This window comes from Nicotiana tomentosiformis, chromosome 6 (genome assembly GCF_000390325.3).
Source record: "Nicotiana tomentosiformis chromosome 6, ASM39032v3, whole genome shotgun sequence".
NCBI classification, from domain to species: domain Eukaryota; kingdom Viridiplantae; phylum Streptophyta; class Magnoliopsida; order Solanales; family Solanaceae; genus Nicotiana; species Nicotiana tomentosiformis.
Genome location: NC_090817.1, coordinates 15,322,302 through 15,394,390, shown reverse-complemented (window position 1 = coordinate 15,394,390; position 72,089 = coordinate 15,322,302). Strand labels below are relative to the sequence as shown.

Genomic DNA, 72,089 nt, shown 5'->3' with positions numbered 1-72,089 from the left:
ATGCATATAGGGAAGCTGGAAAAATGGCAGATATTGTTGAGTGAATTCAACATCGTCTATGTGACTCAGAAGGTGGTTAAGGGACAAGCATTAGCGGATCATCTTGCGGAAACTCCTGTAGGAGGAGAATACGAACCACTAAAAATGTATTTTCATGATGAAGAAGTATCATTTGTAGGAGAAGATATCGCCGAAGCCTACGACGGTTGAAGAATATTTTTCGATGGAGCCGCAAACTTCAAAGGAGTGGGTATTGGAGCCGTTTTGGTGTCAGAAACAGGTCAACATTATCTGGTATTTGCAAAACTCAGATTTTCGTGCACCAATAATATAGAACAATTTCAAGCTTGCATATTGGGGTTAAATTTGGCCGTTGACATGAATATCCAGGAATTACTAGTAGTTGGCGATTCAGATCTGCTGGTACATCAGGTGTAGGGAGAATAGGCTACAAAGAATACCAAGATATTACCATATCTATATCATGTGCAAGAGATGATGAAGAGGTTCACGAAGATAGAGTTTAGACATGTCCCAAGAATCCAGAATGCATACACAGACGCATTGGCCATTTTTCCCTCCATGATACAGCATTAGGACAAGAATTTCATCGACCCCATTCCGGTAAGGATTCATAATCAGCCAGCTTATTGTGCTCATGTTGAAGAAGAAGCAGACGGGAATCCATGGTTACATGATATCAAGGAGTACTAGGAAAAAGGAGAGTACCCGGAGCATGCAAATCATACTAAAAAACACACGCTCCAAAAATTGTCCAACCATTTCTTCCAAAGTGGAGGAATTATGTACAAAAGGACTCCAGACTTGGGATTATTATGGTGTGTTGACGCCAAGGAAGCTTCCAAACTGCTCGAAGAGATACACTCTGGAATTTGCGGACCACACATGATTGGTTTCGTTTTATCCAAGAAGATACTGAGGGTAGGTTATTTTTGGATGACTATGGAAACAAATTGCATCAGGTATGTCCAGAAATGTCATCAGTGCCAAATATATGCAGATATGATATAGGTGTTGCCAAATGAACTCAATGCAACGAGTGCACCTTGGCCTTTTGCCGCTTGGGGAATGGACGTCATTGGACCAATCAAGCCCGTCGCTTCAAACGGGCACAGGTTCATTTTAGTGGCCATAGACTACTTCACAAAGTGGGTCGAAGATGCATCCTACAAAGCTATAACCAAGAAAGTCATCGCAGATTTTGTTAGATATCATATTGTTTGCCGATTTGGGGTTCCAGAGTCCATCATCACCGACAACTCCGCCAATCTCAATAGTGACCTAATGAGATCTATGTGCGATACCTTCAAAGTCAAGCACAAGAATTCCACAACATACAGGCCTCAAATGAATGGAGCCGTGGAGGCCGCAAATTAGAATATCAAGAAAATACTGAGGAAGATGGTAGACAACCACAAGCAATGGCACGAGAAATTACCATTTTCTTTATTAGGGTACCAGACCACAATTTGCACGTCAAACGGGGCAACTGAACTCAGTGATACAGAGTGGGTAAGAAGTCGCTATGAACAATTAGCTCTTATTGATGGGAAAAGAATGAATGCAGTGTGTCATGGCCAACTTTATCAGAACAGAATGTACAGAGCTTTCAACAAAAGGGTCAAACCTAGACAGTTCACACCGGGGTAGCAAGTGCTGAAACGAATCTTTCCACATTAGGATGAAACCAAAGTAAAATTCTCACCCAACTGGTAAGGACCCTATATGGTTCACAAAGTACTAATAGGAGGAGCACTCATACTCGCAGAAATGGATGGAGAGATTTGGCCAAAGCCTATCAACTCAAATGCAGTCAAAATATACTATGTTTAAAGTTGTTTACATTTATGCAATTGATGTAACTAGACTATGCTTGACCTGATTTCTATTTAAGAGGAGATACGTAGGCAGCCCTATGGGTTTGATCACAATTCAATAAAATTCTCATTTTCCCCAACATGAGAAACTCGGGCAGAATTTTGAGGAGGACCCTCAACATTCTGAAGCAAGTCCAGCCATCATCGTCATATACAGAACGGTCAGAGAATCGCCTAAGTAAACTGGGGCAGTATTTTAAGGAGGACCCTCAAATTCTAAGGAATTTGCAATGTCTCTAAAGTATCACAGTCATTGGTTCATTTAATTTATCCGACATTACATACTAATGTATTTTAAATAACTACATTAATCATATGCACGCACTTTTTTTTTGAAAGCTTTATTTTATGAAACAGCCAGATGCTACCCATGGTAACTCGAGCTGGATTTTGATGTAGAGCGAGGCAAAGCAAGTAGGCGGAGGCACGAACCAACCTTCCCCCGTAAAACTCACGATTATCCTTTGGATGCAGGAACAAGAAATATTCTCAAATTCGGGCACACCTTAGAATCACTATCTTCATAACGACAAAGCTGCCAAGCGCAAACACATTTCCAGCTAAGAAATACTCTGCTACTACTTACTATTTGTTCATTTTATGAGACTAAGCATCGTCTCCATCTTGCATGAGGCTAAGCCCTGCCTCCTTAATTGCATAAGGCTAAGCATTGCCTTCCCCCTGTACGAGACTAAGCATCGTCTCCACCTTTGCATGAGGCTAAGCCATGCCTGCTCAATTGCATAAGGCTAACCATTGCCTTCCCCCTGCACGATACTAAGCATTGTCTCCCACTTGCATGAGGCTAAGCCCTGCCTCCTTAGTTGCATAAGGCTAAGCACTGCCTTCCATTGCATGAGATTAAGCATTGTATCCAATGTTTGCATGAGGCTAAGCCCTGCCTCATCAACTGCATAAGGCTAAGCTCTGCCTTCCCATTATATGAGACTAAGCACTATCTCCATCTTGCATGAGGTTACTCCCTGCCTCCTCAATTGCATAAGGCTAAGTTCTGCCTTCCCATTGCATGAGACTAAGAACTATCTCAAATCTTGCATGAGGTTAAGCCCTGCCTCCTCAATTGCATAAGGCTAAGGTGTGCCTTCCCATTGCATGAGACTAAGCATTGTCTCCATCTTGCATGAGGCTAAGCCCTACCTCCCCAACTGCATAAGGCTAAGCTCTGCCTTCCCATTACATGAGACTAAGCACTGTCTCCATCTTGTATGAGGCTAAGCCCTACCTCCTCAACTGCATACGGCTAAGCTCTACCTTCCCTTTGTATGATACTAAGCACTTTCTCCATCTTGCATGAGGCTAAGCCATGCCTCCTCAACTGCATAAGGCTAAGCTCTACCTTCCCATTGCATGAGACTAAGAACTGTCTCAAATATTTCATGAGGCTAAGCCTTGCCTCCTCAACTGCATAAGGCTAAGCTCTGCCTTCTCATTGCATGAGACTAAGCATTGTCTCCAATCTTGCATTAGGCTAAACCCCTGCCTCTTCAACTGCATAAGGCTAAGCTCTACCTTCCCCCCACACGAGACTAAGCATTGTCTTTTCTTGCATGACAACAAAAGTTGCTCTATTCCAAAAACCTTGCATCATTCTCTTCTCTCCAGGCTGAGCTCTGCCTCTGACCTTACACAAGACTAAGATCTATCTTGTCTTATCTCAAACATCATATCTTTGCATCTCATAGGCTGAAACATAGCCAAATTTTCCGAAGGCGTCATAGTCTGAAGGCATCATCCTCATAGCCGGAAAAGAGCATGCCATGGCCTTAGGATCTCTAAATATTGCACATCATTATTCAAAGGTATCATGGTTCAGAGGCACCATCTTCATAGCCCGAGAACATCATTTCATGGCCTGTGAATCATTTACCGCACAAGTCATGACCCGGGGCATCATGATCTAAGGACGTCATCCTCACCATCCAAAGACGATCTCCATGGTCCAAAGGAAATTTGCGTTATGTTTAAATTTATGCGATAATATATATGCATGCATCATATTTTGAATTTGCAGGTGATCAGGAAGCAACCGTTCTCCTAACGGGAGCAATCTTCGCTCCAGTTTCCATTCAACGTTCATATCCTTAAACTATTTCAAAAGTAACTAATCACTGTCCGTTACCCATTACCATATGATACCCACTCAAATATCCATAACCGCTCTCAATCCCGAGTTGTCCTATCAAGAATATTTTGTCTGTTCTTACAACAACTCCATCGGTTTATTCCACTGTTGGATCCAAAACTACACATGGCCTGATTCCTGTAAAATCAGGGATATGTACGCAGCTCAGAAACTAGGGTCCGACCTATAATTTTTCAAAATCAGCCGTTCGGTCAAAATCGATCATCATTTCTTTACCCGACAACTCTTTCATTCTTCCCAGGTAAAGAGAGGCAGCTATTGATACCCAATGTTTCCCTCACACTTTCCAAATATATATATATATATATATATACCTTCAAAATAACACATATGCATCATCATTTCATTTACAAGCATACACAAGTATTTTTCATAATTGTTTTTAATGACTTTAAATCAATTTATTTCTGCATTTTTATTATATAAATATCTAATAATTACCCTCCAAATTATTTTTTTATGAGGATCTAATCATTTATACCAATATGAGGTTTTAAATATTTTCAGGGCATTTCTAAAAATTACATTTGCATTTTTAGGGCCAAATTGCACATTTTGCAACAATAGCCCATATGCATGTATAAATACATTATTTATGCAGAAATGTTAAATACTTTTTATATTTTTATAATATTAAATAATTATTTTTAATCATTTTCATGCACAAATATTAATTACTTTTATAAATTATTTATTGATAAAATACTGGGTATTTAAATAATAGCCTAATTGTAACCTATTTTCGAACCTCAAACTACCCAATCCCAGCCCAATAAGAGCCCAAACCAAATACCCCCCCCCCGACCAAACCAATTAACCACCCCGACCCAGAACCCCGACTAATCGTGGTCGTTGATCTCCGAGATCAACGGCCCGTATTACCCCGTCCCTTTTTAATTAAGAAAACTCCCCTAACCCTAACCATTCATCACCGCCCGCCGCCCTTGAATCCTCTCATCTCTCAAACCCTAGCGTCTCCCCCCCAAATTTTCTCTCCTAATCCCACCGGATATGGGGTTACATGGCTGTTTCTTGCCATATTCTACTTCCCCATGGTACTAGAACCTTCTATATACCGCTTGCCTAAACATAGCAAGGGGATTTCATCAACGTCGAACCAAAGATGGTTCAGTTCCTTGGCCTATTTCCGTCTATGTTCATTCTTGTTCTTTTATGGTATGAATCTCTGTGTATTTTCGTGATTCCTAATCACCCTAAAATTAGGGTTTCAGATTCTTTTAAATCGAACCAAATCTGGTTCAATCCTTTGATTTTAAAAGGTATTTCTGTCTATGTTCATCCTATTATTAGCAGCATGTGATTTTTACCTTTTATTTACTTTTTAGATTTTTGCTGATTTTACACTTTCCCTAAAATTAGGGTTTGAGATTTTCTCTCTTTTCCTTACTAATTTGATTGCATGTGATGATTCTTTCCTTTCTCATGCTTGATTGATGATTTTCCTTGTTTGGATGTTAATTTATTCTACTATATAAACCCATCCTCGTTCCACTTTTGAGACAGACTTGAATCGTGAATGTTTACAAAAAACTAAAGTTATCGCGCTTTGTTCTCTAAATACTCTTGTTCTATATTTTTAGGTTCCTGGCTGGGTGAAAGCCAAGGCCAAAAATTCTGGGTTCTCGCTACTGTGGACTTTGTTCTTTCTTGGTTTTCCCTTAACTGCTCTCTAAATTGTTGAACAACCTCCTCCGGTGCAAGCACTGCTTGGGGCCCATTCTCGAGGCTCTTGTGAACTCTGAAGCATCAGGGATTTGGGGTTTTTTCTACTACACTCCGCACTCTTTTAATTTTGCTACTGGTTAGTGTTTAAACCTTCATAATGTTTAATGTCTTTCCTTCTTTCTGTACATGTATCTGAACTTTGGTTCAACTATAATGGTGTTCATCTTTGATATCATTTTGTGTTAATTGATGCCTGAGAATAGTCTATTGTTCGTGTCATGCTTCACCATAATTTGCACCTTGTGATCTCTTATCTCCTAGGATTAGTTCTATACCCATGTAGCATCTTAACATGTTAATTTGGACTTCAGTATTGTGGTTGTATGTTGTTTTGCATGTTATGCTTAGATAATGCCATAGTTCTATGAGAACCCCTTTACTCAAATGAACTTTCAATGAATCCTATGTATATTGGATAGTGTCAAGACCTGTTCAAACTCATTTCATGTTGTCCTGGATTTCCAACTCTATTTTCTAAGACTCCTGTAATAACATGTTTCGTAGTATGTCTTGGTCTATCTACTGTTCTCTTCTTTCTATGGTTATTAACATGTGTATCCCTCTATTGTGCTCAGGTGTTGATTAATGTGGCATTAGGTTAAGCTAAGTTCAATTTAGACCCTTAGATGTCCACCAGTGCAACCTATGTATGCCTGCAAACCTGTCTCTTCTCCTAATTCCTATGATATTTTCTTATGTGATACTTTGCTATGTGCACCTTGCTGAACCTACTGGCTTGCTTGACTATTTGTGATGTATGATCAGTTCAGTGATTTCTATCTACCTTCCTTACTTGTTACTTTGACTTTCTAAATTCTTATTCATAGTCGGTTGAAAGCCAAGGCTATCTAGGCTCTGTTGTTGGCCTCCCTAGTGTGAGAACTGCTTGGCGTCCAATTGAGGCCCTTCTGAACTCTGACACACAGGGTTAGGCTTTAGTCATTCTTTAACTTCTAAAAACCTGTCCCTAATACCTACCTCCCTATCATGTATTGTGTTGACTCCAAGTGATGCAATATTTGGTGTTGTGGCTCACTAAAGGGGTCTGAACTCCCCTATGGACATGTGATCGTGTGGTATGCTATGCCAAAAATGTTGAAGGCCTAGAAAGGCTGGGTATTTAGTTGTTTATCTGGGCCTGCTATAGGCCTATCTATTGCCATGTAATATTACTATCTTACTTGTTAATCTAGGCCTGTAATAATACTTTTGTATAAATAATTGAGGTGTTAGTGAGAAGGGAATGGGTAGAATTTTATATGTACATTCCATGGGTAGATAACATGACTATAGGACTTGACAATATGTTTGCTATATGTGTAGTTCAATTACATCAGCCCTATAGAAATCATGATATTAGGAGAAGCACACGCACACCCTACTTGTTTCTATTCAGACGCTATGTCTACTGTTGCGTGGTTATAGACAGCATATATATATATATAAAGAGAGCACTTTACATGACTACTCAGTTATTCACTACAAAGCATGCTTATAGGATGTATAATATCTTCTTCGACGACTTAGAAACCATGCCTATAGAAAATCACACACTTTACTTAACTTGTTAACACCTGCACATTATTCAAAGCATGATCGTTTGACTAAATGTCTTACCTGCTCTTATGTCTACTTCTGTCTGATTATTAGATATCATGCCTATAGGGAATGAATGCTAATAACAACCTTTTCAATCTGCACCACGCTCAATAGATATCATGAATATAGGATTTTTGTTTCTTAAATTCGCTATTGCATCATACTGTCAACCTTTAGAAAGCATGCCTATAGGAGCTAAATATATGAGAATCAATCCCAATCGCCAATCTCTAGAAATCATGTCTATAGGACCTCACTACATGCTCTTCAAACGCTGTTATCCACGCGATTATTAGGAGACATAAGTAATTTTGAGCATATCCAATAGGTTTATTGTCCCTACTGCATAAATCACCTAGAGATCATGTCTATAGGTTTATTAATTTATAACACGTAGTCTCAATAATCAGCGTGTAATACCAAATACTCCTAAACTGTATAGTCGCTTAGAAATCACGTCTATAGGATTCCTAACACCCCATAATCTGCAAATCAGCTAACTTGGGACAGCACCACCACATATACGATATTGAATTCAACATCACATAGAGATCCTGCCTATAGGATTCTGCAAAATTATTAAAATTTGCAATCTGTTAATGTTAATCGGTTTGGCGTGCATTTGTTGTCTAGATGCAGAGGCTAACTTGATCCCTTATTTGCTTATATGTGAAAGTCCTAAATGTTTTACCTGTCGCCTAGTATTTTCCCATTTGAGCAACCTAAGTTAAATTCTAGAATCACCCTGAAATAGAGGTCCAAATACCTTCTGGACCATAGGCATGTGAAGGGTAGTGCACGCATAGAGTACGACTTAGAATTAACTAGTACGCTTTAGGTAAACAACTGAAAGATAGTAATCGGGTAGCAGGAGATGATAGTCTGTACCTGCTGAATAATATGAGTAACACCCCATCTTGAGGGAGTTACGAAGTATATTTATGTTGCATGGGGTGATCCTTTAGGCTAAAAAACTTAGGACCCCCTCGACCTTTGTTTAAAGTCAATCACTTTATTTGTCCAAATTTCTTCCCTCCTCTTAGACTAAATCATATAATTCGAGTTTGGCCGGGACCCACCGTTGTGGACCTCGAGGAGTGCCTAACACCTTCTCCTCAAGGTAATTTGAGCCCTTACCCGATTTTTGGTGACGCGAACTGGTTAACCCTGAGTTATTTGCAAAATAGGTGCCCTAACGCACCTTAAAAATTGTTAGGTGGTGACTCTCTCTTTTAACACCCCTTCCCTTTAAAAGAGTTGTCACGACGTCGAAGCTCGATATTCTCAAGAAATAAAAATGGGGCGCGACATGCGATCTCCTTCACGCTTTTGCGGGATCACATCTGCGGTGCCCACTCCGCAAATGCGATGACACCAGCAGCTGCCAACTTCAGCAAAAATTCTTTATGTTCAAAACTTGATCCGTTAACCACCTGAAATCTACCTGAGGCCTCCAGGACCTCAACCATATATACCAACATGTCCTATAACACAATATGAACTTAGTCAAACCCTCAGATCACCTCAACAACATAAAAAACATGAATCGCACATGGATTCAAGCCTAATGAACTTTGAAACTTCTAATTTCTACAACCTACGCCGAAACCTATCAAATCACATCCAATTGACCCCAAATTTTGCACACAAGTCACAAATGACACCACAGACCTACTCTAACTTTTAGAATCAAAATCCGTCGCCGATATCAAAAAGTCCACTCTCGGTCAAACTTTCCAAAATTTCAACTTTCTCCATTTCAAGCCTAATTCCGCTACGGACCTCTAAATCCACATCCGGACACGTTCCTAAAAGAAGAATCACCATACGGAGCTATTATCAGGCTCGAAATCCCAAATGGACATCGATAACATTAAAATATACTTCAACCCAAATTTATGAAATTCTTCCAAAATGCCAACTTTCCACAATAAGCGTCGAAATGCTCTCGGATCATCCAAAATCCGATACGGACGTACGCCCAAGTCCAAAATCATCATACAAATCATTTGGAATTTTTAAATCTCGATTCTAAGGTCGTTTACTCGAAAGTCAAATGTTAGCCAATTCTTCTGACTTAAAGCTCCCGAAATTAGAGGTTTCTTTCTAAATCAACTCCGAACTTCCCGATAATCCAATTTCGACCATATGTACGAGTCATAATACATTAAGTAGAGATAAAAATGACTGGTTGGGTCGTTACAACACATGTTCTATGTATAATAGACTGACTAATTTAAGACCTTATCAGTCTTTTTATCCTGATTTAAATATAAACCAAAAATTACATGAGCTAACATTTGATTTGAATCATTAAATGGTTAACCAACCAGTTACTTAGTCATACCAATCACCATGGAGTTGTTCCTGTGTAGGTGACTCTATTTTTGTAGAGGCCTTCATGAGATGCTATGATTTTACAATAACCTGGATATTGACCAGATTAATTGGTTAAGCATTTAATTACCAAATCTATGTTGGACTTATAAGGCTCCATTGCTTGACCCTCAATGGCTACGGGTATGTCAATTTAGTTATGAGTTTAACGTTGTCAGCTCGACTTATTACTTGTGAAATTCATCAGTCTATCAAAAAGACCGATGAATGTTGCTCAAAATGTCCTCCAAAGTACACTTTTGAGTCTTTGACAATTTACCTTAAACTTGTCACCTCCATTGTTCTGTTGGATTTCAATTGCTTCATATGGAGTAACACATTTTACATTGTAAGGACTTGTCCACCTTGATTTTAATTTTTCTAGGAATAGCCTGAGTCGACTATTGTAAAGAAGTACCTAATCTCCAATTTTAAAACTTTTTCGTCAGATCAAATCGTCATGCCATTTTTTTGTTTTTTATTTAAAAAGTTTGGCATTTTCATAGGCTTCCAACTTCATTCCTTCCAACTCAATAACCTGAAAAAATCTATTTTTACTACCAGAGGCTAATTCAAAGTTTAATGCTTTTAGTACCCAAAACGCTTTGTGTTTTAATTCAACTGGCAAATGACAAGCTTTTCCTAAGACTAATCTATATAAGGATGTTCCAGTTGGAATTTTGAACACCGTTCGGTACGCCCATAATGCATCATCTAATTTTATAGCCCAGTCTTTCTTGACATTCCAACCGTTTTTTCAAGAATTATTTTTAACTCACGGTTGGAAACTTCAACTTGCCTTTGAGTTTGAGCATAATAGGGTGTTCCTGTTTTATGAGTCACACCATATTTTGTCAGCAAAGAAGAAAATTGTCTATTCATAAAAAGAGTCCCGTGATCACTAATGATTACTCGTGGTGTGCAAAATCTGGTAAAACTATTTTTATGAGAAAATTGCACATAGTTAGAGCATCATTTTTCCTTGTGAGGATAACTTCAACCCATCTTGACACATAATCCACAACCATAAGGATATATTCAAAAGAATGAGAAGAAGGAAAAGGACCCATGAAATCTATTCCCCGAACATCAAATATTTCACATACCTTTATTGATTGCAATGGCATCTCATCTTTCTTAGTGATGTTACATGTTCTCTTACGCCTGTCACATTGTGCAACATATACTCGGGCATCTTTAAAGAGAGTCGGCCAAAACAATCCGGCTTCCAAAACATTAAAGGTTGTTCGATTTACTGCATAATGACCTCCAATTTCTCCATCATGACAATGATATAAAATTTTGTTCATCTCCTTTTCAGGTAAACATCTTCTAATTATATTATCTGCCGCCAAAAGCTTTATGATCTCCTTTTTTACGACTTCCTAACTTGCTGGATTCAATCTCTTTTGGAGTTGGACTATTGCCATGCAGCTATCCTCCAAGAGGGTTCTATGCCTACAAGCAGCTGGATTAATCCCTTTGATATCTTCTATAGTCCACCCCAAGGCTCTTTTATGTGCTTTCAACACTACAATTAGTTTTTCTTCTTGTCCTGCAGTAAGAAAAGATGAAATAATTACTGGAAATAATTCTTCCTCAAGATAAACATATTTTAAATGATATGGGAGAACATTGACTTCAATTTTTGGTTGAACTTGTTCTGGTTTCATCTCCACATCTTCAACATCGTTTTTAGTATTTCGGCTTCTCTTCTGATGATAGGATCATCGCCTTGTATGGTGCTAGATTTGGCCAAACATCTTTCCATTGAGTCTGTAATTAATTGATCATCTTCGAATTCATCTTTAAGACAATTAAGCATGTCAATCGAAAAATACGAAGATGATGTCTCATCTCCTGATTATCTTAATATCTTTTGCATATAAAAAATAAGTGTTTCTTCATCAACTCTAAAAATTAGTTGTCCTTGATAGACATCTATGATTGCTCTACATGTGGCAAGAAGTGGTCTACCCAAAATAATTGGTTCATCGGGATATTCCTTCATTTCAAGTAATATAAAATTTATAGGGAAAACAAACTTATCTACTCTTACGAGCACATTTTCAATTATTCCCTTAGGTTTCTTAGTACTTTGATCTGCAAACTGAAGAGAAACACCTATGTCTTTTATTTCACCAATATTTAATTTTCTAAAGATAGAAAATGACATCAAGTTAATTGAAGCTCCAGAATCACAGAGTGCTTTTTCAAAATATACTCCTCCTAAAGTGCAAAGAATTGAAAACTACTTGGATCACCAAGTTTTTGTGGTAGCTTATTTTTAAGTATAGCACTGCATTTTTCAGAAAGCATCACCACAGAAACTTCATCCAATTTCCTTTTACTTAACAAAATTTATTTTAGGAATTTGGCATAAGAAGGCATTTGCAACAAAGCATCAGTGAAAGGAATATTAATGTGAATTTGTTTTAAAATCTCCAAAAACTTTGAAAATTGATTATCAAGCTTTTCTCAATTCATTTTTTGTGGAAAAGGAATTGTCACGGGGAAATGAGTCAATTTTTAAATAGTATTTTCTTCTTTTTTCTTGACTTCTTTCTCTTCAGATAGTTCAGAGGGTATTTTAACATTCTTACCATTGTTTACTTGTTGTTCTGACTGGTCTGCATATGGCTCATCGAGCTCCTTACCTGACTGTAAGGTGATGGCCTTAAGGTGCTCTTTTGGATTTTTCTCTGTATTGCTTGGCAAGGGACCTTGAATCTTTTTTGACACAAGAGTTGCCAGTTGGCTTAATTGAATTTCCAGATTTTTGAGGGTTAAATCTAACTTTCCATCTTTTCATCAGTGACCTTAATATACCTATACAATAGGTCATCAAGACATGAATGAGCTCGTTGAGGCCTTTGTTGATATGACCCTGCTTGTTGATAAAGTTTGTAGTTTGGTTCCCACGGTTCTGATTCTGGTATCCCGATGGACCTTGTACTTGTTGCTTCTAGAAGCTTTGAGACTTCTTTGCATCATTTGGATTGCTCCATTGAAATCCTGGGTACTTTTCTGCCATTGGACTCCCAAATAGGTACGGTTTATAACCGATAAAATGGACCTATTCATCATTATGATTTCTTGATAGAAATTCATGGTTCAAATAGTTTCCTCCACACATGTCACAAGTCTCAGACTGGCTTAGTTGTTGTGTATTCACCTGAAAAGATTCAAACTTTTATGCCAAATAAATAATTTATTTTGTTGGTGTATTTAAAGCATCAACCTGATTTACCGTAGAAGCCTTCTTGATGACTACACACTCATATGGCCATTGGATGGCATTCTCATAAATCTCGTTCAACAATTTCAGTGTTTCCTCCCTGGGTTTTTCCATTACAGAACCTCCTGCAACTGCATCAATCACATTTCTAGGAGAGGGTTTTAACCGTGATAAAAAATATATAATTGCATATGTTCAGGAATGTCATGGTGTGGGCATTTTCTTAACATTGCTTTTAATCTTTTCCAAGCTTGATAAACTGACTCAGTGTCAATCTGCAAGAAATTAGAGATGTAAGACTGTTGAATCATTTGAATCAGGCCAATCCTGATTTCAAAGTTGTTGGCTGCCACAGGGGGTTTCCTGACACTAGATTCACAGTTGATGTGGTTAGGTCTAGCATAATCCCTAAGGATTCTATTTTCTGGTCTTGGTGCTACTTCATCAAACTGATCCTCGACATGGGCTAGTGGTTGAATGTTTTCTACTCTCTAATTCTCCATTCCTTTACGAGCTATGCTTTGAGAAGATGATGTTTGTCCGTTCCTGCACAATCGAAGAGATTTTTCAATATTTGGATCGTAACTAGCCAATTGTTTTGTAGAAGAGCGGGTCATAAACTACCTAAAATTTTAAAGAAAGAAATAAATAATAAATTAACACTAGTTTTTAAAGCAGTACTAGTAGTTAATAAAATAACTAAATAAATTTTCAAAAATAACAAAAATAGTTAGAAAATAAAGGTACGATACTATATTATGTATAAGTAAAGGTGGTAAGTTAAAATAGTATTATAGGTAAGAAGTACTAGTAATGATACACCCAACCGCTCGTTTTTCTTTCTAGATTCCCGTTACCCTAAATAAGACTCCTCATATGTGCTTTTACTATTTTATGACTTGCGAGGATGGTTAGCTCGGGATTTGGAAAGGTTTGGTTGAAATTAGAATACTTGGTTCTTTGGTTTGGCTTTAAAAGGCTAAGTTTGACTTTGGTCAACATTTTGTGTAAACAATCTCGGAATCAAGATTTGATGGTTCCAATAGGCTTGTATGATATTTTTGTACTGGGGTGTATGTTCGGATCGGGTTTTTATTGACTCGGGAGCATTTCAGCGCTTAATAGTGAAAATTGGCACATTGGAGGGTCCGTTTGGGATTCCGAGTCAGGGAATAGTTTTGTGTGGTTATTTAAGACTTGCGCGTAAAATTTGGTGTCATTCTGAGTAGTCTAAGTAAGATTCGGCACGTTCAGAGCGATTTGGAAACTTGAACTTCATAAATTGATTCAATTGAGTTTTAGGGTGTGATTCTTAGTTTCGTTGTTATTTTACGTGTTTCTAGAGTTCGTGCAGGTCCGTATTATGTTTATGGACTTGTTGGTGTATTTGGATGCGGTCCCGAGTGGATCGGGTGTGTTTTGAACCACCCGGAGCTAAGTTGGAAAAAACAGATTTTCCAGTTCTGGTTTCCTTCTTCGCGAACGTGGAAGGACCCTCACATTCGCGATGAAGGAATTGGATTGGGGGAATTTTTCTGCTTCGTGTTCGCATGATGGGGTCCACATTCGCGAAGAGTAAGGTGAGCTGCATGGGGGTGGCACCGTTGTTCTTCTCGTTCACGAAGGTGCCCTCGCGTTTGTGTAGGGCAGGGCAGGTAAGCCTCCGTGTTCGCGATGCCCTAGTCGCGTTCGCGATGGCCAAGTTTTCTGGGCCTTGGCCATTTGCCTTCGCGAACACGAGACCCTTTCCGCGTTTCTGAAGAAGGGGCAGCTGGGAAATGCCTTATTTTATATCGGGGCTTAGGCTATTTTAAGCTCATTTATTACACCCTTGGGCGACACCCTTGGGCGATTTAAGAGCTTTAAGGAGGGGGATTTCAACCTACCTTTTGAAGGTAAGTAATTCCTACCCAATGTCAGTTTAATACATATATTATGGGTAGATTTTAACATGTAAAATTGTGTAAATTATGGGTTTAGATGAAAGCCTAGGTTTTGATAAACAAAATGGGATTTAACCACGAAAATGGTTATGGAATTGAGTGAAAATTATATATTTGAGTTCGTGAGGTTATGGGTAACATTTATCTTTCAATTGGTGTTGGGTTATTACTCTAATAGTTAGAATATGATATGTTTATCATGTATTGATTAATTTATATAACATTTGACTAGTTTCGGATTATTCGGCACCGAGATGAGGCTCAGTAGTGAATTTGAGGCAAGAAAGTGAGCCTTGAGACGACGTAAGTCTCTTGCCTAACCTTGTAAGAGAGAATATACCCCATAGTTGATTTAAATTAATATTTGCTTCAAATTGTGGGGCTACATATGCACGAGGTAACGAGAGTCCGTGCATAGCTACTAATTATGCTTATGTCCGGGTAGTTTGGTTCCCAAATAATGAAATACTTGTAATGTTTGTGCCCTACATGTTAACTAAATTGTCTAAATCATATTGGAACTTGATAAAGGAATTGTAGGAGACAAAATTTCACTTGCTTGAATTTAGAGAGAATTACTTGACTATCGATGGAAATTGTTTTATATTGTGTATTAGCCTTGTAATAACGATTAAGTGAAACGCTTATAAAGTATCCTCATTTCTTGTGGAGCGGGTCGAACGCCTCGGCAGTATAATAGATGCATCTATGATCGTGTCGCACGTTTCTTAGCACTGTACATATTATTCTGGATCGGGCTGTACGACCGCGGCATAAATCATGCTTAATAATACTCGGAGCCTAATCATACTTGATATTATTCTGTGACTTATGAGGTTACAATTATTAATGACAGGAATTTATTAAATTGTGAAAGAATTATTTGTTCCTGCTTGTTAATAAGTTATTATAATTATTACATATCCCATGCTTACTTAGAATTTCTGTATTATTATTGTTAGCCCATTGTAAGTGTCGATGTCGACCCATCGTCACTACTTCTTCGAGGTTAGACTTGATACCTACTGGGTACATGTTATTTATGTACTCATGCTAGACTTCTGCACTAACCGTGCAGGATATGAGGTATATGCATCTAGTGATCACACCGGCACGCATCCTCGTTACCCGGAGGCTTAGTGGTGAGCTGCTTCATGAGCCGTTCTGCAGCACCTAGAGTCTCTCATTTGCATTCATTCTGTCTATTTGTATTTCATAAAATAGCTAGAGTTTTGTATAATCTATTAGTGCTCATACACTTGTGACACCAGGTCTTGGCATACACTAGTAGACTTGTGGTTTTTGGATTATTTTTATGGTTATGATTGCACTCAGCTATTTTCGTTTTATTTATTGAAAACTGTTGTTCTTAAATCTTTTAATAAAGGAAAGTTTAATTACTTGGAAATCTAGTAAAACAAAAGGAAAATTACGGGATTTGTTCACTGTTGGCTTGCCTAGCGGCGGCGCTGGGCGCCATCAAGGCCTATAAGAGAATTGGGTCGTGACAAGTAACATTATATTAAATATACTACAGTAAAGGTAATGATAGAAGTATTAAGAAGAAATACTTATTAGTAGGTAGTAAAAATAATAATAATAAATTCTCAAATTAGTAACAAGATATTTAATCTGAAGTAGATGTATGCCAATCCCTGGCAACAACGCCAAAAATTTGACGAGGCGAATGTGTATTCGAATTTCCTGCTCGTACTTTGTCAAATTCTACTATAGTTTAAAATATCGTCCCACATAGACTGGATAATCTATGCTACAGACTTGTAATATTTTAACTACTATTTGAGAGAATCAAATTGATGAAAAGTGAGTTGTCACGACCCAATTCCCCTCTGTATGACGTCGTGACGGCACCTAGTCTCTACGACTAGGTAAGCCTAAAATTTATGGAATAATGAAATGAAAACATAAATTTAACAACTAACTGTAGCAATAACAACATAACTGGGTACCATGCCGCCTGGCATGTACAATAGCCAGCTATTCAAAAATACACAGTAATTCCAAAACCCGGAACATCGTGAATCACAAACTACTGAAGGAAAGTCTAGTATCTCTATACATCAAAGTCTAACAAAAGAAAAACACAAAAGATAATGGACATGGGAAGGAGTAGAAGGGGACTCTGAGGTATGTGGACGCGACATATATACCTTGAAGTCTCCAAAGCTGTCTCGGCTCACTGGTAGTGCGGCTGATAAAGAGCACCTAGATCTACATACGAAAAACATGTGTAGAGAGTAGCATGAGTACACCACAATCAGAAATACCGCTCAGTACCGCAGTAAAATAAAGACAGAAATTTAACAAGAATGAAATCATAGAGGACAACAGCTCAGTACACAGAGATAACAACATGGGTTTTCCCGAGATACTATCTCATAGTCCCAAACGTAAATGTGCAGTACAGGGGGATCTCCCAAAATACCGTTCCGTAATTCCAAAGTAAATATGAAGTACAGGGGGATCTCCCGGAATACCCCCGAAATATCGTTCCGTAGTCCCAAAGTAAATATGCAGTACAGGGGGGTCTCCCGAAATACCATTACGTATTTCTAAAGTAAATATGCAGTATAAGGGGATCTCCCGAAATACCGTTCCATAGTCCCAAAGTAAATATGCAGTACAGGGGGATCTCCCAGAATACCGTTTCGTAGAATATGTAGTACATGGGGATCTCTCCGAATACTGTTCCGTAGTCCCAAAGTAAATATGCAGTGCAGGGCGATCTCCCGAAATACTGTTCTGTAGTCCCAAAGTAAATATGTAGCTCAACCAATGGAAATAATAGTTACAGGAAGAAAACCTAAAATTGAGACTAAGTTCAAGTTAAGGAAAAATAGGAAATTTCACTAAACATGCTGCATAGAGTTCAGATAGGCAGTTAAGACACGTAGGCATGCTCTTCTAAACTAAAAAGGATAATTACATATGCTAGTGTAGATCAAATAAGGAGAAACATGTTATTACTTAGTGAAGAACGGAGTTTTACAACAAATAGCTCGTGTACGTACTCGTCACCTCACGTACACGACGCTCACATATCAAAACAGTACTAAATCCTAAGGGGAGTTTCCTCCACACAAGGTTAGGCAAGCCACTTACCTCGAAGCAAGCTCAATCAATCAGTCACAACACCTTTCCCACAAATATCCGGCTCCGAATGGCCCAAATCTAACCAAAAATAATTACATATCATATATACAACTATAATAGACTCATCTAATTAATGAAATCAATACTATAACAAATATTCCAAAATTCGCCCTAAAAGGTTGACCCGGGCCCACGTCTCAGAATATGGTAAAAGTCACAAAATATGAACACCCATTCACTCACGAGTCCAACCATATAAATATTACTCAAAACCGACCACAAATCCCCTTTCAAAACTCAAAATTTTTGTTGAAGAAGTTCTTCCAATTTTTCCCAATTTCAACCCCAAAAATCCGAAATTAAAGAGGAAATAAACGATAGATTAGTGGAATATAACCAAAATGGAGTGTAGAATCATTACCCAATAGATATCTCTGAAACTCCCTCAAATTCTTGTTCAAATTCGAGCTCCAACTCAAGTTTTTGATAAAATAGCAAAACCCCCGTTTTTGGAAACTTTAATATGCCCAGACATTTCCTTAACCGCGATCACAGAAATAGCCTCACGATCACGAAGAATAACTTTGCTGACCAGAAATTAACTCTTCGCGAATGCGTAAAACACCATGCGAATGCGATGCTCTGGCTCTCAGACATACACGATCGCGAACGTCCTCACATGTTCGCGATGATAAAAGCGTGTGGCCCAACTTTAGCCTCCTTAACTCTACGCAAACGTGACCTTGGCCATGCGTTCGCGAAGCACCACTTTACACCACTACGCGTTCGCATCCATCTGCCCGCGAATGCGAAGAACAAAACTTCCTATGCCCAGCTAAGCCTTCGCGACCGCGTCCTCAAATTCGTGAACGCGATGAATACCTTTTGCTGGCTTCTCAGATTACCTTACGCGATTGCGAAGAATCCGGAGCATCGAAACATGAAATACCAGATAAACTCCTGCTTGGTTGAAAGATAAGGCAAGCTCATAAGCAACCTCCCAAACACGCCGCAACACCTCAAAAGTACCAATAAACCATGGACTCAGCTTGCCCTTCTTTCCGAACCTCATAACACCCTTCATACATGAAACCGGGAGCAAGACCCGCTCTCCAACGAAGAATGCAACATCACGAACCTTCCAGTCTGCATCGCTCTTCTGTCTCCTGAATCACCTTCACCTTATCCAGGGCATCCTGAACCAAGTCTGTACCCAATAATCTAGCCTAGCCCGGCTCTAACCAACCCACTGGGGACCGACACCGCCTAACATACAGAGCCTCATAGGGTACCATTTGAATGCTACACTGATAACTGCTGTTGTAAGAAAACTCTGCAAGTGGAAAAAACTGGTCCCAAACACCCCCAAAATCTATCACACAAGCGCGGAGCATATCCTCCAATATCTGAATAGTGCGCTAAAATTGTTCGTCCGTCTGAGGGTGAAATGTTATGCTCAGCTCCACTCTAGTACCCAACTCCTGCTATACGGCTCTCCAGAATCGTGATGTAAACTGCGTACCCCAATCAGAGATAATAGATACCGGTACGCCATGAAGCCTGACGATCTTACGGATGTAGATTCGAGCTAGCTGCTCGAAAGATAAGGTAGTCATCATAGGAATGAAATGAGCCGACTTGGTCAGCCTATCCACAATCACCCAAACTGCATCAAACTTCCGCTGAGTCCATGGGAGTCCAACAACGAAATCCATAGTGATCTGCTCCCATTTCCACTCCGGAATCTCCAACTTCTGAAGCAACCCACCTGGCGGCTGATGCTCATACTTCACCTGCTAGCAATTTAGACATCGGGCCACATGCTCTACTATGTCCTTCTTCATCCTCCTCCACCAGTAATGCTGCCTCAAGTCCTGATACATCTTTGCGGCACCCGAATGAATAGAGTACCATGAATTGTGAGCCTCCTGGAGAATCAACTCATGCAAACCATCTACATTGGGCACACATAGCTTGCCCTATATCCTCAATGCACCATCATCTCCAATAGTGACCTCCTTAGCATCGCCGTGCTGGACTGTGTCCTTAAAGACAAGCAGGTGGGGGTCATCATACTTACGCTCCCTGATACGATCATAAAGAGAAGACCGAGAGACCATACAAGCCAACACTCGACTCGGCTCAAGAATATCCAATCTCACAAACTGGCTGGCTAAGGCCTGAACATCCAACGCCATGGGCCTCTCTACTATCGGTAGATATGCTAAGCTTCCTAAACTCTCTGCGCGGTGACTCAAAGCATCGGCCATCACATTGTCCTTCCTAGGGTGGTACAAAATGGTGATATCATAATCCTTAAGCAGATCCAACCACATCCTCTGACACAAATTAAGATCCTTCTGCTTGAACAGATGCTACAAACTCCGGTGATCGGTGTAAATCTCACAAGGAACACCATACAAATAATGACACCAAATATTCAAGACATGAACAATAGCTGCTAACTCAAGGTCATTAACAGGATAGTTCTTTTCATGCACCTTCAGCTGTCTGGATATGTAGGCAATCACCCTACTATCCTGCATCAACACCGCACCGAGATCAATCCGCGATGCATCACAATACACAATATAACACCCTGAACCTGTAGGCAATACTAATACTAGGGTTTTAGTCGAAGTTGTCTTGAGCTTGTGAAAGCACTCCTCGGATTCCTTTGTCCACCTGAATGGAGCACCCTTCTGGATTAGCCTGGTCATAGTTGCTGCAATAGATGAGAAACCCTCTACAAATCGACCGTAATACCCCCCCCCCCCCAACCAAGAAAATTTCGGATCTCTGTAGCTGAGGATGGTCTAGGCCAACTATGCACTGCTTCAATCTTCTTCAGATCCACCTGGATCGCATCACTCGATACTATATGACCCAAGAATGCCACTGAGTCTAGCCAAAACTCACACTTTGAAAATTTTGCATATAACTTCTTTTCTCTCAAGGTCTGAAGCACAGTCCTCAGGTGCTGCTCATGATCCTCCCGAGTTTGGGAATACACTAGGATGTCGTCAATGAACACAATAACGAAGGAGTAAAGATAGGGCCGAAACACAATGTGTATAAAATGCATAAAGGCTGTTAGGCCATTGGTCAGCCTGAAAGACATGACAAGAAACTCATAGTGACCATATCGGGTCCTGAAAGGAGTCTTCGGGATATCTGGCTCCTGAATCTTTAACTGATGATAGCCTGAACGTAAGTCAATCTTAGAAAACACTCTGCACCCTGTAACTGATCAAATAGGTCATCAATAGGAGGAAAAGGATACTGGTTCTTCAGTGTGACTTTGTTCAACTGGTGGTAATCAATGCACATATGCATAGAACCTTCTATTTGTTTCACAAACAAGACAGGAGCACCCCAAGGTGATATACTAGGCCAAATGAAGCCCTTATCGAGCAACTCCTGCTCCTTCAACTCCTTCAATTCATGAGGAGCCATGCGGTATGGAGGAATAGAGATGGGCTAAGTGCCCGGCAACAAATCAATGCCAAAATCAATATCTCTGTCAGGGGGCATGCCCGGAAGATCAGCTAGAAACACATCTGAAAAATCCCTCACTACTGGAACTGACTCAACTGTAGGGGTATCAATACTGACATCTCTCACATAAGATAGATACACATCACACCCCTTATCAACCATTCGTTGATATTTAAGAAATGAAATAACTCTGCTGTGAGTGTACTCTAAGGTACCTCTCCACTCTAATCGCTGTAAACCTGGCATAGCCAGCGTCACGGTCTTAGCGTGACAATCAAGAATAGCATAATGGGGCGACAACCAGTCCATGCCCAAGATAATATAAAAGTCCACAATGCTGAGCAATAATAAATCAGCTCTAGTCTCAAAACCACTAAGAGCAATCAAACACGACCGATACACGCGGTCCAAAATAAGAGAATCTCCTACAGGAGTAGACACATAAATAGGGAAACTCAAAGAATCCTGAGATACACCCAAATATAGGGCAAAATAAGAGGACACATAAGAATATGTAGAGCTTGGGTCAAATAATACTGACACATCTCTATGATAGACCGGGACAATACCTGTACTGACAGAATCAAAAGTGACTGCCTCTGTATGAGCAGGAAGGGCATAATATCTGGCATGGCCTGGCCTCCCCCTCTAGGGCGACCTCTACCTCCCCGACCTCCATCTCGAGTTGGCTGAGCAGGTGGGGTGGCACCTAGTGCTGTAATCATAGACTGAGTACCCGGTGGAGCACGTTGTGCCTGATAAGTCTGTAGAGGTGCACCCCTCCTAAATCTGGGGTAATCTTTCACCATATGGCGAGTGTTGCCACACTCAAAACAAGCTTTGGGAGGGCGTGGCTGCTGTGGCTGGCTCAGGCCAGGTCTGCTGGACTGACTGCTAGGAACACCCCGTGCAGGAGGCATACTAAATAATGGCGGTGCATAATAAGGCTCTTGGGGCCTAAAAGGAGCTAAAACACCGCTGGCAGCTGGAAGAGCTGAATGGATGGGGCGGCTCACATAACCCCTACCATGGCGAGTTGCTAGGGCACGAGAACCAGAATAAGAACCATTCTCTCAAGACCTCTTGGCCTCCATCTCCTCTCTATCCCGGGTAAGCATGCCCTCCAATCTCCTAGCAATACTCATAACCTGCTAATAAGAAATATCCATCTCCAACTACCCGTCCATACTAATCCGTATACTGGGGTGGAGTTGCTCAATAAACCGTCAAACCCTCTCTCGAAGTGTGGCAACCAAGGCCGGTGCATGTCGGGCCAATCACTGAAGCGAACTGCATACTGTAACACAGTCATAGATCCCTAGCGAAGCTGCTCAAACTTCGCATGCCATGAGTCCCTGAGGCTCTGAGGGACATACTCTCTAAAAACAATGTCCGAGAACTGAGTCTATGTAAGTGACGTTGCCTCAGCCAGACTACTCAACTCATAAGCATGCCACCACTGATAGGCTGCTTCTCTAAGCTGGAATGTAGTAAAAGAAACCACACTCGTCTCCTCTACGGCCATAATACAGAGAATACGATGACACTCCTCCAGAAAATCCTGATCATTTGTAGCCAATCCGCTGAAGGTAGGTGGTTGGTATTTTTTGTACCTCTCAAGTCTAAGCTACTCCACCTCAGAAGTTGCTGCCCTAACCTAAAGCTGAGTTGGAGCTACCGGCTACATTGGTACAATCTCTGGAACCTGGTCAACCTGAACCCGCTGCTACGGAGTACCGATGACTGGAGTATGTGCTCCTCCCCGGGCCTGAGATGTGGCAGGAGCAAGTGGAATCAATACATCCTGAGCTAAGGGACTGAACATGCTCAAAAACTGGGCTAGAGTCTCCTGGAGGGCTGGTGCAGAAACGAGTACCTTAGGTGTCTGGCCTCCAGCTGGAGCTACTGGGGGATCCTCTGTAGCAGCTCATGCGGGTGCTTTAGCTGTACCACGTGGACGTCCTCGGCCTCTACCCCGGCACCGGCCTCTCGTGGCTTTAGCAGGGGGCGCGAGTGCCTGGTCATCAGATCTGCCTATATGAATCCTCACCATCTGTGAGAGAATAGAATATAGAAGTTTAGAATTTTTGAAGTCAACAATGTTTTCGCATGACAAGGAATCAAAGTAGTGAAATTTTCCTAACAGTTTCATAGCCTACCGAAGATAAGTACAAACGTCTCTGTACCGATCCGTGAGACTCTAATAAACCGCCTTGTAGCTTACGACACCTATGAACCTAGAGCTCTGATACCAACTTGTCACGACCCAATTTCCCCTCCACAGACATCGTGACGGCACCTAGTCTCTATGACTAGGTGAGCCTAACATTTGCGGAATAATGAAATAAAAACATAAATTTAACAACTGTAGCAATAAACACATAACTGGGTGCCATGCCGCCTGGCATGTACAATAGCCAGCTATTCAAAAATCACAGTAATCCCAAAACTCAGAACATCGTTATTAACTACTGAAGGAAAGTCTAGTGACCCTATACATCATAGTCTAACAAAAGAAAAATACAGAAGATAATGGACCTGGGAAGGAGTAGAAGGGGACACTAAGGTCTGCGGACGCGACAGATATACCTTGAAGTCTCCAAAACTGTCCCGGATCACTGATAGTGCAGCTGATAAAGAGCATCTGGATCTGCACATGAAAAACGTGTGCAGAGAGTAGTATGAGTACACCACAATCGGTACCTAGTAAGTGTCAAGCCTAACCTCGGTCGAGTAGTGACAAGGCTAGGTCGGGCCCTACTGGTATATATATAATAACACAAGATAGAATGAAATACCGTAGTAAAATAAAGACTTAAATTTAACAAGAATGAAATCATAGAAGACAAAAACTCAGTACAAAGATATAACAATAGGGGTTTCCCTGAGATACCGTCTCTTAGTCCCAAATGTAAATGTGCAGTACATGTGGATCTTCTGGAATACCGTTCCTTAGTCCTAAAGTAAATATGCAGTACAAGGGGGATCTTCTGGAATACCGTTCTGTAGATCCAAAGCAAATATGCAGTATAGGAGGATCTCTCGGAATACCGTTACGTAGTCCCAAAGTAAATATGAAGTACAGGGAGATCTCCCGGAATACCGTTCCTTTGTCTCAAAGTAAATATGCAGTACATGGAGATTTTCCGGAATACCGTTCCGTAATCCCAAAGTAAATTGCAGCTCAACCAACGGAAATAACAGTTACAGCAAGAAAACCTACAGTTGAGACTAAGTTCAAGTCAAGGAAAAATAGAAAATTTCACTAAACATGTTGCCCAGAGTTCAGATATGCGGCTAAGACATGTAGGCATGTTATTCTAAACTAAACAGAATAGTTACATATGCTAGTGTAGCTCAAATAAGGAGAAGCGTGTTATTATTTAGTGAAGAATGGATTTTTACAACAAATAGCCCATGTACGTACTCGCCACCTCACGTACATGGCGCTCACATATCAAAACAATACCAAATCCTAAGGGGAGTTTCCCCCACACAAGGTTAGGCAAGCCACTTACCTCGAAGCAAGCTCAATTAATCGGTCATAATGCCTTTTCCACGAATATCCGACTTCGAATGGCCCAAATCTAGCCAAAAGCAATTACATATCATAAACACAACCATAATAAACTCATCTAATTAATGAAATCAATACTTTAACAAAAAATTTGAAATTCACCCTAAAAGGTTGACCCGGGCCCACGTCTCAGAATATGGTAAAAGTCACAAAATATGAACACCCATTCACTCACGAGTCCAACCATATAAATATTACTCAAAACCGACCACAAATCCCCTTTCAAAACTCAAAATTTTTGTTGAAGAAGTTCTTCCAATTTTTCCCAATTTCAACCCCAAAAATCCGAAATAAAAGAGGAAATAAATGATAGATTAGTGGAATATAACCAAAATGGAGTGTAGAATAATTACTCAATCGATATCTCTGAAACTCCTTCAAAATCCCGTCCAAATTCGAGCTCCCAACTCACGTTTTTGATAAAATGGCAAAATTCCCATTTTTGGAAACTTTAATACTATAGAGACATTTCCTTAATCGCGATCGCGAAGAACAACTTTGCTGCCCCAGAAAGTAACTCTACGCAAATGCGTAAAACACCAAGCGAACACGTTGCTCTAGCTCTCAGACTCACACAATCGCGAACGTCCTCACGCGTTCGCGATGAGCAAAGTGTGTGGCCTAGCTTTAGCCTCCTTAACTCTACGCGAACGTGACCTTGGCTATGCGTTCGCGAAGCACCATTTCACACCACTACGCGTTCGCATCCTTCTGCCCAACTAAGCCTACACAATCGCGTCATCAAATTCACGAACGTGAAGAACAACTTTGGCTGGCCTCTCAGATTTCCTTATGCGATTGCGAGACCTCCCTCGTGAACGTGATGAAGAAAAAGTCTGCAACAAAACACTAGAAAATCTGCTATCTTCCTTAAGTCCAAAATGGCCCGTTGAGCATTAGAAACGCACCCGAGGCACCCGATACCTCAACCAAACATACCAACCAGTCCTAAATCACCATACAAACTTAGTCGATCCCTCAAATCATATCAAACAACGCTTAAATCACGAATCACCCTCCAATTCAAACTTAAAGAACTTGAAACTTCAAATTTCTACAACTGATGTCGAAACCTATCAAATCACGTCTGATTGACCTCAAATTTTGCACACAAGTCATATTCAACATTACGGACCTACTCCAATTTCCGAAATAAAAATCCGATCCCGATATCAAAAATTCCACAACCGGTCCAAAAATCCAAAATTTTGACTTTCGCCATTTCAAGCCTAAATAAGCTACAGACCTCCAAAACACATTGCGAACACGCTCCTAAGTCCAAAAATCACCCAACGGAGCTAACAGAATTGAAAAAACTCCATAATGGAGTCGTCTTCACACAGTTCTGACTACGGTAAAAAATTCTAAGACTTAAGCTTTCGTTTTAGGGACTAAGTATCCCAAAATACTCCGAAACCAAAAACAAAATCTACCGGCAAGTCACATAAGCAGAAAAATATACGTGGGAAATAGTAAATAGGGAATCGGGACTATCACTCTCAAAATAACCGGTTGGGTCATTACATGAATGAGGTTTAAAACTTGTTAATTACTTAAACAAAATAAATAACTTTTGCAAGATTTATAATTTTAAAAAAGAGTTTGGTATCATTGAATTCACTTGATAATATTACTATAATAAAATCTCAAATTCTACATTTATTTTTCTAAAGAATAATTACTTATTTTTAATACAATTATATTTTGCTCACTAAGAAATAATCTATTAATAACACTCCGTGAGAATTATGTTAATTATTCAATTTAAGACTAGTGACGTTTAAACCAAAAAACATTTCTTGCTTGAATTGTGCTAAAAGGAAGTAATAACTTCGTGAGAATATTTTTACTAAGGATCAATAATCTTGCCTACAACAATTTCTCGGTGAGAATTAAAACTGAGGCAAGCAAGATTACTGACTTGAAATAATAGTTTACTGAAAAATTACTTACACTCTACTATTTTATTCATCAGTTATTATATATTAATTTTTGCTCCACGAGAATTACAAAATTAATATATGAATAACTTAGAGAAACAATATATAGTTGTGATGATAGAGTAATTAAAAACCATCATTTCAGCACAGTATGAAATGTAAATAAAAAGTTTCAAGCCAAGAATTTATAAAAACTAAGATAGTATTATAAAATATATCAACTTTCATCAGCTATCCCAATGAAAAGAGATTACTCCATTATGGAGTAAGAAATGCTAAAAAAGATATTTAGAAGACTAAAAATATTTAAAAGACTACGGAAATATTTTTACTACAAAGAAAGAAGACCAAGACTAGTTCTTGTATTACAAAAGATTGGATATCCTTATACAAAGAGAGCTTGCTATTTATAGGAAAAAGATGAGTATCTTTTGTCATATTCCACTTTTGCAAATGTGAAATCCATGTATGCGAAGTGACCTTTGCTTATATAGAGTCCACATATGCATCTATAGCTCTTTTGCTTCCATTCTTGACTTCATGGGTTGGACTTGCAAATGTAGGTTCCATGTATGCGAATTTGACCTTACGTATATAGATTCCACAAATGCGACTATGCTCCTTTTCATCTCTAATTATATCTTTTCATAAGCCCATATGTATATTCCATATTTGCGAATATAAAGTTGATGTGTGCAACTGTGGCTTTGCTTCATTCTCTTGTATTTTAGTCTCTTTCCTTCCTTTTCATAATTTCTTCTTCCTACAAGATTTTTTAGAAAATACGCGAGGATAGGATATCGTTATTCATATTTTATTTTAAAAACTTATTTTTTACATATGAAATTACAAGAATAATTTATATCCATCACTCCTGAACGTCCCCTCGAGGACGCTGCACTTCTCAATGGAGTTCACCAGCTCATCATTTTTCTCCTTCAACTCGTTCTGAAATGCAATCATGTTGTGATCCTCATCAAGTTGCCGGAGAAATTCCCGGTAGCTGCGTCGATATTCAAAGTACTTGTTTTTCAACCTTAAAAAAATTTCCCTACGCCTCTCCTCCCTTCGGGCGCTCTCGATCTCCAAAATCACTGTCTGTGTTCAGAAAAAGAAAAGAAGAGAGTTAGAAACGAAAATTCCCTAAAAACATAGACAAAAAGAAGAGAAGATCAAAACATTAAACACTCACTCTAAGGTCGAGACCAGCAATGCTCCTCGACAGAGTAACGTCATCCAACTCTTTAAGGGTCATACCCTCTATATCAGAACAAAAAGGGCCGAGGTCGGGGACCACAACCTCCGTATTCTTCAGCATATTATAATTCATAGAGATCAAAATGGTCCTCTTAGACCCCTCCAACCTTATCTTCAGTTGGGTAAATCCTTCCTCCATCAACTTCAGGTCACCTGCATCAACGTCTGAACCCATCTCATAGCCTTCCTCAGCAACGCCTTTGCCTCTCTCATTGGCTGGCAAAGAAGTATCACTAGTTGGCTATGAAGTCAACGACCCATCTTGCTGCGAAGTGTCGAAAACTCCAGTGGTTGGCCCTTCAGACTCCGTCATCATAGAAGGAAGAGACTTACCCCTGTCAGCCTCCGCCAACCTCGGAATCTCAGACACCGGCCCGACGTCGTCTCTGATGACAATGGTCGCCATTTCATGCAGCATAAAATAACCCTCCATAAAGTCAATGACACGGCCACATAACCACTATCCACAGAGACGACGTCACTATCCACTATCCACATAACCCTCCTCTTGCGAGGCATAAAATCTTCCTCGCCAAGTACAATCTCCTCCTCATCTTCGTTTATGAGACGGTATAATGAAGAGGATAAGGTTCCCATGGCCGAGGAAGGAGCAGGACAAGATGCACAAACAAGGGGGACCGGGGCTCAAGAAGAGGCAACCACGATCGAAAAAGGAATTGGAGCACGAGCTGAGGTGGACATAGTGGAAGAGGGGGCGAAAGCCGAGGCCTTAGCATTCTTTCTCTATCGTAACGCGGGTGCGGGAGATAAGGAAAGTACAAAGGAAAAAGAAATTCAACCAAAGTAAACCAAAAAAAGAAATAACTAAGAGACCGGCAATAAGAACGACTTACCAGTCAAAGGGAGATGGGGCCCAAACCTTTTGAAGAAGCCCGACCACTCACGTATCCACACAATGTGAGGAAGGAGCCGACCCACCCAGTTAAAAATATCGTCAACCAAATGGGGAGGTAAACGTGTAGCTCCACAAAAAAGGACAAAAGGTTAGAACCATGGACAAACACGAAAGAAAAATTAGATACCTACAAACGAGGAAGTTATGTACATACGAGTACAATTTCAAGCCTCAAGAAATCCATCAGCGTTGGCCACGACATCCTCAGTTCTAACAAAGAAAATGTTGAACCAGAATTTACGGTTAGCTTTGTCATCCATCTTCACCACCAAGAATTTACCTCCTCGGTGGTGAAGATTCAACATCGTCCCCCTATAAAAGCTAAGGGCGAACATCTGCGTCGAATGTCAAAGTGTGAGTTCGACCTCGGCCAGCTACGCAAATTTGGTGAGCATCTTAATAAGTTTGTAAGCATACGGCACGAGCTGAGCCGGGAAAATGCCATAACAGTGACAAACATCCTCCGTCAGCAGAAGGAGAGAAAGAGTGTAGCCGACGTGAAAGGGGTAGGCGTAGAAGGTGCAATACCCAGGACAGTGAACCTGCACCGTAGCCCACTTGGAAGGGATCAAATCAATGTGATTAGTAAGGTCATATTTAGCCTTAAGCTCTACCAAATTGGCCTCCTTCATTGCTGATTTAAAGGTTCCAGGGTCGGCTTCTACCAATTTCGAGGAATCAGACCTGGTATCGGGGTTACGAGGAACTATCTCCTCCACTGTTGGGAAACTTTTGTCCTCGACGGCTGCCGGGACATTCTTCTTATAAGGGGGAAATACCATCGCTAGAGGGAACGCATCACTTCCCTCGCTAGACTCAGAAGGTACGTTAGACATGCTTTAACAAAATAGAAAGAAGTACCAAACAATGGACGATTAAAAACGATGAGAATCACTGGAACAGAGGAGAGAAGTGCACAATAATGGGAAAGAAAGAAGGGGATATAGGGTTTCGATATAGGAAATTTGAAAACTTAAAAATTATACCCTCACATCCCTATTTATAAGGATTCAGGCATCGAGACCGAAAAAATGGCTCATCATTACCGGGCACCGGAACCGAAGTGGTAAGTTCAATCAGGAGTCACACTCAAAACGAAGCAACACATCGGGAATATGCATCATGATGACGCATGATGTCATGACGTCATCCTGATTGATGGATAGCACAACCCCAACAAACCGACTGTGAGATGAAGCGCTCAAAATTTGCAGCTCACGAAGGGCCACGTTGCCAGTTCGAAACAATCACCATGACCCGCTCATCTCACCTAATTGTTTCGACCGTAATGAACAGAATCCAATCATCAAGCCCGCCTGAGACCGGCCTCAATAAGCGGAGGGACTAACTGTGTGGGTCAAAATCAACCCTTAAAATATTCATGTCGAGATAACATTACGAGAAAAATCCTTAAATCGTCATTTATTAAGATGGTTCGAGAAGCCCATAGCCTGTGGTCCAAAAGTCAATGAGAGTCGTAGTCAGGGCATCAACAAGGATCGAGGTCGAGGTCGAGTACCAGCGATAGATCTATAACTGCTAGATTTCAAGATAGGATCTTAAAGAGAATATTCTAGTGAATATTCTCTATATTTGTACTATTAGGGTTTTTAGGAATATATCCCATATAAATAGAAAAAGAGACAATGATAGAGGGGCATGTGATATTCATTGTAAAAAGAAACTTTGAAAAGAATGATTTGATACTAACTTACTAGCATACAAACAACATACTTTTCTCTAAGATTCTTCCATCACATCCAAGAATAGCTCGAATATTCTAGGATTTGTCTATCATTCGCTGTCAGAGAAAAGATTCATTTATTCCATTCTTTATTGGGTGAATCATTCCTCTTCTTTACTTGAATACCATTTATTGTTGTTCATTGTTATTGAATGCTACATTATTGCTACTAATTTCAAGAACATTTAATGCACGATATTATCACTATTCATCTAAATCTGTACAACATCAATTGCTCATTTCAGAACTACGATCTAAGGATATTCTTGTTGGCTAAGATTAACCTTTGTTTATACATTCGCAGTGGAATTTTAATCCTAAACATAGACAAGAAAATTCTAAGGTTGATACTTCTCTTCATTTGTAGGCAAACCATTTATTTGCCACTCTTTTAAGTGTTTAAAGAAGAGGGAAACTAACTGTAATTATAATGAACTAGCTACATCATGTTGATATACTCATGTTTGTATATCCCATTCATGTTGAGATCAGAGGAAATTTCTACTCCCGCCATTTCAAAAAGATTGACACTATTTCCCTATTAGTCCGTTTAAAAACGATTGACACCTTTTAATATTTTTTTAATAGGAAGCACTTATAGACACACAAATGTTATGGCAGATTTCAGAACACAAGTTTCAAAACTTTTATAGCCATACAAATGCTATAACTTATTTAAGACCACATATCTCACAACTCTTTTCTTCTTTTTTAAAGTTTGTGGCAAGTAAAACTATGACATTCTTTTTAAAATGCAGTGATTAATGATTATCTTTGAATAGAGATAATAAATTGAAGAATATGTAATGTTGGCTTTTGCATATATATTAGCAGGTTTATAGTACATCAAAAATATGTCGTAGCCCCACAAATTTTATGGACTACACATTTATCATTTCCCTTTCCGGGTACAAAGTTTGTGGCATAAGCCCAAGAATTGTTGGCAAGAAGATCGCAACGTGGTCCAAAAGGTTCTCAATTGATCTGTCATGACCCAAAATCTAACTAGTCGTGATGGAACCTAACCCAAGCCGCTAGGTAAGCCAAATAGCAAACAATCCTATTCACATGAGATTTTGCTGAGAAAATAAATGATGAAATAACCGAGCTTTTATACAAAATCCCAAGGACTAGTAGTACCAATCATGAGCTTCTCAGATTTATAGTTTAAAAGTTGGTACGAAATAAATATATCATCTGTTTGAAATATACATAAACAGATTAATAATTCTAAAGCTACCAAGAATAAGAGGCAGCTCTGACCGGAATGCAGGTACATCTTTAATGCCAGCTCCCGCCATACACAGCAACAATCAGCATTCAAAATCTGCATGCAAGGTGCAGAAGTGTAGTATGAGTACAACTGACCCCGCGTACTCAATAAGTAATAGAACTAACCTTAGGTTGAAAGTAATGACGAGCTTGGACTAATGGTCAGAGTCCAACATCAACGGCCAACAACAACTTATAAAAATATAATAATAGTAGTACAAGAAACAACTCAAAGATATGATGCTCAGCTCGTCCACAGTTACGAAAAAAATAGGCATGCTTCGCAAGTATAACAGTAAAACTCAAATCTTTCACCGAATTCACCAAAATATGAGTATATCAGAAAACTGTGATTTTTCCCAAAAACTTTCAATAACAGATAAAATATTTCAATCTCAGATTGCATGAGGAAAGTACATCTCTATGCCTACATGTCAATGTGCATGTGAAGTCATGAATGTCATAATATTGTGTAGCATGAGGAAATGCATCTATATGCGTGTATGTCAAGTACACGCCATTGCAATGTGTCACAGCGATAAACTCATGTACTCACACTCTCAGAGTACTCAATCTCACTGTCTCGCACTCCCACTCATCCCACTCGATCCCTCAACACACCCAGTCACTCAACACTAAACAGCTCAAAACTAGCCAAAAGCAATTCAAGAACATCAAATAATGCCAAAGGAAACAAACTCAATCGATAAAGGTCGAATCTTTAATCAAAAGCCCCAAAGTCAACAAAAAGGTCAAACCCTGGCCCGAACCTTTGAGCCCAACAAAACATATAAAAATCCGACAACGCATTAGCTTATGAGTCCAACCATACTAGTTTAACTCAAATCCGACTCCGAATCGATATTCAAAACTCAAAAATTCACTTTATGAAATTTTAGACAAAAAAACTCCAATTTCTCTCTTGAAATCTTCAATCAAATGCCAAAAAGGAAGATAGATTCATGAATTATAATCGAAAACCGAGTAGAGAACACTTACCCCTAATCCATATGGTTAAAATCGCTAAAACAACCGTCTCAATCCGAGCTCCATAGCTCCAAATATGATAGAAGAACCAAAATCTCGAATTAAATATAGTCTGTCCAGGCATTTTCGCATTTGCGAAACAATAGCCGTTTCTGCGGCGTCGCTTTTGCGACCAAAATTCCGCTTATGCGGAGAAGTACTGGAAACCCGCCCTTCACACCTACAGAACAAGCTCCGCTCTTGCGCAAACGCAGGTGCGAACAGAAATTCACGCATCTGCGCTGACCTTCGCTTCTACGCCCAAACATACCGCATATGCACCTTCGCAGATGCGAAGAAAACTCCGCATTTGGGGTCTCTTGCTCCCAACAGCACTCTTCGCTTCTGCGATGCCACTGCCGCTTTTGCGGTTCCGCATCTGCGCCTATAGCTCCGCATGTGCGGTCACACTAGAACCCCTACCAAACCAGCCTTAGCCAAAATGATCCAAAACGATCTGAATATCGCCCAAAACTCACCCAAGCCTCTCGGGACTCCATCCAAATATATCAACAAGTCCCACAACATAACAAGGACCACTCGAGGCCTTAAATCATGCACAACAACATCAAAGCAACGACTCACACCTCAAATCAAACTTAGTGAACTTTTGTACTTTTAACTTACAAAACTCGTGCCGAAACATATCAAATCATTCCGCAATGGACTCAAATTTTGCACACAAGTCCTAAATGACATAACGAAGATATTTTAATTCCTGGAACAACAATCTGACCTTGACATCATCAAAGTCAACTCCCAGCCAAACTTATGAACATTCCAAATCTTCAAATTTTCAACTTTCGCCAATTAGTGCCGAAACCTTCTAGAAATATCCAAATGCAAATCCGGGCATACGCCCTAGTCCAAAATCATCATTCGGACCTAAGGGAACCATCAAAACTCTGATCCGGGGTCAAATACTCAAAAGTCAAACCTGGTCAACTCTTCCAACTTAAAACTTCAAACATGAAATTCCTTCTTCCAAATTAATTTTGAAACACCTGAAAACTAAAATCGACGATACATACAAGTTATAATACATCATACGATGCTGTTCAAGATTTCAAATAGCTGAACGGAATGCAAATGCTTAAAATGACTGGGTGGGTCGTTACATGATCCATTTCTTGTGTCAATAACTTGAACAAAGAAATTAAACATTGAAAACGTAGCCAATCGGTCGTTCTTGATTTCCTTCACCTTCAACTTAGCAAATGCCTCTGGATCATCAGCTAGATCTTGTCAAGACCTTCATCAAGTGGGCCTCCACCAACTTTGTATCCTTTAACTAAGCCCATGAGCACAACTTGGGTTGCCCAAATGGTAAGAATACTTTGTGCATGGATTAGATTTGGGTTACCAAAGTAGTCAAGACCACCTTATGCGAAAATCTGAGATCCAACCTTGAACCAAACTATCTCACCGAATTTAATTCCATGCTTGGAAATGATTTCAGGGAAAACACAACCCGAAGCACCAAGCATAGCCCAACGACAATGGATTACCTCAAATTCATGGTTCCTAGTGAATGTCTGAGGGTCAGCTGAGAGTCCAGCAATGTCCCACTCGTAGTCACCTGTGAACTCACATGTCAAGTAACATGGAGTTTTCTCGGAGAATGGTCCCAAGTACTTTGGCATGTCTTCTCCATACCTATTTCATAAAGTTGCGCTGCCCCATGCGATGCGACTATAAGTTTTCTAGAGTATTTCATTTTCTTCAAGTTTTGACATCCAGACTTGGCTCTCGACCCCCGAACGCGATCTCGGTTTAATCTTTTGTACTTTTACTCAGAGTTTAAAACTCAAACATTTTTTATTTAGCTCTCGATTATCCTTTTAACTCGGAATCACTTCCTGCAAGGCAGAAAACACATAATAAGTGCAATTCACTAATATTTAAGCTCAAACAAAAGTAAAATATAATAATTGAAGTACAAACTAAGACTAAAATACGGGTTTCTAGCCTACCATCATCTACTCAAAATCTAACCATAAACGATAATATCAAACAATGCAAGAGAAACCAACTCCGGTTAATAAAGTTAAGATCTATACACATTTCTCAAAAAGTCTACCCCGAGCTCGTCCGCTTAAAATCCGAGTCAAAAGGTAGATCTCAACTTCCCATAGGACCATAAGTCCAAATATATGTTTAGTTTTCAAATCCGAGTCTAAATGCGCCTCTCAAATCTTAAATTTTTATATTTCATAACATAGTCAAAAGCCCCTAAATATTCCTTAAAATCCCACGATTTGTGATGTTAAAATCCATAAGAAATCAAGTTAAAATATTGAAATTGAGTAATGTGAAAATCCCATCCAATCGTTGCCTCCCACCAAGTCTAGGGCTCAAAATGTGATAAAATGAGACTACGTCCCGAAAGCCCAACCTTAAACCCAGCTACAGTCGGGTCGCAAATGCGACCTTCGAAAATGCGATATAGAGACCGCAAAACCCAACCTTGTCAATCCTAGTAAATATCGCATATGCGACACCCTCTTCACAAATGCGAAGCCATAACCATCACAAAAGCGACAATGCAATCACAAATGCGATTATCCCAGCCAGGTTCCCCTTCGCAATGTGATCGTATTATTCGCAGAAGCAAACATTTCCGCCCCAACACACCTCGCAAATATGATCCCCTCCTTGCAAATGCGAGATTCGCAAATGCGGACATGTTCTCAAATTTGCGAGATCTACAGCATCAGCCAAGCACCAACAAATTTCAACCTAACAAAACACTCTGGAACCATCTGAAAACTCTCCTGAGCCCTCGAGGCTCCACACAAAATATCTACACAAGTATAGAAACATTATACGAACTCGCTCGCGAGCCCAAAATATCGTCCGAAACTACGAATCTAACCCCAACACGCCTAAAATTCACAATGAAACTCAAAAATCGCTAAAATCACAACCAAGCATCTGATTCCCACTAAACCAACTCGGAATGCCACCAAACTTTGCACACAAGTATTAAATGACAAAACAGACTGATTATAAGTCCTTAACCAAAATACAAACTGATAGACACAAAGTCAACCCATGGTTAAACTTAAAAAAAAAATTAAACCTTCAAATTGTCAACTTGTAGCCAAAAGAGCCAAATCAACCTCGGAACCTCCGTATCAAATTCTAGACATACGCCTAAGTCCAAAATTACCATAAGAACCTATTTGAACCACCAAAATACCATTTCGGGGTCATTTTTACAAAAGTCAAATCTCGGTTAACATTCCCAACATAATCTTCCAAACTAAGAACCAATCGTTCCAAATCAATCCAAAATATTCTCGAAACCAAATCAACCACCCCGCAAGTCACATAACCATAAATACACACACGGGAGCTTCAAAAGGAGAAATAGAGCTCAAATACGTAAAACGACCAGTCAGATCGTTACAAGCCTGTAGTATTTTCATATTTAGAAATAAACCTGTTTCCGATTCTTAGATTGGATCTTGGGTTAGTCATATGAGTATTAAGATTTAAGTTAGGGCTTTAAGAAAACTGGAAAAAGAAAAAGGGTTGGGGACTTAAAATGAAGCCACATGTAGTTGTGGGAAGGCTGGGTCCAAGAGTCAATTAGATTAGGGGTGTTAAATATATTTAAATGCGTAATGGCGAGGGTTAATGGTAATGGTGTGTATATATATGCTCCCTCCGTCTCAATTTAGATAAGGTAGTTTGACTCAGCATGAAGTTTAAGAAAACAAAATACTTTTGAAACTTCTGGTCTTAAAAGCTTAAGGGGCCATGACATTTGTCTCTTTATAAAAGCTTCTCATTAAGGGTAAAATGGATAAAATAATGAGCTTAAAGTTGAATTATTTCCGATTTGTAGAAATGTGTCATTTTTTAGAACACTACTAGAAAACTGCCTAAAGCCGTCTAGAAATACCGACCAAAATAGGTCGGAAAACTGGAAAAATCGATCGATTTTCGATCGACTTTAATCCGTCGAAAATAAGTTGGTCGGTAAAAAAAAGCGACCGAAGTTGGTCGCAATTTTCGACCAATTTCGATTGGTAAATTATTTTTCACAAACGACCCAAAAATAAAAAAATCTGTTGGAAAAACCAACCGAAGTCGGTCGGTATTTGTAACTATGCAATTAAAAAATGCAGCATATGGGATTCGAACCAAGATCTGTATTGTATTGTGGCAGGATACTATTCTACCACTAGACTATTGGTACATTTTGGTTTAAGACCTTTTAAATTTATTTGTACTCTTTTATTGCATTTTCACGCAAAAATTACCAACTGAAGTCGGTCGGTTTTTAAAAATGACTGACTGAAATAACCGACCGATTTCGATCGATTTTTTGAATATTAATTTTAATTTATTTTATATGAAAATCCAACCGATTTCGGTCGGTTTCTTAAAAAGTTAATTTCGCGGGATGCTAAAATAGTTTCTCGCATTTTGGCGCCTAAAAACTATCCGAAATCGGTCGGTTACGTAAAAGAAAATTAAAAAATAAAATATTTTAAAAAGCTGATCAACTTCGCTCGGTTTTTCGGTCAGTATTTTGACCGACCGAAGTCGGTCAGTTGACCGCGGTCAATTTTGACCGAAATTTTAGTAGTAGAACGAACTAATATGGAAAGCGTTTATCTAAATTGAAACACCATTTAATACCCTAACATGTGGGGCCAAATATGGCCTTGCCGTGTGCTGAATTGGTGTAATCATCAAAATAGATAAGTTTAGCCGTCCAAAAGAATATACTACTTTCTTTGTGTAATTTAGTACAAGAGTTCCTGAGTTTCCACGCCTCCAAGTTGTTTAATCGGCACAACTTCCCCCATTTCCAAGCCTTTCTACTTAATCTTTCTCTACCCATTTTTCTTTGTGTCATGGACAGACAAACCAAGAAACGGAAGTATCAGCTTGATCAAACTCACCCCCCTCATGAAATTGTTCTTGACATAGTTTCCAGGCTCCCCATAACATCTTTAGTCCAATTCAAGTTTTCTTGCAAGTTATTTTACAACTTGTTACATGATAAAGAGCTTATGAATCTGCACCTGTCTCGTGCAGTAAAGGACGATCCTTGCGTTATTTTTCACGCGGATTATCCTTTAAAGAATCAGCTCTACTTTCTTGAATTTTCTGATCATGGTAAGGAAGAGGTTGTGAGGAAATTCAGCACCCCTTTTGCAAACTCTGTGCCTGAATTTAAAGTGGTTGGTTCATGCCATGGACTATTGTGCATATGTCATTCTCTGTTTAGTAATGAACTTTATGTGTGCAATCCTTTTACAAGGGACTACAAAGAGCTGCCCAAATCAGTAGAATTTGAGGTGCAAAAATTGGTTCTTGGATTTGGTTTTCATCCTATTACCAAAGAGTACAAGGTGATCAAGATTATAAGTTATGCCAATATGTATAATCATGTCTCATGGCGCTATCGTAGGTATCGACCTTCCCACTTTGGTAAATCAGATGTTCAAATATTTAGTCTTGGTAGCAACAGATGGAGAAGTGTTGGAGAAGTTGTTTATCAGTTTGATCCAAGTTCTCAAGGAATTATGTTGAACGGGAAGATGCATTGGTTGACTCAATTTGGTAAGTATAATGGATGTCGTGATAGGCTTATCGTTTCCTTTGATTTAGCTGAGGAGGTATTTGCTGAAGTTCCAAAGATTGATTATGGTGTCAATCCAAGAATTAAGAAGTTTCATCTCGCAGTTGTTGGAGATTGTCTTGCTGTTGCTCTAACTTTGCCTCACCAAAGAGGGGGAGGAATAGAAATTTGGGTAATGAAAGAATACAATGTGAAAGAGTCATGGGTGAAGGAATACATAATTGGGGCTTATACACCAACTCCAAATGCTGTCACTCAACATTTGCAGCCATTGGTAAAAGTTCTATGCCTTTTCAAGAATGGAGAGATCTTGCTTGAGTATGAAGGTGGCAATTTGGTTTCATATGATCCTAAAAATAGTATTTTTAGGACTCTAAAATTTCAGGGAATGCCTAATTTGTTTCAGACATGTGTTCATATGGGTTGCCTTAATTGGATTGATATCCCACCTTCTAATTAGTTCATCAAACTTATTAGATACCTTCCAGTTGTTTAAGCATATAGTAGTTCTGTTTCCTTTTAAAGTCATTTCCCTTGTTTTTCATTCTAGTATGTTGCTTTGTTTTGTAAAATAGTTCTCTGTGTAACATACAGAAGAAGATGTTGATTTTCATTGTATGTTTAAAGATTATGAGATCTTCTGAATCAATTAATAGGACTCTTAGGAAGAAGACAAAAAAGGAAGTGCCAATTAGCTCTTATAGTTATATTTTTTAGTTTTCTTTTTGAAAAGTGAAACAATACAAAAAATAAAATAGAAATACCACTCCTGCTGAATCAAACTAGCAAGATACTAATACTTACTCAATATTCACTTATTAAAACCTTTAAATTGAAAATTAAACTAGACTAGATGAAAAAAATGTATTTTTGAAACTTTTGTCTTTCTTTTGTAAGAATAAAAAATAAGTACTACTCTAAAAATAACTATTTTTTTTTGTATTTTTCAATTTTCATAAATAAGACTTATTAAAAGGGTGAAATAAAAGCTAAAACATCAAGATTAAACTTAAAATTATTTAAATACTAAACGATTGTGAAAAATTCAAATATGATCAAAAATTATGTGCTCACAATCGTTTCCTTTGATTTTGCTGATGAGGTATTTGCTGAAGTTCCAAAGGTTTGATTTAGGTGTCAATACAAGAATTAAGAAGTTTCATCTCGCAGTTCTTGGAGACTGTCTTGCTGTTGCTCTAACTTTGCCTCTCCAAAATGGTGGAGGAATAGAAATTTGGTAATGAAAGAATACAATGTGAAAGAATCTTGGATGAAGGAGTTCACAATTAGAGCTTATACACCAACTCCAAATTCTGTTACTCAACATTTGTTGCAGCCATTGGTAAAGGTTCCATGCCTTTTAAAGAATGGAGAGATCTTGCTTGATTATAAAAGTGGCAATTTGATTTCGAATGATCCTAAAAATGGTACTCTAGAATTTCAGGGAATGCCTAATTTGTTTCGGACATGTGTGTAGGCATATAAATTTTATTGAAATTAAATCCGTAAAATAATTGGGACTATATTTTAAAATTCAAGATATATCAGTTCAAATAAATTTATTGGACTAATATAATTGGATTAATTATAAGCCCAATATATATAGATTAAATAAATAAGCCTTAATCCATTGGGCTAGTCCATTTAATTGGGCTAAAGTGATGAGCCCACTTCATTAAGTCTAAGATGTCATCTTCCTAGAGGCCCAATTTTGTGCCACGTGTCAAATGACGCGGCACGCCAAGTCAAACGGAAGAGCCAATAAGATCATGCCACGTGTCAAAATGACAAGACATGCCAAGTCACATTAAAAGGCCAATGAAACCGCGCCACGTGTGCAAGTGACATGTTCTGGCCAATCAAATGCGGCCTTGAAACACTTCAATTTGATTGGTCGGAAAGAGTTTGTTCTTATCATAACTCTACCCTCCCACAACTATAAACACGGGTCTTCATAACCCAGAAAAGACACCAGAAGTTATAACAAGAAGCAAGAGAGAGCTCGTGGATCAAACGCCGCAAATTTCTCTACAAGTTTCAAGCTTCAAGCAATCAAGTTCAAGTTCAAGAAATCAAGTTCAAGCTCAAGAACGAAGAACAAATCAAGGTCAAGTTCGAACAATCAAGCTCAAGCTCAAGAACAATATCATCGGTCGTGGCAACAACTACATATTCAAGATCAAGCTCAAAGGCCCTTGAATTTATTTACTATTGAAAAGAAGAATCAAATTAACAATAGAGATTGTAACACTCAAATATTTAAAATAAAATACTATGATTGTTATAATATTTTTCAGTCTCGATTATTTTTCTGACACAAATTTATTGTCTACAAATTCTGGCATGCCCAGTGGGACAATTTCTACCTCTCATCTCAACGTTTCAATCATCAAAGTTCAAGAACATTGAAATGGCTTCAAAGAAAATCAACTCCAGTTCAACTTCAACCAAGGCTGCTAATTCCAGGTTCTATGCTGATGTGGAAAGCATCCTTGATGTTACCTTTGGAAGCTTTGGGCCGGTTACGAGGATCAAAGCAAGCTCGTTATGACAACAGGCACCCCAAGTGTCGTCTGTGTCAACCCCTGTTTTTGGATCTTTATCCTCAAAAAGAGCAAGATCTTTCACAAACGCACCCGAAGGAGGAAGAGGTGTTGCTGAAAAGATCAAGAAAACTCTTGCTCTGCTTGACCTCTCCAGATCCAAGCACTCTGCTATGAAGGAAGATGATGATGCTTCAAGTGATGGATCCTCCCCACTTACACCACATAGCGTGATCCAATCAAGGATCAATCTGTGTGAAAATCCATGCTAGTCTCCATCGTCAACGACAATCATGCAAGCCATGGTGACAAACACTTCATCTGTGGAGGAGCAGTTGGCAAACTTGACGGAAGCAATCTCTAGCTTGACCAAGTGCATGCAAAATCAAGATGCTAGAATCGACAAGCTAACAGATATGGTGGGAATCTTGATGGAAGAAGAATCCACCCATGCACCTGGCAAACTTCCAGAAGTTCAAGAGATTGATCCTCCCCCACGACAAGTTGCATCCACTAAGGAAATGTCAGTCTCTTTGGAAGGGATGATTCCAATCAATAAACTAAAGAAGTTCATTGAAGGGACTATAAAAAACAAATATGAAAGGAAAGAATTTATAGCACGAGACGTACTGTGAGATTACCTCGTCAAGCAGTTTGTCCGCTCATTAAAAGGAAATGCTTTTGATTGGTACACGGACCTCGAGGCTGGATTTGTTGATAGCTGGGATCAACTAGAGCAAGAATTCCTCAATCGCTTTTATAGCACGAGACGTACTGTGAGTATGATATAACTTACAAATACTCGTCAATGAAAGGGTGAACCGGTTATCGACTTTATCAATTATTGGAGGAATGCAAGCCTCAACTGCAAAGACAGGTTTAGTGAAGCTTCGGGCATAGAGATGTGCATCCAAGGCATGCATTGGGGATTGCACTACATCTTGCAAGGTATCAAGCCTAGCACATTTGAAGAACTTGCAACTCGTGCCCATGACATGGAATTGAGCATGGCCTTTGCTGGAAATGAAAGTTTGCCCATCTATGAACCTCGCAAGGGGAACGACAAGAAAGAAGTCAGGAAGTGGGGAAAAATCATACCCAAGCCTGAAAGCAAAGAAGCTATGAATGTCAACACATCACCTATAAAGTTCACGACGAAGGTGAGCAAGAAGCAGAGTATGAAATCCACTTCTTTTCAAGACAAGCCAAGTTAAAGCTGACTCTAAAAGAAATGCAAGAGAAAGAGTACCCATTTCTAGATTCTGATTTGCCAGCTATTTTTGAAGAACTCCTCGAGTTAAATCTCATTGAGTTTTCGGAGATGAAGCGACCAAATGAAGCTGGAAAAATAAATGACCCAAATTACTGCAACACCATCGACTTGTGAGCCACCCTCTGGAGAAGTGCTTTGTCTTCAAGGACAAAGTTATGGACTTGGCTCGCGAAAAGAAGATCGTTATTGAAGATGAGAAAGCAAGCAAAAACCAAGTCTCTATCACCTTTGGCTCATTCAGTCCAGATGACTTATGTGGTTTTAAAGAAAGTAAAGATAAAGAATTACTGGAGAACGACAAAGCTGAAGTCAATTAACCTGATAAAGATGAAGGTTGGACGTTGGTGACTCGTCGTAGGCACCATAGAAGAAGCCCACGAAACGAATTAGTAGAACAACCAACAAGGAAAATGATGGTAAAAAGACCAAGGAGATGGAATCCAGTTAAGCACTTAAAGAAAGCAAAAGTTAAGGTGCACCACTCTCAAAATCCACGAAATCCAGTGACCTTGGAGGAGTTTTTACCAAGTTGGTTCCGCATGAAGATTTCCCATGGGGGTATCGATGCCTCTTGTTGCCATGCTGACGAAGGAAAAAGAAAAGAGTGATGTCCTACCATTGGCACCATCTTCGGAAAATCTCATCGAGTTCACTCCTCAAGAAGTTAATGCTTGTGAGGAAAAAGTCACATTCACAAATGACGATCTTCTGCTAGGTAACACTCTTCATAACCGCCCATTGTACCTGGTTGGCTGTATGCATGATGAAAGGGTAAATCGAATTTTGGTTGATGGAGGATCCTCAGTGAACATCTTGCCAATTTGCACTGTGAAAGAACTTGGTATTCCTATGAACGAACTCTCGAAAAGTCGTGTGATGATCCAAGGATTCAACCAAGGGGGAAAAAGAGCCATAGGTGCAATCAGGTTGGGAATCACCATTGAAGATATGCAATAAAGTTCATGGCTGCATCTGATCGATGCAAAGACTTCATACAACGTCTTGCTCGGAAGGCCTTGAATACATAAGAATAAAGTGGTTCCATATACCTACCATCAATGTTTGAAGTACTACGAGGGTGAAGTCGAGAAGAAGATAGTTGTTGATGATGAGCCATTCACCGAGGCTGAGTCACACTTCGCCGATGCAAAGTTATACTTGAAGAACCGCATTGTGAAGGAGCTAAAAGCTGATGATGGTATGAAAAGAAAGAATGACGAGCCCACAACTAAAAGTGCTGAGGTGATTGCTGGTAGAGCTAAAGCTGTTACTGAGGAAGTACAACCCAACGCGAATAAATCTCATAGAGGGGATATTGCATCTTATGGCAAGAAAGTAAGTCCTGCACTCCAATATGTCCCTAAAAGAAAAAAAGATGAAGGCAAATCATCTAATCTCCAAACTAACATGTTAAAGGAGTTAACTCTTCCGGTAAAACGAATTGAGGCAGTAAAGTTGTCCTCAAAGACACTTGCAGGGTTTGTAGCCCAAAATCGTTTGCAGAATGTGGCACTCCCTACAAAGCGAACAAATGAAGGTTTTGATCCTAATTCTTATAGGCTATTTGCAAAAGCTGGATACAATCCCAACGAGTTGTCAAAGTTAGGGAAGCTCCCATCAGAAGATGCGACGAGGCAACCACGTGAAGGTTTGGGATACAAGCAACCGCCACCAGTGCGCATCTCCATAAGAAGAGCAAGCAGCAATTATATCACTGTAGAAGACGAATCTGCCGCTTCTAATGGGACTTCTGTGTTTGATCGACTTGGAAAATCAATTGTGAAAACTTCTATATTTGAGAGATTGGGTCCATTAAAGAAGGAGAATAAGTTCCAGAGAAATTATCAAAATACAAAAATAGCCGATTTGCCCAAAATTCAGGAGATCTCTAAATATTTTCAACGTTTGGTTCCTTCTAGAATGAAGCGACAAATAAAAGTCATGATTTCGTATGTTGAGGTACTGAAGGTGAAGCCATACACTATGGTCTACACTAAAGAACATGATGAAGAAGAAGAAAGTGTGGGTTCTTCGTATCATGTTACTGCATAAGGCGAGAAAGGTGTTTTATCTCTAATGGAGGATGACGAGAAGTTGGACGATGTTTCACCATGTTATCACATATCATTCAACGATGGGGACCCTCAAGAAGATAAAGATGTGAAAGATGCTCCACCTGAACTTGAAGAAGGAGTGAAGACTACAGTTGATGCCTTAAAAGAAGTTAACCTTGGCACCAATGAAGAACCAAGACCCACCTACCTAAGTGCTTTACTAGAAGTGGATGAAGAAGGCACTTATATTGAGTTACTCAAGGAGTTCAAGGATGTCTTTTCTTGGATCTACAAAGAGATGCCTCGCTTGGACCCGAAAGTAGCAGTCCATCACCTTGCTATCAAGAATGGTGCTCGCCCTTTTAAACAAGCCCAAAGGCGCTTTAGGCCGGACTTGGTTCCCTTGATTGAAACCGAAGTTAACAAACTCATCAAAGATGGATTTATTTGTGAAGTTAAATACCCAACATGGGTTTCAAGTATTGTCCCTGTAAGAAGGAAGAATGGCCAGATTCGAGTGTGCGTCGACTTCAGGGATCTCAACAATGCGTGTCCTAAAGATGAATTCCCGCTTCCTATTCCAAAGCTGATGATCGATGCTACTACTGGGTATGAGGCAATCTCATTTATGGATGGTTCGTCAAGCTATAACCAAGTTCGCATGGCACCAAAAGATGAAGAGCTTACTGCATTCCGCACCCCCAAGGGTATTTATTGCTACAGGGTAATGCCTTTTGGCTTGAAGAATGTTGGTTCTACTTATCAAAGGGCTATGCAGAATATTTTTGACAACCTTCTCCACAAAAATGTCGAATGTTATATGAACGACTTGGTGGTAAAATCAAGAAAGAGGGGCGACCACTTGAAAGACTTGAGAATGGTGTTTGAGTTGCTCCAGAGGTACCAACTTAGGATGAATCCATTAAAATGCGCCTTTGGAGTTACTTCCGGAAAGTTCCTTGGTTTCATTGTCCGACATCGAGGGATTGAAATTGAACAAGCAAAAGTAGATGCAATTTTGAAAATGCCTGAGCCTCGGGATATTCACGAATTGAAAAGTCTGTAAGGAAAGTTAGCGTACCTTAGGAGATTCATCTCAAACCTAGATGGAAGGTGCCAACCATTCAGTCGCCTTATGAAGAAAGGTGTCCCTTTCAAATGGGACCAAGCGTGTAGCAATGTCTTTGAGAGCATTAAATCCTACTTGACGAAGCCTCCAGTTTTAGCAGCCCCTATACTTGGAAAGCTGTTGATACTATATATTTCAGCACAAGAAATGTCTGTTGGAGCGTTGTTGGCCAAAGAAAATAGTGAGGGGAAAGAAAACTCTCTTTACTACTTGAGCAGGATGATGACATCAAACGAGCTGAATTATTCGCCAATTGAAAAGTTTTGTTTGTCTCTAGTCTTCTCAATTCAAAAGTTGAAGCACTACTTTCAAGCTCATGTTGTTCGTCTTGTTTCTAAAGCAAATCCCATCAAGTTCGTGATGTCAAAACCTGTCCTTAGTGATCGACTAGCAAGATGGTACCTCTAGTTTCAACAATTTGAAATCGTATACATCCCTCAAAAGGATATAAAAGGACAAGTGTTAGCAGATGTTTTGGCAGATCACCCTATACCTGATGATTGGGAGCTAACTGACGAACTACCTGATGAGGACACAATGGTCATTGAAGTTCAGCCTCCATGGAAGATGTACTTTAATGGTGCTGCACATCGCGGATGAGCTGGTGCTGGTGTAGTATTTGTCACTTCTCAAGGTGAAGTTCTGCCCTACTCTTTTACGTTGACGCAACTCTGCTCTAACAACGTTGCTGAGTATCAAGCACCAATACTTGGGCTTGAAATGAATGTCGAAATGAAGCGGTTGCAACTGCAAGTTTTTGGTGACTCTCAGTTAGTGGTCAATCAGCTTCTAGGTAGTTACAAGGTCAAGAAGCCTAAACTACGCCCATATCATGATTACGCTAAAAATTTAATGGGGTGGCTCAGTGATGTGACTATTCAACATGTTCCAAGGAAAGAAAATAAAAAGGCTGATGCTTTAGCTGCCTTAGCTTCATCATTAACCCTGCCTGATCAAGCGCAAGTTACTGTCTAACAAAAGTGGGTAGTACCGCCGCCAAATGAGGCTGAAGGTGAAGAAAATGAACTCAAGCATCTTGTCGTTGTTTCTGATGTTGAGAAAGAAGAATGGCGACAACCCATTATCGACTACTTATGCTATGGGATACTTCCAGAAAATCCAAGGAAAAGGACTGAAATCCGTCGTCGTGCGCCTCACTTCCTTTACTACAAATATACTTTATACAGAAGGTCATTCAAGGGAGTACTTGCGATGCTTAGGGGAAGAAGAAGCACTCCAAGCTTTGCAAGAGGCACATTCTGGGGTATGTGGGTCACATCAGTCTGGACCAAAGCTCCACTTCTATATAAAAAGGATGGGATATTATTGGCCAACGATGGTAAAAGATTGCTTGGACTACGCTCGAAGATGCAAGGCTTGTCAATTCCATGCGAATTTGATTCATCAACCTAGTGAAGTGTTGCACCCGACTGTGGCATCCTGGCTATTTGACGCTTGGGGATTGGATGTTGTTGGACCACTACCAAAGTCCTCTGGTTGGAACCTATACATCTTGGCTGCAACTGACTACTTCTCAAAATGGGCTGAAGTTGTTTCTCTTAAGGAGGTAAAGAAGGAAAATATTAAAAATTTCATCCGAGTAAACATAATCTATCTCTTTGGCATTCCTCGTTACATAATTACGGATAATGGAAAGCCATTCGATAATAGGTTGATGAACAAGATTTGTGATCTCTTTGGCTTCAAGCAACATAACTCTTCGATGTACAATGCTGCCGCCAATGGTCTGGCTGAGGCATTCAACATAACTATATGCAACTTGTTAAATAAAGTCATCTCCAAATCCAAACAAGATTGGAATGACCGTATGGAAGAAGCTCTGTGGGCATATAAGACAACTCACTGCACGCCAACAAAAGCGACCCCTTATGCACTCGTTTATGGAGTTGAAGCCGTCTTGCCACTCGAGCGTCTTCATTACGATTAGCTATTCAAGAAGGCATCACTGATGAAGCAAATGCTCGACTTCGATTAGCAGAGTTGGAGGCTCTTGATGAGAAAAGGTTGGAAGCTCAATAGAGTCTTGAATGTTATCAAGCTCGATTGTCTCACGCCTTCAATAAAATAGTTCGCCCAAGATCTTTTCAAGTAGGATATCAAGTCCTTACCATAAGAAGACCCATTATTACTTCCCATAAACCTGTAGGAAGTTTACTTCAAAATGGGATGGGCCATATGTCGTGCAAGAAGCTTATTCAAGTTGGCCTTACAAGCTGGTTGATGCAGATGGCATGAGAATCGGCCCTATCAATGGCAAGTTTTTGAAGAAATATTATCCTTGAAATTGCAACGCTCCTTGACGCATGAGCCTAAACTGCATGTTCCTACACTCCTGGCCCACATGAGTCTAAACTGTGTACGGCCCACAAAAACAAAAGTCTGCTAGGTTGAAAACCTCGAAAGGGGCAGCCTAGGCAAAAGTTAGGACATAAAAAAAAATAAGAAAATAAAAAAAATCACCCATTCTGAACTACGGTATGACTTGATCTTCTTCACCGAGGTACGTAGGCAGCTTAGAGTTTCATTTTGATTTCAGTCGCATAAGTTCAAAAGATACATATTGCCCTAGTCGTTGTCCAAATGAAGTATGATGGAAGTAATTCATTCAAACAACACTTGAAAATCAGGCTAAAATTCATTCTTCTTTTGAACTTTGGATCTCATATGACTTATAGGGGGCAAGCCTTCATGATAAACCAGTGTCTTCAATAGGGCGATTATAGTATTTTAAGAGGCTACCAAATATTTGCACTGAAGTTCAGGGATTTACTATGTCTTCATGTTCACCAAATCTTTAAGTCCTCCGGTCTTCAAGTTTGCTGCTCTTCAAGTTGAAATATTTAAACCCTCCAAGTTGAAGTCTCCAAGTTGAAATCTTCAAGTCTGTTGGTCTTCAAGTTGAAGTCTTCACGTTCGCCACTCTTTAAGTTGAAGTTTGCAAAGTCTGTCAAATCTTCAAAGTTTTCAAATATTCAAGTAAATGTCATCAAGTCCACGAAGTCTTCGAGTTGAAGCTTTATAATTTTCCAATCTTAAGGTGGACATATAAAGTCCATTTGCACCTTAAGTTGGCCTCTTCGTAGGTTTGTCTTTAAAAGGAAACTATAACTTTCCCATCTTAAGGTGGACATATAAGTTCCTTTGCACCTTAAGTTGGCCTCTTCGTGGGTTTGTCCTTAAAAGGAAACTATATTTTTCCAATCTTAAGGTGGACATATAAGTCCCTTTGCACCTTAAGCTGGCCTCTTCGTGGGTTTGTCTTTAAAAGGAAACAATAATTTTCCTATCTTAAGGTGGACATATGAGTCCGTTTGCACCTCAAATTGGTCTTTTCGTGGGTTTGTCCTTAAATGGAAACTATAACTTTCCAATCTTAAGGTGGACATATAAGTCCCTTTGCACCTTAAGTTGGCCTCTTCGTGGGTTTGTCCTTAAAAGAAAACTATATTTTCCAATCTTATGGTGGACATGTAAGTCTCTTTAGAGTAATCTCTCCGGTAGTCGAGCCACATTGAGAGTAATCTCTCCGATAGTCGGATCACCTTGAGAGTAATCTCTCCGATAGTCGGGCCACATCGAGAGTAATCTCTCCGATAGTCGGATTATTTTGAGAGTAATATCTCCGGTAGTCGAGCCATATTGAGAGTAATCTCTCTAATAATCTCTCTGATATTCAGGTAGGGATGAATACAAATCCTTTCACACCGTAAAATCGTCTTTTTCATGCATGGATCATATCGTTAAATAAGAACACATCCTTCTAATTTGACCTATAAAAGAAAAGAAAAGAAAAATAAAGAAGAAAAAAAAATCAAAAAAAAAAAATAATAATAATAATAACAATACCTGACAACGATTCACTTGGACAGGCTTGCGAGCTGCGACTGATACCAATTGAAGGGAAGGCACGTCCTAATTTATAGATTCTTCAAAGATGCTAGTTGATGGGTTAATTACGATGTGGGAGTAGAGATTTTCAGAGTCCAACATGAACCTGTTCTCCAAATTCAATTCTAATGAAGAAAGCTACAAGCAAAAGGCTTCTAACCAATTTGGACACTTACGAATTTTGACAAAACCGTATAAAGCCAAAAGTAGTAAGGGGCAAAGTCGAAGTAAATTATATTTTCGATTCTTTCAGTAATATCTCACGTGAATTTCAATTAGAATCTCAAAGTTATAGTTTGGATTCTTTTCAATTAATCTTTTTAGGTGAAGATTAATTGGATGTTTGCAAAAATGGGTAAAATAAATAAAGACATTTGTTACCTAAATACTTCAAGCCTAGTCTTTAAAAGTTTAAAGATCTTGACGAGTCTTGCAGTAGGGGGCATTTTTAGGCATATAACTTTTATTGGAATTAAATCCGTAAAATAATTGGGACTATATTTTAAAATTCAAGATATATCAGTTCAAATAAATTTATTGGACTAATATAATCGGATTAATTATAAGCCCAATATTTATGGATTAAATAAATAAGTCTTAATCCATTGGGCTAGTCCATTTAATTGGGCTAAAGTGATGAGCCCACTTCATTAAGCCCAAGATGTCATCTTCCTAGAGGCCCAATTTAGTGCCACGTGTCAAATGACGTGGTACGCCAAGTCAAACGGAAGAGCCAATAGGATCATGCCACGTGTCAAAATGACAAGGCATGTCAAGTAACATTAAAAGGCCAATGAAATCGCGCCACGTGTGCAAGTGACATGTTCTGGCCAATCAAATGCGCCCTTGTCACACTTCAATTTGATTGGTCGGAAAGAGTTTGTTCTTATCATAACACTTCTCTCCCACAACTATAAATAGGGGTCTTCATAACCCAGAAAAGACACCAGAAGTTATAACAAGAAGCAAGAGAGAGCTCGTGGATCAAACGCCGCAAATTTCTCTACAAGTTTCAAGCTTCAAGCAATCAAGTTCAAGTTCAAGAAATCAAGTTCAAGCTCAAGAACGAAGAACAAATCAAGGTCCAGTTCGAGCAATCAAGCTCAAGCTCAAGAACTAGATCATCGTCCGTGGCAATAGCTACATAATCAAGATCAAGCTCAAAGGCCCTTGAATTTATTTACTATTGAAAAGAAGAATCAGAGGAACAATAGTGATTGTAACACTCAAATATTTGAAATAAAATACTACGATTGTTGCAATATTTTTCAGTCTCTATTATTTTTCTGATGCAAATTTATTGTCTACAATGTGTTCTTGTGGGTTGACATAATTGGATTGATATCCCACCTGCTGATTGAACTACAAAAGCTTTGTCATATATGTTTAAGCATATATTAGTTCTGTGTCCTGTTAAAGTCATTTCCCTTTGTTTTTCATTATTAGTACATTGTTGCTTTTTTTTGTAAAGTAGTTCTATCTGTAAGATACAGATGAAGAGGTTGATTTTCAGTGTATGTTTAAAGATAATGTTATCTTCTGAATCAATTAATAAGACTTAAGAGTCGTCTTTGTTTTATGAATTGTGACTTATAACATCAAACTACAGGTCAATTATGCTTAACTACAACTGCTAATGAAAACTTAAAGATTTTATGTAAATTTTACATAGACCTTCAGGCAGAAGAATTATGTGTGCAATCCTTTTACAAGAGACTGCAAAGAGCTGCCAATATCAATAGACCTTATTCAGGCTGAAGAATTGGTCTATGGATTTGGTAAAAGGTGATCAAGATCACATATTATCCCAGTTTGTATCATGATGACCCTTGGCTCTTTCCAATTTGTACTTCAGAAGTTAAAGTATTTACTCTTGGTGGAAATAGTTGGAGAAGTATTGGGGAAGCTGGTTACCAGATTAATCCATTTAGCTAACAAGGATGCGTGTTAAACGGAAAGATGCATTGGTTGACTAGATTAGGAAGCTATTATGGACGTTATGACAGGCTCATCATTTCCTTTGATTTAGCTGATGAGGTATTTGGTGAAGTATCAAAGGTTGATTTTAACGTCGACCCAAGAAAGGGCAAGTTTCATCTTGCAGTTCTTCGAGGACGTCTTGCTGTTGCTATAATTTTGCCTCAACAAGATCGTGGAGGAACAGAAATTTGGGTTATGAGGGAATACAATGTGAAAAATTCTTGGGTGAAGGAGTTCGTAATTGGGGCTTATACGCTAACTCCAAATTCTATCACGCAACATTTGGTGAAAGTTTTATGCCTGTTGAAGAATGGAGAGCTCTTGCTGGATTATAGATGTGGCAGTTTGATTTCATATGATCCTCAAAATGGTGTCTTTAGGATGCTAAAGTTTCAAGGAATGCCTAATTTGTGTGAGGAGATGCCTAATTTGTTTCAGATAATTGTTCATGTTGGTGGCCTTAATTGGATTGATATATCACTAGCAGATCTTTGAACACATTTTAGCATCATGTCCTCTTATGCCATTCCGAAGTTCTTCCGGGACACAAGAAGTCGTCAGAGAATTCACTTGGTTATCTACGTTGTGATTTATAAAATAGTATTGCAGGTCATTCATGGATGAGGTATAGATAAATGGTTAACTAGGTGTGAACTATATCATCATCTGTGTGATAAGCCTAGTTTTCAGGTTGTTATTTGAAGCATGCTTATATTAGCAGTCTTTTTTATTTTTCGGCAAAATGGCCTCCCAGCCACCTAAACTGATTTTTCAAGCCGGTAACAAACTTACAGGTTTCCTATTTTGACACTTATACTTCACAAAATAATTATTAATAAACACTTCTGATTATGCGTGTTCTGCAATCGCCATGACGTGGATAACATGTCATATGCTTAGCTTGTGGTTGTTTGACATGTGTAATTTGTGGGTCCTAACCTTTTCAATTTATAAAAATTAATTTTTCTTTTTCTTTCTTCTTCATAAGTTAAGACCAGTTCCACCATCACTAATACCATTTCATCGGACTAATCACCAAAAAAGTTCCTCAGGTGCAATATTTCTTCTTCCAAATATCAACTTTATTTTTCTTTCATTATTTTTCTTAAAGCCATTTCTAAGAGACTTCCAAAATCCATCACTTTCAGATCAAATCAAGCTCCACCCATCCGGCAATAGAAATCCATTTTCCATCTTCCCCGTCTTCACAAAGAAATCATTACTTTATCAGAGAGACATTTTTCACTTCAAATGGTTGGAGCCTAATTGATTGGTTCGAAGAATCTGAACAAATAATAGGAAAATCAAATTCTTTACTATCGATTTAACCCAATTTCGAATCTCAGAAAGCCGATTCTTTTTTCTCCGGTGATTTGCTTCCCATAAAGTTGTGGGTTATCTTCAATATCTTTTTTCCTCCTCTCTAAATTTTTATACTCACTAGAAGAGGAAATAGCCCTAAATTCATTTTAAATAGAGAACAATAAAAAACAATAAAGAGGGAAAATAGAGAGGGAAGATGGGGTTTGGGACGTGAAAAATATAAGGATAAGAAACAAAAAGTAATGGGAGGAGAAGGGGACGAAGGGGCTGGGAAGAACTGAAGAAGTGTTTGGGTTTGCTTTTTTATTTATTTATTTATTCTTCTTTTAACATTATATTGGTAATAATATATTCTTAATACTTTTTCTAACAAAACTAACATACTCACAAGCCATTTAAGCATGAGTTACACGTACTTTGGCCATGTCAGCTGTATTACCTCCACATAGGCATGATCAATAGTCAAAGACACTTATTACTAATTGTTTTGTAAAGTATAAGTGTCAAAATGAGAAACTCGTAAGTTTGTTTACCGGATTGAAAAATTAGTGCAAGTTTAAGTGGCTGGGAGGCCATTTTGCCTTCTTTTTCTCCTACTGATGTTTTAATGGATAAGCAAAAGAATGCTTTGTTAGATTTGACTCCATTTACCTAAGGAACTTGTTGTGTTTTATCATTTTTTCTAGAAAATACCTTGAATCATGTGGAAGTAGAAATTTGTATTAGGTAAAATATGTTATCGCACGTGGCCACCCAAGAAAGGGACACGTGGAACCCAAGACGGGGAGGACCAAAAACCGGACGCAGCTATTCCGTGTGTCACCGGAAGAGATAACGTTCAGAAAGGCATTAAATGTTCTGCGCCTGGTAGCATTTAATAAGGAACATTCCACAACATTAAGAGCAATGACCCGTTATAGAGAATTTGGCATTTATGTTCAAACGTTACGTCTTTATCAATGCTCCTCATAATTGACATTAAAGAAGGGCATGACCCTAGTACGTTCTTCATAGGTATAAATAATAAGCTCAGTGATCATTGGTGGAGCTATGAATTTTCTGGCTAAACTTACTCTGTATTCTATACAAAGCTCAATACAATTTTATTTACTTATTTTTTGATATCATCATTATTGTGCCTGGAAGCTTTGTTCTCGGAACTGTCATCTCTGCTGTTTCATCTATATTTCAAGGATAAGTATTATACCTTTCTTCAAATTGTTATATTATTTCAGGATCAAATTAATTTACTTTTCTAGAAACCACGTATAAATTCAACTGTACCGTTTCACGGGTAAACAGTTTGGCGCCCACCGTGGGGTCTAGAAAAACCGTGCAATTAAATTAATCATTGCCTTTCTTACTAACGTGTTTTGATTATTTTGTCTTAGCAAAAAGCATAAAAAATGGCAGATAATACTGTTAACGTCACACACAACCCTGAAATTCAAGGGGAACAACCTCGTTTCGAGGATTCAATCAGTGACACTCACAATGAGGGGAACGACACCACACCGGTGCATGACAAGCGGTACCCTCGACTGGTTCGGTAGACGACTCGTGATGATGCTGATGAGGAGCATGTAGTGTATGCAGTGAGGGTCATGCAAGATTAATAAGTAATCATTCTAGACCATCTCACGCGGCAGGATCAGGTTATGACAAAACAAAAGTAAACGCTATCAGGTGCTTTAAATAATGCGAACAGGAAAGATCCAATTACTCCCGATGTTCCTGCAAACCAAACGACGCAGAGAGTCAACGACAACACTCTTAGGGGCGAAGTTGGCTCCGACGGGGCCGGGTAGAGTAGATCCGGCCTCAACACTGAGAATGATCCATTAAAGGATTAACTTTTGCGGTTCATGAAGGAAGTAAACGTCCGCATGGATCAAATCTCGGGCATGCCACCAATATTAAAAGGACCGAAATCGAAGAAGTATAAAATTACCAAACAAGCCGAGTGCGGCAACAGAACTAATCCCGAAGCTATTCAAAATGCTTGAAATTCCAAAGTATGATGGAATTCAGACCCACATGAGCATATTACCACTTATACAACGGCGGTGAAGGGAAATGATTTGGCTCCTCACGAAATTGAATCAGTGTTGCTAAAGAAATTCGGAGAAACTCTCGCGAGGGGAGATTTAACGTGGTATTCATTATTACTCGAGCATTCCATAGATTCCTTCAAGATGCTTGCGGATTCCTTCATTAAGGCTCATGCCGGGGCCAGAAAAGTGCAAGCCCAGAAGGCTGACATATTCAGGATCGCACAAGGAGAATATGAATTATTACGAGAGTTTGTTACCCGATTCTAGAAAGAAAGGATGTTGCTCCCGGCTGTCCCGGATGAATGGGAGGCTGAAGCATTTACCAAAGGATTGAACCCGCGAAGTTCAGACGCTTCCCAGAAGCTGAACGAGAGCCTGCTTGAGTTCCAAGTGACAACTTAGGCAGACGTCCATAACCGTTACGAGTCGAAGATAATGATCGAGGATGACCAGGTTGGTTCCACATCATCGGCCAAATGACGAGGGAAGAACAGAGATAAAGCAAAAGATGACTGCGACGTAGATAGAAGAACTACGAGGGGCCGGTTTTTTTCCTATGAGTGGATAAAAGGCCGTGGAAGAAACTTCCGAGCAGCAAATATGTTCACCGTTGATAGAGGGGACCGATCGTGGTCGTAATAGTAGATTTCTTCAAGATAAAGAGACGTCGGGGTCTCGGGATCTTTATTACCCCAGGTTATCAGAATATAACTTCAACGTCAGTATAGTGGAGCTGGTGTCAGCCACGAGGAACATTAAAGAGGAACAGTTCCCAAGACCTATGAGATCTGATCCCAGCCAAAGGGATCCCACCAAACAGGGGATTGTCGACATCTCCGGGATGAAGTGGCAAGAATGTTGAAGAATGGTCATCTAAGAGAATTTTTGAGCGACCGAGCTAAGAATAATTATGGTCGTAACAGAGATAACATAGAACCCCTAAAAGCAGGAGAAGAACCCCCATGCCAAACAATCAATATGATCTTCGGGGAAAACGAGATTAACGGGGTCACCTTTTTGCGGCGAAGAAGACCAAAGTATCAATAACTCATAGTAAAAGACTCCGGGAAGACGATATCACTTTCATGGAGGAGGACGCTGACAGATTATTGTTACCACACAATGATGCACTAGTAATTTCTTTAAATGTGTTAGATTTTAAGATTAAAAGTGTTCTTATGGAGCCAAGAAGTTCGGATAATATCATACAATGGAGAGTATTGGAGCAAGCTAAACTTACCGGGAGCAACATTCCAGCAACAAAGCTCCTCGTTGGATTCAACCTTGCGAGTGTGATGACCCGGGGAGATATTTCTCTACTCACGAAAGTTGAAGGGTAGTGAAAACAACTCTCTTCGAAGTAGTAGATGGAGATATTTGATACAACATCATCCTGGGAAGGCCATGGTTACAAGAAATGAAAGTTGTACCTTGTACATATCACCATTTGCTGAAGTTTCCAACGCCTGAAGGAATCAAACAAATAAGAGGTGATCAACCGGCACCAAGAGAGATGAATGCAATCTCAGTTTCCAGTAGCAAAGGAAAGGAACGCGCAACATAGCAATTACAAGAACCGACACCTACTCCCGAGCTAGAAGGAATTATCCTGAAAGTAGATTCATAAGAACAATATCATGTGCTCAGATATTTCCAAGTTTTAGAATAGACGCACGCAACGAAGTCCACGGTGGAAGAACTTGAGTAGGTGGCATGGAATTCCTAGAGAGGAAGTTCCATTTGGGGACATGACTGCACCCGAAGCTCAGGTATGGTTTTATTGAATTCCATAAAATTAATATTGATTATTTTGCATGGTCGCACGAGGATATTACAGATATCCCGACGGAAAATAGCCGTGCACAAGTTGAGTTTGGATCCCAGTATGCGTCCGGTAAGGCAGAAGAAATGCCTTATTGCTGAGGCCAGAAATAAAATTCGTCAAAGAAGAAGTAACCCGCTTACTTAAAATCGGTTCGATCCGAGAGGTAAGATATCCGGATTGGCTGGCCAATATAGTAGTAGTTCCTAATAGACTATAAAGACCTTAATAAGGCGTGCCCAAAAGACTCATTCCTACTGCCAAATATCGATTAGATGATTATTGCCACGGCCAGACACGAGTTAATGAGTTTTCTTCTATGCTTATTCCGGGTACAACCAAATCAAGATGAACCAGGAAGATCAGGAAAAAACTTCTTTTATAATGAATTTCGGTGCATACTGCTACAATGTAATGCCCTTCGGGTTGAAAACCACCAGAGCCACTTATCAGCGGCTCGTAAATAAGATGTTTGAAAAACTATGAATGTTTATATTAGCTGTTATGCTCGTTATGTCTTTGAATGCAACTGATCATCTTAAGCATCTACAAGAAACACTTGACTTCCCGAGGAAGCATAACACGAAACTTAGCCCCGAGAAATTAGCGTTCGGGGTCAGTTCTGGTAAGTTTCTAGGATTTCTGGTCTCACAAAAGGGGAATTGAGGTAAACCCCGATAAAATCAAGGCCATAGAGGATATCCAAGATCAATTGACAAACGTAAAATAGGTGCAAAGACTCACGAAAAGATTAGCAGCGTTGAGCAGGTTCATTTCCCGATCGTCGAAAAAATGTCATCGCTTCTTCACATTACTCAAGAAGAAGATAAATTTCGAATAGACACTGGAGTGCGAGTAGGCTTTGAGGGACCTTAAGAAGTACTTATCAAACCCTCCATTGCTTTCAAAACCAAAAGAAAGCAAAACATTGCTAGTCTACCTCGCGGTTTATGAAGTTGCGGTAAGTGTAGTTTTAGTCCGGGAGGACGAAGGTACGCAATTTCCCATTTATTACGTTAGCAAAATTTTAACGGGAGCAGATACTCGATACCCACATTTGGGAAAACCTAGAGTTAACTCCTGTAGTCGCCGCTCGAAATTTGAGACTCTACTTCCAATTTCACCTGATAGCTGTGGTGACTACTTTTCCTTTGCGGAACATCCTCCACGAACCCGAGCTCTTGGGTAGATTAGCCAAATGGGCCATCGAAATGAGTGAATTCGACATAGAATATAAACCGAGGAATGCAATTAAGTTGCAAGTTTTGGCTAACTTTGTGGCCGATTTTAGTCCGGGACTGCTACCTCTGGCGACCAAGGAGGCAGTAATGGTGTCGGAATCGACATCAAGGTTTGGACCTTATTTACAGATGGAGCTTCGAATGTAAAAGTTTCCGGGCTCAGAATAGTCTTAATCATGCCTTCGGGGGAAAACCTTAAGGCAAGCCATCAGGACGACCCCTTTAACTAATAATGAAGCAAAGTATGAAGCTTTCATTACAGGGCTCGAATTGGCCCGGGGACTTGATTCTGTGGTTATCGAAATCAAGTGTGACTCACAGTTGATGGTAAATCAAGTCTACAGAATCTTTGATACCAAATAAGAACGTATACAACAATACGTGGTAAATTACTCATGTCTCGAGGGAGGACAACACGAAAGCGGATGCACTAGCAAAGTTAGGATCATTAATGGAAATGAAGGGATCATAATTCGGGATGGTAGTGCAATTGATGAACTCGGCCCTGGACATGGATGGTTACTATTAAGTAAATTCGACTAGTCTGGTCTGGGACTGGAGAAACGAGATAATCAACTATCTCGAACACGAGAAGTTGCCCGAAGACCCGAAAGCACCGCGAGCGTTACGCACCAAAGCAGCACGCTATAAATTTAGAAGAGGACAATTGTATAGAAAATTATTCCAAAGCCCGCTGGCCCGGTACTTAGGAGCATCAGAAGCTAACTATGTCATGAGATAAGTCCATGAAGGGATATGCGGCAATCACTCAGACGCAGACTCCTTGGTACTAAAATTGGTACGGGTAAGATATTACTCGCCTCACATGGAACAAGAAGCCAAAGACTTCGTACAAAAATGCGATAAGTGCCAACACTACACACCGCTAGTACACCAACCGGCATAACCCTTACATTTGATCCTATCCATATGGCTGTTCATGAAATGAGGGATGGCCATCGTCGGACCACTGCCACCGGCTCCCGAAAAGGTAAGGTTTCTTTTTATTTTAACTGATTATTTTTCTAAATGGGTGGAAGCAGATTCTTATCAAAAGATTGTAGAACGCGAAGTGGTCAATTTTGTTGTGGGAAAATATAATTTGCAGGTTCGGAATACCAAAAGAAATAGCGTGTGACAACGGGCCACAATTGTCGGTGCAAAATTTACAAAATTCCTCAAAGATTTGAAAATAAGGAGGATCACATCTTCGCCTTATCATCCAAGCGCAAATGGTCAAACAGAGATAACAAACAAATTTAATATTAAAAAACCTCAAGAAAAGATTGGAAGTAGCAAATGACAAATGGCCCGAGAATTGCCCGAAGTACTTTGGGCCTACCGAACAACGGCCAAGTAAAGCATAGGAGAAACCCCTTTTTCCCTTGTATACGGTGCCGAAGCCTTAATCCCGATGGAAATGGGCGAGCCCACTTTGAGATATTTTCAGGCAGATGAAGAATCGAACAACGAAGCGATGTTAATCAACTTGGAATTGCTCGAGGAACGCAGTGACTTGGTGCATGTAAGAATGGAAGCTCAAAAGCATAAAATGGATCGATATTATAATCGAAGAGCCAACCTCTGTTATTTCAAAGTAGGAGACTTCGTCTTTAGGAAAGTAGCTTAAAACACCCGGGAACTCAACCGCAGGCAAGTTAGGCTCAACATGGGAAGGCCTCTACTAGGTTTCAGCTATCACTGGGAAAGGTTCATACGAGTCGGAGAACCAGAACGGAGACAAGTTTCCCAACAAATAGAACGTGGCGCACCTCAAAAGATACTACTTCTCATTAACAACACTTAAACAGAAAATATGTGTTGCACTCTTTTTCCCTTCGTTCAGTTTTTGTCCCAATTGGAATTTTTCTGGAAAGGTGTTTCACGAGGCAGCGGCAAAAAGTTTTTCCCGGGCAGACCTAGCAGATTTAAGGCTAACATCAAGCTCACGGACAATTGAACTAAAGAGCGTGTTATGCTCGATAATTTTCTTGCACTTATCTTCTAGCTGGGCATGTTTCGCCCCCATAGTAGTAAGATCTTCGACTTTGGAGTTCAAGGCTGCTTCCAAGTTAGTTACCTTTTTATCAGTAGCAACCTCGCACTCTGTTGCAGCAAGAATGGAGTCCTGGACCTCAGCCCATTTTGCCTTGGCCTCATCAAATCTAACCCTCAGCGGGCTAATTTCTTGGCTGAGGGTTACAACTTCTTGCTCGCTTTGCTGCAAACGAGCTTCCAAAATGACGGCCTCAGTGGCCCTGCTTTCTACTTCCAAAAGGCGAAGAATAATTTGGTCCCATTCCACCAAAAGTTGATTTCGTTCAGAAGTAAGTCATTCCTTCTCACGAATCATCCTTTGAAGGCCCTCATAAGCAAGAAAGTTGGCCTACAAAATAAGAAGAAATAAAACTTGAAGTACATTTGTTCAAAAATAGAAGAAATAATAGAGGAAGAGAGAAATGTACTGTTGCGGGGTGATGCATAGCATTGTTCAACAAACACTCTCCCGAGAGTGCCTGAATCTTTTCCCAATCCTTCTCTGAAGCCAAAGGCTTCAGATAATTAGCAAGCTCCATCGGCCGGGAGAGCAGACTATGCCCGGTAGAGACCGAAAGAGTAACATTCCTTCTCCTTTGTGGATCTTCAGAAGGGGCAGCATAATTTTGCCTCAAATTCCCATAAACTGGGGACTGTGGAAGAGGAATGCCTTCTTCATGGTCATGTGCGGCCACTGGAGATAATGTGGCTACCGCCGGTGGAAGAGTGGATGAATACAAAAGTGATGTAGCAGTTGTTGGTGTTGGAGAAGGTGGAAATGAAGTGGGTGGGGTTGAAGAATAAGAAACAACTGCGTCAAAAGTAGCACTAGATGTTGGGTGCTCGCCAATCGAAGACGGCAAGGACCCGGTACTCTCCCTCACAGTATCGGACATAACAATTGGGGCCCGAGAACTGGAGTTAGCATTATCTACCAAATCAATTTTTCCCCAAAGTGACGAGACATCATCCTCGGTTGGCGTAACTGTCTCAACAGGTTGAGCATCCTGTGGAAATGATAAGGATCATCGCCTTCTATGAAGAGAAGCTCCCTCATCACTAGCTTCTTCTTCATCATCATCATCATCAATTATTACGGTGTCTATGACCGGATCGGAAGGAGGACCAGTGGTCATCGGCACCAGAGATAGCTCGGGGACAGCAGTCTTTGCCCGCTTGTTCTTCTCGCTGGCTGCGGAAGAACATCTTCACTTTGGTTGCTTATATTCTGGTCGGGGACTCCGTGAAGATGTGTTTGCACCCAAAATAGGCCTGGAGATTCCTGTTCAAGAAAGAGCTTCCCGAAGTAGCCTCGCTGCATTAGTGGGATCAGCCAGAACGTCCTCATTAGGGACAACAATAGACCTGTTTCTACTTTGTAAAAAACTAAGTCTTTTTTATTGTAAATATAAAGTAGTTTTATTTCATGTACTTCTATTATGTTCCTCTAGCTTAGTTAGGTCAAGTCTTGTAACTTTGGTTTATTTTTTTTAAAGCATTATTAGGGGGATCAAGTAATCAAACTTTCTAGCAGTAAGCAATTCTCTGTACTGGTGTCTCGCCCCCTCGACATCGTGTTGCCTTTCTGTAATAGCTTTCATTAATGCAATCAAGCTTTCTTTTATTCTCAATTCTCTTTTTTGTTCTCTCAATTTCTCTTCACATTGGGTTTCCCGTACGACACTAACAATTTAGTCTAGCGTACGGAGGGGATCTCAGTTGGTAGATAGTAACTATACGGACATCGGTTGCTTAGCCTTACGTCACCCTTTAAAGGAATCTCAGGAAGGTGTTGCGTCACAATTGGTATCAGAGCCTAAGCTCGACATCGGACGATGGAACACATTGCCATTACCACTATTTCTAACCATGGTGAATCATGAGAACTGCATCGCTTTCCTTGAAGATATAGTTGACATATTACGGCCCATCGTGGATACTCTGCCTAATCTAAGAACCAACCCAGTGCAAAGGTTGGACGACCTGGACAGTATGATGCGGAAGGCCGAATGTGACATTGCAAACATCAGTCGTGACTCAGAGGGAGATCGGCAAATGGCAGCCACAGAGGCATCAAGAATTATTGGTAAATTCGAAGGCCTCCAACAAGAGCGTGCCGAGGATTTAGCCTACAAGGCACAAGAGGCAGACAGGGTGACTACCATGCAGTAAACTATAGACAACTTGACATACCAGCTTAATGTTGTGAATGCTGCTTTACAAGGCCTGCTTCGAGGAGGCAGAAACCAAATCGGGGGAGCTATGAACCCCGCCCCTATGGCACAAAAACTAAAAATTCCTAATCCAAAGCCATACAGTGGAGCTCGGAATGCCAAAGAGGTGGAAAACTTCATCTTCGACATCGAATAGAACTTCGATGCCGTGGGGGACCTAGAAGAAGCTAAAAATGTAGAAACTGTTGCCATGTATCTTCAGGGTGATGCTAAACTCTGGTGGCGGGTGAAATACGAAGCCATCAAGGCCGGTGAAGATTCTCTCGAGACATGGGCCTAATTGAAGACAACCATATGCCTGCAAATCTTCCCCAAAAATGTTGAGTACAGTGTAAGGAGAAAGCTATGGGAGCTCCACCAGACCAAATCAGTGCAAGATTACGTGCGAGCATTATCCATGCTCATGCTAATTCCATGCTCATGCTGAATACATGAGACATGGGGGAGAAAGACAAACTCTTCACATTCCTGGAAGGGTTGAAACCTTATGCCCATATGGAGTTGCAAAGACAAAGGATAGAGTATTTACCTAAGGCAAACCAAGCAATGGAGTGCCTTGGGGACTATCAAGTGGAAGCTCGGAAGGATAGGTCTCAAAAACCTGTCTGAGGGGGATATAAAGGGGGCCAGCCTAGCACTGGTGGCCCTAGCAGAAATGGAGGAGATCGGAGTGCAACCAAATCTAAGGCTCCCTCCTTAGGCAGTAATAGTGTTGAATCTAATAACAACGATCGAGGGAGAACACCCCCTTCAGGATGCAGTCATTGTGGTGGGTCATAATGGAATAATGAATGTCCACATACACATATCAATGCCCATCAAGATTTTGATGATGGGACGGATGACGATGCTGATGATGCTGACCAGACCGAACTAGTAGGTGCCTCCAATGCAGTTGTTGGCTCTATTTTTGAGTCCTTAGCGGGAACCAGTGCTGGTATCTGTAAGAAGAAGGACCCATGCCCAATCACTGAGAAAGGGAAAAGAAGGAGGATGAGAGGACTCCTCTTAAACAATAGAAAACATCAATGTTTATCAAGATGAAGGTAAATGGAAAGCTCATTCGGAAAAATATAGACATGGGTGATACCCATGACTACTTAGCCTCGACTCAGTGGAGCGCCTTGGTCTCATAGTAGGAAAGGGCAGAGGTCGTGTCAAGGCTATCAACTCATCATCTCAGCCAGTGGGTGGAATAGCTAGATAAGTACTAGTGAAGCTGGGCCCTTATGGAGGAAAATTCAACCTCTGCGTGGTGATCATATATGACTTCGAGTTGATAGTTGGGTTGGAATTCCTGAGGCAAACCAACACCATGTCGTACCATATGCCGACATGCTACTGATGATGGGAGCAGACGTGGCCAAGCCCTGAATTATCCCGTACATGCCCATAAAGATGGTTGTTGAGAACATCTCGGCCTTGAAGTTGAAGAAAAGGGTCAAAAGACATGAACCTATGTTCTTGGATACCCTCTGTATTGAAGATATAGAACGCTTCTCGGTTCCCATTCCTGCACCCGTAAAGGAGGTGCTATTGGAGTTTGAAGACGTCATGCCACAGGACATGGCAAAGCGACTCCCTCCTAGGCGCACTGTCGACCATGAGATTGAGTTGGTGTTGGGTGCGAAGCCACCCGCCAGGCCGCCTCAAAGAATGTCACAACCCGAACTCACCGAGCATCAGAGACAGTTGACGTAAATGCTAGACACAAGGATCATCGCGCCCTCCAAATCCCCGTACGGGTCCCCTGTGCTATTCCAAAAGAAGCATGATAGCAGCCTACGACTCTGTGTGGATTACCGGGCTCTAAACAAAATCACAGTGAAGAACAAGTACCCTATTCTGCTAATGGCAGACTTGTTCGATAGGTTGGGTGGTGCGACGATGTTCACCAAATAATACCTGAAGACAGGTTATTGGCAAGTTTGGATTGCGGAGGGTGATGAACACAAGATGACCTGTGTGACAAGATATGGGTTGTACGACTTCATGGTTATGCCATTCGGCTTGACTAACGCTCCAACCACAGTTTGCACCCTGATGAACCATGTCTTCCGAGAGTACATTGACGAATTTGTGGTGGTCTACTTGGATGACATTGTGGTATATAGACAAACACTTGAAGAACACTTGGAGAACTTGCGAAAGGTCCTAGCCCGATTGCAGGAGCACAAATTATATGCAAAGCTATCCAAGTGCTCCTTTGCTAAAAAACATATTGACTTCATCGGACATGTCATCAAGGAAGGGCGGATCAAGATGGACCAACAGAAGATTCAGGCTATCACTGATTGGACGCCGCCTAAGGATATCCACACCTTGAGGGCGTTCCTTGGCCTATGCAACTTCTATCGGCGATTTGTGAAAAATTACTCCCTCATCGCAGTGCCATTTACAGAACTCCTAAAGAAGATCACGCCTTGGGATTGGGGACCCAGGCGAGCGGAGGCCTTCAACGCATTAAAAGTGGTTATGTCTAGTAGCCCCATCTTGGCCCTCCCTGATTTGGCCAAGCCGTTCGAGGTACAAACGGATGCCTCAGACACACTCCTAAGTCCGAAATCACCATACAAAGTTATTGACATCATCAAAATCCTATTCCGGAGTCGTTTGCTCCAAATTCAAACTCTGGTCAACTCTTTTCATTTAAGCTTCAAAAATAAAGATTGTCCTTCCAATTTAATTTCGAACCTTCCAAAAACCAAACTCGACCGCACATGCAAGTGATAATACGTATTACGAAGTTGCTCGGGACCTTAAGTCACTGAACGAGACGTAAATTCTTAAAACGACAAGTCGAGTCGTTACATTCTCCCCCTCTTAAATATATGTTCGTCCTCGAACGTGCCAAAATTTATTCTGAGGACATTAAATTACTTAGTGTATTCTTACACACATACTCGGGGTGATTCTACGTCATCACAAATTTAACATAGGTCCGACAACACCATCTCAGTTGAGATTAATTCCTTTATCCATATTTATACACTTTAAAAACTAATTTATTACACTCCAAACATTTTCAAAAGATCTGATTTTTCATACCAACACACGATATTAGTCTCAACCGGTTGTAGTAACTTGTGCCTACGCACACATCATACGTATGCCCATAACCACATATCTGGTCATAATAGTTCTTTATAATTAATTCTAGCATTATCAATTAACCTCATATTAATCAAGCCCTTGTTTCAAACTTTTCACAGTACTGACAGAAAATCGCAATTATGAAGACCTCGTAATTATTTACAGGAATTAAGGAGTCACATTTAAAGCCACCTGGGCACTAACCGCGTAGGTTAAAACTCAATAATTATAGCATGAATATGGCTAAATATGCACAGAAACACATAAAAGAATTATCAAATAAGCCTAACAGGCATTACTCCCTATTAGTACTATAGTACAAATTAAATTTCACAAAGGGAGAATTTAAAACACATGCATTTAACCACAAGGACCTCATCGTGATACAACTTCCACCGCGGCTCGTAGCCCGGGTTAAACATATCAAATCACATTAAACCGCGAGGATTCCATCCTCAACTCTGAATCACAAGTACTTTGCACATTCTGCCAACTGAAATTTTCCATTTCTTTTCTTTCTTTCTTTCTTTTTTTAAAAAACAAATTGCGTGAAACAATTTCACAACACAAAATGAAACCCCATACCGGTAGGGCATATAATTCATAAAATTGAAATCAATTATCACGAAATTACATCAAAACCCACTGTAGTGAGTAATAGAAAGTCACTTTTAGCCTCATAGCTCTCAATAGTGATCAAAACAGAATGATAGACACTCTTATTGCCATAGAATCTCCCAACAGGGGTAAACATAAAAGTAGATTACAGAATTACGAAACTCGCCCATAAGTGGAGCACAATAGGATGACTCACCTTGATACACAGAACCGGATCAAATTAAGGAAATATTCCTTTATAACAAATCTAGATCATACCAGTAACGACAACATCTGGTGTATCGGCCTGAGCCAATGCATAGCAATTATATCAACGGGTTAGGCCTCCCCCTCTACGGCTCCCTCTACCTGTCTGTCCTCCACCCCTAACTAGCTGTGTATGTGGGGTAGTAACTGAAATAGAGCCTGTAACATGAGTGTTTTGTTGAAATTCACCTCTCCCAAGTCTCGGGACAATCTCTCATGATGTGCCTAGTATCACCACACTCATAACAACCCCTCTAAGGTCACGGCTGCTCGTAGTGAGTCTATGCCGGATAACTGGAATAACCACTGTAAGAACCTTGTGCTGGTGGTGCACTAAAAGAATTAACTGGAGTACTACGAGTATTCTGAATTGCAGACTAGGCTGACCGACTGCCCAAGCCTCCACCATGATGAGTCATAGCTGCAGAGTAGATTTCACTAAATCCTCTAGAGTTCCGAGACCTTTTGGCCTCCTTAGACTCCTTTCCCTCACATTGAACACGTTCTAACATCCTGGCAATCTCTACTACTTGCTGAAATGGAATATCAGTCTACAACTCTCGAGCCATACATATTTTAAAATCATAATTGTTGATACCCAATTTTACCCTCATATTTTTTAAATAGTGTATATACTTTCAAAATATCATTTTGCATCATCATTATTTAATTTATAAGTATTGTTTATAAATTTCCATAATTTTTAGAACTTTAAAATCAACTTTCTTGCATTTAAATTACTTGAATATTTATTAATTACCTCCTTAAATTGTTTTCTGATGACGTAATCATCCAAATTTCTTATTTTTATCTATATATATTCTTCATAATAATTTACTTTGTCTTATATAATTACGTTTGCATTTTTCGAACTATTTATGCATTGTTTGCAATAATAGCCTATACTTTACAATTAATCGCATTTATCATTTTATTCAGGGGAAAACATTTTTTTATAATCTTTAGCTACTATTTTAAAATATTATGTTGCATAAATAGTTTTTTATATTTATTTAGCTAATTTATTAAATTATTTTCCCTTTAATTTCTTATATTTAAAATATGGCCCAACACAGGCCAAATTTCGGACTCAATTCACCAACCCACACTCTAAACTCCAGCCCAATAACCCCTAGCCCAATACCAGTGACCCACTACCCCATACCAGTCCACTAACCCGATCCGCCTCTCATTAAATCCTGCCCGTTGATCTCCCAAGATCAATGACCCACATGTCATCTCCCTCTTAAAATTAACCTCACCCCAAACCCTAGCTTCATTTTACCCGGTCAACCGCCTAAATACACTTTCAAACACTCCCCTCACTTCACAAACCCTAGCCGCCGAATACGATCAAATCATGTATTCCTTCTGTGATTCTCTTACCTTTTACGCGTTACCTCATTGTTACTTACAAGATTATGGTGTTACTTAGTATTTTCCTCACTTTTGACAAATACCAGTCTCGCGAATCAAGGGAAATAGGCTTCACCCTTCGAGATTTGGACGATATGTCGTCTATATGCATCATGGCAAGGTTACATTGGTCCGATTTACCAAGATCTTCAACCAATCTTTGATTCCGGTCAAACTAGGGTTTGCCTGATTTTTTCCTAATTTGGTTCTTAAATGATTCTGCATGCTCTTGTTTCCTTATTTGGTGTTTGATTGATTTTATTTCCTTGTTTGTTGGTTCAATTTCTACTACTATATAAATCCTTCCCCTAATCCACTTTAACGGACCTCATGACTGCTATTACTCTTACTATTCTCTTCTTTCACTCGTTCCTTACTCTGTTACACTCGAATATTTTCTGAAACTATTGAATTCTTGGCCGACTGAAAGCCAAGGCTATAATAATGTTAAACGACCTCCTCCGATGCAAGCACTGCTCGGAGCCCTTCCCGAGGTTTTTGTGAACTCTAAAGTATCGGGGATTCGGGGTTCTATCGTCTTCTTTCAATTGCTGCTACTGAATCACTATTGATATTCTAAGTTACTCATTTTTTGCTTGTTTAGCTTTTCTACTGGTTAGTATCCTTGACTCTTACAATTTTTACTATCTCCCTTTCTGTTTGGCTATGCCATGTGCGCTATGTGTGCCAATATTGTTTGACTTTTGTAAGTAAGCATGATTTAGTTTTCCTTGCTATTCATGAATCCCTGGTACTGTGTTGGTGTATGATTTACTGCAATTCTATTGTTTTAACAATGCTCTGCAGTTCCATGTTATCTAGTAGTTAAACTCGGTAGGCTTCAACATATGTAATATGCTCTGATTATGTGAATGGATTTTGGTCTTCGTAACTGCTACTTGTAAACTAATGTGTGTTCACTACTTTGTCCTATATCTTTGGACAAATCAATGCATGTGTTTCAGACCTTATTAAGTTATTCTTGCCCAACCTGTTAAGTTTATGAGGTTGTACTGATTAGCTAAGGCATGTTTCTATGCCATTTAAGTTCTAATATACGTTTTGTTTGTTAATCTTATGTCTTTAGCGTTGCTTCTAGGGCAAATTTCTATGTTAGCTTCTTCTCTTACGTCTGGATAACTGGTATCAGTTATTATGCTTGCATGTCATATTCCTTTTAAGTTGATATATTTTCATGAGTTCCCTACACTTTGGTATTGTTGTGATCTGTTGTATACCATGCTACAAGGTGGTTGTTGTACTGCTTGTGATCATGTTAGAAATCTTTATGAAAATGCTACCCCTCTGACTATAACTACTATGATTAAGTCTCACCAGTCTAAAGTCTTTTGCTAAACTTGATTTCTTGAAACTTAGCATGTGTGTGTGTGTGTTTACACTGTTAACCCAATAGACCGCTTCGTAAGTCCTCCTAATACACCCTTTCCTTTGTTGAATGATTGCTCAATATGGTGTTAGTTTTCTGTGTCAACTTGCTATGTTAAATATGGTTCTCGCTGGTTCACTTAGTTGGCATGTTCAGGCCCTCTTGTTTGATCAATCTTGTTCCCTTAGCTTCTAATAAAACAAGTGGCTATATGTTTATGTAATCGTGTCCCTATGAGGTATTATAGACATCAGAGTTGTCAATTGGTTGCCATGTATTGTTCCTCCATCTAAGCCTGGTATGAGATCATGTGTGGCCCCGAGTTGCGTAATTGATACTCTCTCCTGTTTGAGGTGTGCTTGGATCTGGGTCTACTATTCAGGTAAAAAGTGAGCTTGCTGAAGGCCCAGGCAATACTGGGTTATTTCTCTTTTGGGCCAGCTCTGTTTGTTAGGCCTGTAGTCTTTCAGTACGTAATGTTTGCACTTGTATTCATTAATTTGGTATGTAATAATTTGTGATAACGAATGATGGGGAAATTAGTTTTTTAAAAAAAAGGATAGGGTACTTTAATTCTCACATGAATGGGTAGAAAACATACTTATAGGATCTATGTGGTCTATTTGCTATTTGCCTTATATGCCTTTAGTTTCATGTGTAGAAAGCCTGCCTATAGGAGTCACGCACACACTTCACTTAACTTGTCAAAACATATTAGTTCAAGCATTTACTATACCTGTTTCCATGTCTACTACTGTGCACACTTAGACAACATGCCTATAGGATGTAATAGCACATGCCTTACTAATACCATGTTTATAGGATTTCAAATAACCAATTGGTCAAATTGCTTCTATTACTTTAGTACACTGCCCATCTAGATACTATCATTATAGAGGTCTGATCTTTAATCGACTATTTTCGTTATTTTCATTACGCTTCCCCGCCTAGATGACATGTCTATAGCAATAAATGTTATAAAAATCAACTTAATTGTTAATTGTTTGAAATCCTACCTATAGGATGTTATTGCGCATAAAAACTATTTATGAGATCAATGTTGTTAATACTAGACTCTCAAAGTTGTGTCATTGCCTAATCACGCAACTGTTAGGAACCATTCCTATAGGACATTAACGTCTGCCTAAGGTGCACTCTTATAAAATCAACATTAGTAATCTGGTCAATCGTATCGCTTTATTGCCTCACCAACAATTAGAAATCATGCCTATAGGACTTGCGATGTTTTAACCTGCCTATACACGCTGCTTATATAGTACTATTAATCAGAATCACATAGAAATCCTTCCTATAGGATTTAATGATTAACACCATATACTGCATAATCTAAAAATTTGTGACTGATCGCGTGCTTTTGCGCTTATGTGTGGAGGATAACTTGAGCCTTTCATTGCTATTATGTTCAGTCCTACCTGTTTTTGATGTCGCCTAGTTTTATCATTTTGAGCATCCTAAGTAAATTCTATAACCCCCTAAATAGAGTTCCAAAGCCTCCTAGACCATAGTTATGGGACGGGTAGCGCACGCATAGAGTACGACCTAGAGTTGAATTAGAACGATTTTAGGTAAACAACTTTAACATAGTAATCAGGTAGCAGGAGATGATAGTCTGTGCCCACTGAATAATATGAGCAACTCTTACCTAAAGGAAGTTGCGAAGTATTATTTATGTTGCACGGGGTGATCCTTTAGGCTAAAAAATATAAGACCCCCCCCCCTTTCCTTTATATACTTGATATCCACGCTTAATCGTTTAATATAGAGAAAATGTAGTTGTATCCTTGTGGTCACACTAAGATTTGTACCGATTCTCATATGTTTTAATAAGACTCTTTGACTTCTAAATTTCCTTTTATTTATTTGATCACCTATTCCAATTACATAATTCACATAGTTTAAAGTTCGGCCGGGACCCACAATTGTGGATTTCGAAGAGTGCCTAACACCTTTTCTTTGAGGTAATTTGAGCCCTTACCCGATCTTTGGTGACACGGACTAGTCAAACAGAGTTATCCTCAAATATGTGCCCTAACGCACCTTAAAATCATTAGGTGGCAACTCTTCTCTTTTAATATCCATTTAAAAAGAGTTGTCACACGTCGAAATCCGCTTTTACGAGAAAACGGGGAGCGACAGCATGGCGACTCTGCTGGGGATTTACACTTAGGTTCTTACCATAACGAACTTGACTTATGTGGATTACTTTCTTTGTTACATGCACATCACTTATTCACCATTATTTGTTTGAACTTGCTATGACATGCACATCCCTTCCCTTATTCACCTTTATTTGTTTAAAATTGCTATGATATGCACATCCATTCCCATATTCACCTTTATTTGTTTAAAATTACTATGACACGCACATCCCTTCCCCTATTCACCTCTATTTGTTAAAATTTGCTATGCCATGCACGTCCCTTCCCCTATTCACCTTTATTTGTTTAAATTTGTTATGACATCCTTCCGCTACTCTCCTTTGTTTGTATGACCGCTCTCTATTTCTTTTCATCTTGACCACTATATTTCTTACCTGCTTCATTACGTTCTCTCATATTTTCTTGAGCCAAACCGACTTCTTTATTTTGTCTTCCTTTTATTTTCTTTTCATGTTCACATTTACTATTTTATATACTACTTCTTACATGAAAATACTTGGAAATTTGTTATTATTTCTGCATAAAGCATGCTCAGCATAATACTCCACTCGTGCCAATTATCAACATAGCGACGCTTGATGAGTGTCCACGCTCTCCTGAAAATTACCCATTTTAAATAAAAAAGGCTTATTTTCGGTAG

General features: G+C 39.7%; 3 protein-coding genes and 1 pseudogene across 3 annotated transcripts; 3 read left to right on the top strand and 1 right to left on the bottom strand.

Moving 5' to 3' along the window:
- Positions 1 to 31,802: 31,802 nt before the first annotated feature.
- LOC104086334 (chlorophyll a-b binding protein 5, chloroplastic-like) lies at positions 31,803 to 36,070 on the bottom strand (annotated as a pseudogene).
- Positions 36,071 to 38,072: 2,002 nt separating this feature from the next.
- Positions 38,073 to 39,528, top strand: LOC104086332 (F-box protein At3g07870-like). The gene has a single exon (XM_009590577.3). It carries the CDS (start codon positions 38,180 to 38,182, stop codon positions 39,368 to 39,370), a length of 1,191 nt encoding a protein of 396 aa, XP_009588872.1. The 5' UTR covers positions 38,073 to 38,179; the 3' UTR covers positions 39,371 to 39,528.
- Positions 39,529 to 44,802: 5,274 nt separating this feature from the next.
- On the top strand, positions 44,803 to 46,317 carry LOC138893606 (uncharacterized). Its single transcript, XM_070178250.1, has 3 exons — positions 44,803 to 45,270; positions 45,367 to 45,504; positions 45,994 to 46,317. The coding sequence occupies exons 1-3, from the start codon at positions 44,803 to 44,805 to the stop codon at positions 46,315 to 46,317; spliced, it is 930 nt and encodes a 309-aa protein (XP_070034351.1).
- A 5,460-nt stretch (positions 46,318 to 51,777) lies between these two features.
- LOC104086335 (F-box protein At3g07870-like) lies at positions 51,778 to 52,293 on the top strand. Its single transcript, XM_009590578.1, has one exon. The coding sequence runs from the start codon at positions 51,778 to 51,780 to the stop codon at positions 52,291 to 52,293; it is 516 nt and encodes a 171-aa protein (XP_009588873.1).
- Positions 52,294 to 72,089: the final 19,796 nt, after the last annotated feature.

What these genes read in the sequence shown, in the direction of transcription:
- LOC104086332 (XM_009590577.3), top strand. Translation starts at nt 38,180, where the DNA reads ATGGACAGACAAACCAAGAAACGGAAGTATCAGCTTGATCAAACTCAC.
- LOC138893606 (XM_070178250.1), top strand. Translation starts at nt 44,803, where the DNA reads ATGGAGGATGACGAGAAGTTGGACGATGTTTCACCATGTTATCACATA. An exon ending in GGGTTTCAAGTATTGTCCCT is followed by an intron (nt 45,271 to 45,366) that starts GTAAGAAGGAAG and finishes CCTATTCCAAAG; the next exon opens with CTGATGATCGATGCTACTAC. An exon ending in AGGGTATTTATTGCTACAGG is followed by an intron (nt 45,505 to 45,993) that starts GTAATGCCTTTT and finishes TACTTGACGAAG; the next exon opens with CCTCCAGTTTTAGCAGCCCC.
- LOC104086335 (XM_009590578.1), top strand. Translation starts at nt 51,778, where the DNA reads ATGCATTGGTTGACTAGATTAGGAAGCTATTATGGACGTTATGACAGG.